Raw genomic sequence first — 72,089 nt, 5'->3', positions numbered from 1 at the left:
TGCACTCCAAGCTGGCAGATGCGATAAATAAATTATAAGGGCTAAAGGAGAAATATTAGCTACCTCCACTAGTTCATGTTCTAGTAACGGATGCTTTGGATCAGGCTTGGGAGCATTAATAAACAATCTTCATCTATCATGCTCTTTGACATGAAAGGAACAAATGCTTTACTCTTATCAAAATGATAGTCTAATTTACCCTTCAGAAGCTTCAAGAAGGCTCACTTCTTACGCCTTAGTTCAAGTCTCATTCAAAGTAACAACGAGACGTTACTCTCTCATTTACTAAGAAAAAGAGGAATGATGTTCATTCTTTCATTCATTCATTTGTTAATAAAGCATATTTACAAGGTTTAAGGATGTTGTTATCCTTATTGAATAAAACATTCCAGATACTGGAATTATGGCTTGACAAATACACCATAGCTTACAATATTATATCCGGTATGTATAGTAATCATGTAATTAATTTGTATCTAATGTCATAGCCAACCTCCCAGAGTGGCAATACGAGCTTGTGTGGAAATAATATTTGCAAAGTGGGTAATCCTGGAGGTCGATCTATTCACCTCGGAGAAAGCATTCGAAGTACACAACTATGCACTCTTAGATTTGATGGACCATCAAGTCCTGTTTCACAATGCTGTATCTCATGAAAGTTTCCATGGGCATAGTTGGTTTACGCCATTATTTTCAATTCTTCGTCTTGACTCTTGACCCATCTCAATTGGTCAAAAGGAATATTTTTTGAATAGTTGATTTAGTTTATATAATTTACTCCGATCGAAAGTGTTTGGCGGGCCTCGACCGTTTATATAAAACACAGCCTCATTGACTCGCAATGGGTCTGTCATTGTCTTAAGAAGTCTAGAAATAATGAGTGGTCCTATACATTAGACACATAAAACCTAAGCAGTAAATCACTGCTTAATTTCAAGCGGAAATCTATCTTGAAACTATTGAATAAGCTTGAAAACGTTGATCATCATGGTCTTTAAAGAAAAATATTGATACGAACCTAAAGTATCACAATTAGCACCAGTTTTGGCACATAATATAAATGACATAATTTAGAATTTTCATTCCTCTTACACGAATCTGTAATTGGATCTGTTATTGGATGTATAAAATAAAAGTCAAGTAATGTTTGTTAATGTGCGTGTTTTATATGTGCTATATTAATGAATAAAAGCAAATTCACTCAATTATGTATTCATGTCCAAGCATGTTTTAAAATCGATTTCTTCAGAGAGATTTGAAATCCACCCGTTTGGGGTGCTAATAATAACTTATTACTTAACTAATCATTTGTAATATCTGCGTTTTTATTACTGCTTACTATTCAGATAACTTCATATTGCATCAAAATCGTACCTTAGAACGAATGATGTGTATTTAATAAAATTTGATGATTATAAAATTAAAATCTGACATTTGCCCTAAATTCGGCTCAAAATCTGAAATAGACAACCAATCAGAAATTGCTTGTAATAGGAATAGTCATAACGGGTATCTTTACCCTCTTTTTGGATTTATATGTGTAATTGGTAATTAATTATTGAACGACAGAGTATGATATGCTACAAAATATAATGCTCTATATTTTATAATGGTTAACGGATTAAACGTGCCTCTATTACAGTAGGTATAGCAGACTGGGTAAAAACCTTTTTGAAAGAAGCAAGCATATCTGCTACTTCTCGTAGCATACACTCAACTCAGGGAAAATCATTCTTATGATGAGATGGCCCATGAAAATTAGCAATCAGCTAATACAATTCAAAATTTTTCTAAATGTAAAGTGATTGAAGGCAATGTACTTAGTCCAGGTGGTATCGCTCAACTAACTATTCTTCAGTTCTATGGCTGATAGTTAAAATTCTTTTCTTTATTGATTTTGTATTCAAATAAACAAAATTTTGTTTATGAAAAAGAACATAATATCATATAAGTACTCATTATGGTACAAATGATATCACATTGGCGTAGAATTCTAATATCTATTATGTGGCGTCACCAGGCGAAAACAAACAGGGTCTCAATATAAAGCTTCCAGTTACGGTCAAGTTATTTAATAGTAGCGTTTTACCTGAAAATAAAACGCATATTAAAATACTTACCTCACTGGAAGCTTTCAGTAATTCCTGCCTGGTGATATTGAGCCAATGAAGCCATGGCCGCGCTGAGCAATTTACGAAAACTTTGAGCGCGACCCCGCCAGGTGGCGCCACAAAACCGGATATGACATCAATAAAAGTACGAAAACTGGCATGAAATCGACGGAAACGGAAATGCTACTCTCAATATAAAGCTTCCAGTGAGGTAAGTATTTTAATATGCGTTTTATTTTCAGGTAAAACGCTACTATTAGAAATGAATTTCAAATATTTGAAATTAATATTATTAGCTAAAATTTACCTTTTAAGTCTGTTACAATATGTTCATTTTATTGAGAGGGTTCATGACGATAGTTATGACCCCGATTGCATTTTGAAATGAATCCTCTCGGATTTATACGAGAAATTCTTTTAAGATTATGATATGTCTTTTCTAGTTATTGTTATTGTTAATTCAAATTGTTACATCGAATAGTAATGAAATTACAGGTAACCTTTATAAAAATAAAAATATCTGAAATCGAATAACAAAGTTCGTGTTTAGATTTTACTTTCAACAGGTTCTAACCATTAATTAACCAGGTTCCAGGTTTTTCAGGTTTAGCTAGCGCATCTTGGTTTTTACGTGTACCTACACAGTGCATTAAAAAGTCTTTGATAAAACTCAAGGTTCATAGACCTAGAAACAAACAAAGAGGTAAAAAAGTATGATACCTTGCAATTTCTAGCAGATAAAGCTTGTGGCGACCGACCACTGTAGGTTGGTGGGACCGCGTTTGGTCGTCGCGCAACTGTTTCTTGTTGGGCGGCGGTAATTCGCGGCAGGGCAATTCTGAGAATTGCACCTGCAGAGAAACACCTGCGTGAACACACCTGCGCGCGGCCGGTAAGAACCGGTATTTACTGGCTTTGGCGTAAACAAGTTCGGTGGACGGGGTAAGTCTATAAAAGGGCTTTCCCCAGATTCCCAGTGTTCAGTGCGTTTCATCAGTCTACTTTGACACTCGTTGCGTCCCCTTCGTGGACGACTCGCGATAATGCATTCTGTTCCATGTAAATAATTAGTTAGCATTGTAAATACAACTTTAGTGTAAATTTTCTTATTGTGTATTATATAATGTGGGTAACAATAAACCAGTGTACATAACTTTGGGTGTATCATTTAACACCAGCGGAGTCATATATATATACCCCACATATTGGTGACTTCCGACGTGATTAGTCACCACATATTGGTGACTTTCCGACAATTTCAAATTAACATTTTTAATATTTGTGTTTAAATAATTACGTAAATTATTTTTAATTTTTATTATTTTTACGTAAAATTTTAAATAATGCCGGACACACAGTGCGCGGGTGAAAATGCGACTGACTCTAAACTTTTCCGGATCGGTGTTAAAACTCCACCGTTTTGGCCTGAGAAACCAAAACTTTGGTTCGCGCAGCTTGAAGGACAATTTTCTTTAGCTAACATCACCGCGGACAATACCAAGTTTTATCACGTGATCTCAGTGCTCGAACACAAATACGCGGCCGAGGTTGAGGATGTTATTGTGAGCCCTCCCTCGGAAAATAAATACGAAGTTTTAAAAACTCAGCTCATCGAACGATTATCCGCGTCGCGCGGTGAACGGCTCAAACAGCTGTTAATGAGTGAGGAGCTGGGTGACCGCAAACCTAGTCAGTTTTTGCGGCACATACGGAGTTTGGCGGGCGCCGGATATCCCGACGAATTCCTACGCACCTTGTGGTCGAGCCGGTTGCCTAACCTGCTGCAAAGTATCATTGCAATGCAGGAAAGCTTACCGTTAGACCAGGTGGCCCTCTTGGCCGACAAGGTCCATGAGGCTTCGCCCGCGCATAATACGCAGGTCGCCGCCGCGTCTTCTTCTTTCGCGTTAACCCAAGTGAATAGGAAATTAGATGATTTAGCGGCGAGATTCGAAGCTCTGGAGGCGGTGAGTGGTCACCGCACCACCGGGCGGCACCCTTCGAGACCGCGCGGACGCGGCTGCGGCGCACACAAGTCGCGCAGCCGCTCCCGCGCCGACGGCCAGGTTCTGTGTTGGTATCACGAGAAGTTCGGCGCAAAGGCAGCTAAGTGCAGATCACCGTGCCATTTTTTAAAGTAGCGCGGCCGTCTACGTCGGCCGCGGTCCCCTACTACGAGTGTAAGGATGACCCCTACTACAAGTGTAATGTTGTCCCCTACCAAGAGTGTAATTCGGTCCCCTACCATAAGTGTGATTCGGTGTGCGGTCGATTGTTCGTAACCGACGCAAAGACTAAAGTGCAGTTTTTAGTTGATACGGGATCGGACTTATGCGTTTTCCCGATTAGTTATTTAGGTAAACGGCAACGTCCAAAGACGAACTTTGAACTCTTTGCTGCCAATAACACCGTCATAGCTACTTATGGTTGGCTAAGCATTACCTTAGATTTAGGTCTGCGCCGCTCTTTTAACTGGCGTTTTATAATTGCCGATGTCAGCAAACCTATTATTGGCGTTGACTTTTTATGTTTTTATAATTTACTTGTTGATGTTCGAGGCGCTCGTTTAGTTGATAAGACTACGTCGCTTACATCAGCTGCCCTGGTTGCATCCGCGTGCGCTTACCATAAGGTCAAAGTCACGGTTACTGGTGATTCTAAATACCACCAATTGCTGATGGAGTTCCCTGACATTGTGAGGCCGACCGGATCTCCTCTAGAACGGGAATGTAAACATCAAACGCAACATTTTATAAAAACTACACCTGGGCCGCCTGCCTGCTCTCGACCGAGGCGGTTGGCGCCTGATCGGTTAAAAATAGCGAAGCAGGAGTTTGAAGATATGGTTCGCACGGGTGTCGCGCGCCGATCTGAGAGTCCTTGGTCATCGCCTTTACATTTGGTGCCTAAAAAGGACACGGGTTGGAGACCTTGCGGTGACTACCGGGCGCTTAACGCTCGTACCGTACCGGATAGATACCCGGTACGGCATATCGCCGATTTCTCTCATAATCTTCACGGTTGTAAAATTTTTAGTAAACTAGACCTAGTGCGTGCTTATAATCAGATTCCTGTAGCGCCTGATGATGTACAAAAGACGGCAATCACGACACCTTTCGGACTTTTCGAATTTCCATACATGAGCTTCGGTTTGCGCAACGCTGCCCAAACGTTTCAGCGTTTTATGGACGAAGTCCTAAGGGGTCTTGATTTCTGTTTTCCATTTATCGACGACGTACTCATCGCTTCGGTCGATGAGGCACAGCATGTCGAGCACCTACGCATAATCTTTCAGCGTTTCAACGAACATGGCATTTTGCTTAATGCTAGCAAATGCGTGTTCGGCGTTCAGGAAATAGAGTTCCTAGGCTACCTGGTTTCTCCTGACGGAACTAAACCTATCGGAGATAGAATCCAGGCCATACGAAATTTTTCGCGGCCAAAGACTATTCGGGACCTTAGGCGTTTCCTAGGTGCGTTAAATTTTTATAGACGTTTTATTACTGGTGCTGCTAAGTTACAGGTTCCTCTTCACGGTCTGCTTAGTGGTCCAGCAGTTAAAAGTAGTACCGAAATTAACTGGACTCCCGCTTTAGAAGAAGCTTTTAACAAGTGCAAAGAGAGTATTGCTGATGCTGCCCTTCTGGCTCATCCAGATTCATCTACCCCTCTTACTATCGTTACGGATGCGTCTGATTCCGCTATCGGATCGGTTCTCCAGCAACAAGTTCAAGGGCATTGGCAGCCGCTCGGTTTCTTCTCGCGGAAATTAACGCCAGCTCAGAGTAAGTACAGCGCGTACGATCGTGAGCTGTTGGCGATTTACGAGTCGGTTAAATACTTTCGTTATATGGTCGAATTAAAACCTTTTTACATACTTACCGATCATAAACCGATAGTCTCTGCATTTAGAAAACCCTTGGATTCGTGTTCTCCGCGGCAATTTCGATATCTTGATTTCATATCGCAGTTTTCTACGGATGTTCGGTATATCGCCGGAGAAGACAACGTAGTTGCGGACGCGCTATCAAGGACGGAGGCTGTTACACCGGTAGATGGACTATTAAACGCGTTAGCTAATTCACAGGCTACAGATTCCGAATTAAGGGAATTATTACGAAACGGTTCGTCTCTAAAATTAGAAAAAGTACATTACGGATCTGTAAAATTATTTTGTGACGTTTCTGGTATTAAGCAACGCCCTTATATAACACCAGAGTTTAGAAAGATAGTTTTTGATAACCTTCATAGGTTAAGCCACCCTAGCGCCAGGACCACTATTAAATTGGTGACTGAGCGATACGTGTGGCCAGGTATTAGGAAAGATTGCCGCAACTGGGCACGCTCCTGTGTCGCCTGTCAAAAATCTAAAGTTTCGCGTCACGTACATGCCCCGGTTAGCGATTTCAAACTTCCGTCTAGCCGTTTTTCTCACGTCCACATAGACTTAGTAGGTCCTCTCCCTGTTTCTGACGGGTACAGGTACTGTTTCACCGCGGTCGATAGATTCACGCGATGGCCTGAAGCAGTACCACTTCATGATATAACAGCGGAGAGTGTTGCTAAAGCTTTTATTTCCTCATGGATATCCCGTTACGGTTGTCCACTAAAGGTGACAACGGATAGGGGAAAGCAGTTTGAGTCGCACCTCTTCAGCAAATTGTCAGCAATGATCGGTTCTCAACATCTTAAAACGACTGCGTACCATCCGGCTGCCAATGGTCTTGTGGAACGTTTCCATCGACAATTTAAAGCAGCATTAATGTGTCACGCGAATGATAGTTGGACCGAACAACTTCCACTCGTTCTATTAGGAATTCGCAGTGCATGGAAGGACGATCTTTCAGCGTCCAGTGCCGAGCTTGTTTATGGAGAGCCACTCAGGCTACCCGGCGATCTATTCGAACCATCTGCTGACAAACAGACTGACTACACCGATTTTCTTGACAGGTTCCGTCTTCATATGAAGAAGTTACAACCTACTCCCATTGCTCGCCATGGTTCGAGCAAAGTATTCATTTTTAAAGACTTGTCAACGGTTTCGCATGTCTTTTTACGACAGGATTTTGTCAGAAGATCGTTGCAACCTCCATACGCCGGCCCATTTAGGGTGGTGGAACGGAATGATAAGTTTTTTAAGATCGACGTAGCAGGCAAAATAGTTACCGTTTCGATAGACAGGTTGAAGCCAGCCTATATCCTAACGGATAAACCAGGTAGCGTTACTCCAACAGCTGCTGTTCTACCTGCGAGGGATTCTATCGCGGTCCCTCCTTCAGAGCGACCACCTGCAGGTCAAACTACCTCTCGCTCTGGTCGCCGAGTTAGGTTCCCGGATTTTTATCGACCCTAAAGGTCTCCGGGGGGGCTGATGTGGCGACCGACCACTGTAGGTTGGTGGGACCGCGTTTGGTCGTCGCGCAACTGTTTCTTGTTGGGCGGCGGTAATTCGCGGCAGGGCAATTCTGAGAATTGCACCTGCAGAGAAACACCTGCGTGAACACACCTGCGCGCGGCCGGTAAGAACCGGTATTTACTGGCTTTGGCGTAAACAAGTTCGGTGGACGGGGTAAGTCTATAAAAGGGCTTTCCCCAGATTCCCAGTGTTCAGTGCGTTTCATCAGTCTACTTTGACACTCGTTGCGTCCCCTTCGTGGACGACTCGCGATAATGAATAGAACGCATTCTGTTCCATGTAAATAATTAGTTAGCATTGTAAATACAACTTTAGTGTAAATTTTCTTATTGTGTATTATATAATGTGGGTAACAATAAACCAGTGTACATAACTTTGGGTGTATCATTTAACACCAGCGGAGTCATATATATATACCCCACAAGCTTATGCAGCTATCACATACTGCATAAACAAAAATAAGCCTAGGTTTTCCTAAAAATTGTGCTTTCTTGACTTTATTTTTATTCGTATATAAATTAACTGAAAATAATATTAACTTAAATAATATTATTAAATTAACTAAAATATTGACTGAAATCAATAATCAGACAATTAGTGGGTAGCTACAGCATAGAAGGTATTGCGATGCGCTGCGAAATTATCACGAGCCAGGTGGGTCTTTTGGTTACATCCATATGGGAGAAAACGAGTGGAGTTTGTTAATATTTTTTGGGTCGAAAAGAACACATTTATTCAGTCAAAAGCTAAGCAATTATTATTAGTCCACTGCCTCTCGCGGGGGCAAGGCATTGAAAATGTTACCGTTCCATCGTGTGGAACTATTTTGCATACACTATGGTAAATTATTTTGACGATTCAAAAGCAATTGCAAAAGTGTATTTGAATAAAGATAAGATAAATTTATTTGACCCAGCAATAAATAGAAAACACATTGAACGCGTTCGCCGCTTCACAAGCACAGAAAATTATAATTGTTGCCGTTCCATCGCGTGGAACTACTCGACATGCACATTGCTTTTCTGAAAAATTGTCACCCGCCCCTCGTAGGGGCCATGCATTTCAAATGTTACCATTTCAATACATAGAGCTGCCATGGCTACCTTTGCCGTGCATTGAGCCTATTCAATGATCAATATTATCCACTCTCGTGGGTTGGATACCAGTATGATCAATATCATTCAACCTTCGCAGGGTTGATCCTAACATGAGCAATATTATAACACCCTCGCGGGGTGAATACCAGTATGCTCAATATCATCCACCCTCGCGGGGTGGATGCTAGTTTGAGCAATCTCATACACCCTCACGGTGTGAATACCAGTATGATCAATATCATACACCCTCGCGGGGTGGAAACGAACATACCGGTAATATCTACAAAGGTCATCTAAAAAGTTCTTATCGTTCCTCAATCAGGACTGGAGGTCCAAAAAGGTAAGTAAGCCACAGCATGATTATTTGCACCCGAATTCTCCAAGACAAATCAGAGAAACTAAACCGACCTCGTTCCAAGCAGGTTATTTAGTGCACTGTCTTTCGCAATGAAAGAAAATAGAGGCACCAGAGGTTATACAAAGGTTATTTCAATGGTATCGCATACCAACATTTAAAAAGCCACCTATTGCTTTTCCCAAGGAACTGTATGCAATAGTGCGTAAAATGAATCATGAAGCTTGCACCGCACGCCAAGTTTCCTTTTCACCTTGTTTCTGGTACCGAACTCCGAAGTGTCATCCCGACCAAGATCACGTCTTAGAGTACGAAACAACTATGTATGTTATGGCAGAACATTTCATTTTGATAAACATGCAAAGTCTGTTTTCATGTAGTGAAACAGTCTTGTGTCAGTGCTTCTTATTGAGGCCATACGGGAAAGTTAGATAGATTAGATGATAACCTACCTGCCGTTCGGACTAACCACGGTGTCTATGGGTGATATTAAGAGAATGGGAAATATGAGTCCTATTTTACTTAATCGACTTCTCATAGCAAGTTAAGGCAAGTACATGCTAAATGTACAAGAGACTTAATACATGTACATTTTTTACATGCATTAAGTTAATATCTACTACAGTCGAACTTACTGTTTTTGGTATATAAAATTTGAGAATTGGTTCTTTGACCACGAAAAAGTGAGTCTAACTATTTAGAAATACTATGGAGACCCTAGAAAATGCCTCCAATGACCGCTGGATAATCCAAGATCTATCCAATACTGGTAGATCACTATTATCATTCGTTAGACGTCCACAGCTGGACATAGGTCTCATAAAGAGACTACCACATGCCACGTAATTACACTGCATGAATCCAGCGGATCCCTGCGACTCGTTAAATGTCGTCTATCCATCAAGTGGCGATCTCCACGCTGCACTCCAAGCTGGCAGATGCGATAAATAAATTATTATAAGGGCTAAAGGAGAAATATTAGCTACCTCCACTAGTTCATGTTCTAGTAACGGATGCTTTGGATCAGGCTTGGGAGCATTAATAAACAATCTTCATCTATCATGCTCTTTGACAGGAAAGGAACAAATGCTTTACTCTTATCAAAATGATAGTCTAATTTACCCTTCAGAAGCTTCAAGAAAGCTCACTTCTTACGCCTTAGTTCAAGTCTCATTTAAAGTAACGACGAGACGTTACTCTCTCATTTACTAAGAAAAAGAGGAATGATGTTCATTCTTTCATTCATTCATTTGTTAATAAAGCATATTTACAAGGTTTAAGGATGTTGTTATCCTTATTGAATAAAACATTCCAGATACTGGAATTATGGCTTGACAAATACACCATAGCATACAATATTATATCCGGTATGTATAGTAATCATGTAAATAATTTGTATCTAATGTCATAGCCAACCTCCCAGAGTGGCAATACGAGCTTGTGTGGAAATAATATTTGCAAAGTGGGTAATCCTGGAGGTCGATCTATTCACCTCGGAGAAAGCATTCGAAGTACACAACTATGCACTCTTAGATTTGATGGACCATCAAGTCCTGTTTCACGATGCTGTATCTCATGAAAGTTTCCATTGGCATAGTTGGTTTACGCCATTATTTTCAATTCTTCGTCTTGACTCTTGACCCATCTCAATTGGTCAAAAGGAATATTTTTTGAATAGTTGATTTAGTTTATATAATTTACTCCGATCGAAAGTGTTTGGCGGGCCTCGACCGTTTATATAAAACACAGCCTCATTGACTCGCAAAGGGTCTGTCATTGTCTTAAGAAGTCTAGAAATAATGAGTGGTCCTATACATTAGACACATAAAACCTAAGCAGTAAATCACTGCTTAATTTCAAGCGGAAATCTATCTTGAAACTATTGAATAAGCTTGAAAACGTTGATCATCATGGTCTTTACAGTAAAATATTGATACGAACCTAAAGTATCACAATTAGCACCAGTTTTGGCACATAATATAAATGACATAATTTAGAATTTTCATTCCTCTTACACGAATTTGTAATTGGATCTGTTATTGGATGTATGAAATAAAAGTCAAGTAATGTTTGTTAATGCGCGTGTTTTATATGTGCTATATTAATGAATAAAAGCAAATTCACTCAATTATGTGTTCATGTCCAAGCATGTTTCAAAATCGATTTCTTCAGAAAGATTTGAAATCCACCCGGTTGCGGTGCTAATAATAACTTATTACTTAACTAATCATTTGTAATATCTGCGTTTTTATTACTGCTTACTATTCAGATAACTTCATATTGCATCAAAATCGTACCTTAAAACGAATGATGTGTATTTAATAAAATTTGATGATTATAAAATTAAAATCTGACATTTGCCCTAAATTCGGCTCAAAATCTGAAATAGACAACCAATAAGATATTGCTTGTAATAGGAATAGTCATAACGGGTATCTTTACCCTCTTTTTGGATTTATATGTGTAATTGGTAATTAATTATTGAACGACAGAGTATGATATGCTACAAAATATAATGCTCTATACTTTATGATGGTTAACGGATTAAACGTGCCTCTCGTACAGTAGGTATAGCAGACTGGGTAAAAACCTTTTTGAAAGAAGCAAGCATATCTGCTACTTCTAGTAGCATACACTCAACTCAGGGAAAATCATTCTTATGATGAGATGGCCCATGAAAATTAGCAATCAGCTAATACAATTCAAAATTTTTCTAAATGTAAAGTGATTGAAGGCAATGTACTTAGTCCAGGTGGTATCGCTCAACTAACTATTCTTCAGTTCTATGACTGATAGTTAAAATTCTTTTCTTTATTGATTTTGTATTCAAATAAACAAAATTTTGTTTATGAAAAAGAACATAATATCATATAAGTACTCATTATGGTACAAATGTTATCACATTGGCGTAGAATTCTAATATCTATTATGTGGCGTCACCAGGCGAAAACAAACAGGGTCTCAATATAAAGCTTCCAGTTACGGTCAAGTTATTTAATAGTAGCGTTTTACCTGAAAATAAAACGCATATTAAAATACTTACCTCACTGGAAGCTTTCAGTAATTCCTGCCTGGTGATATTGAGCCAATGAAGCCATGGCCGCGCTGAGCAATTTACGAAAACTTTGAGCGCGACCCCGCCAGGTGGCGCCACAAAACCGGATATGACATCAATAAAAGTACGAAAACTGGCATGAAATCGACGGAAACGGAAATGCTACTCTCAATATAAAGCTTCCAGTGAGGTAAGTATTTTAATATGCGTTTTATTTTCAGGTAAAACGCTACTATTAAATACTTATCTATTTTCGTCAACTTTGAACTAAAGCTACGACTATTAATTCAAATGTACTCTGGGTTGAAAATAAACCCACAATATTAGATATATTCAGCTCAGTTTCCACTTAGGGTTAACGATTATCATCTGACGTTAAATATAACAACCGGGAACAGACCGCGTTCTCTCAACTATGGAGGTTAGTGCCAAGTTAGTTCTAGTAACAAAATATCAGCTATTGGAATTAGAAATTGTTCCAATTATCAGAAAGCACACGAAATGTACTCGATTTTACTGCATTGCAGAAAATCGTTTAATTTTATAGCCTCTACCGTATGCCTTTGGTTTTACCCAGGTGTTATATAAGTACCTACCTAACCGCTGAAAGTTATCTTTTTGTTCTGTGTCACCATATTATCGTAGTTAGGTACTGTGTTTTTTTAAATATCTTTATTAATTATTTTAACAGGGTTTTTAAACAATATTATGTATATACCTATGACAGTCCTATCGTATTTTAATATTTAAATAAAAAAGCCCAATAATTTCATATTCTATATAAATAAAGAAGATCTTCATCTCTCATCATCATCATAAAATTATCTGTCTGCGGACATCCAGTTTTGAAGATAAGGTTCATTAATGAGTGCCACCAAATCCAGTCTTTCATCCTTGGTCGTCCGTCTTGCTCCAATGCAGATTCACTATTATAAAGAAAGTTGAATTATGTTAATCACTTTTTTAAACGCCGACCCAAAAAGAGGGGTGTTATAATTGTATCTGTGTATTTGTCTGTGGCATGGTAGCTCCTAAACTAATGAACCGATTATGATTTAGTTTTTCGTTTGAAAGGTGGCTTGATCGAGAGTGTTTTTAGCTATAATCTAAGAAAATCGGTTCAGCCGTTTGAAAGTTATCAGTTCTTTTCTAGTTAACCTTCATTTGTCGGGGGTGTTATAAATTTTTAATTTATATGAGTGTGTATACTGCAGAAAAACTAAACAGTCAACACGTATGTGTAACGTACTTATAGGCGTTAAAAATAGATCCATTTCAATACAATCGGATCTATCAATTTGCGGTGGCATGACTTAAATCAACATATGGATGCAGTAGTGCATTCTATATTAATAAAAACGTGATTAACCTGTGGCGCCGGCTGTAGTTGTTACACGACGCATTGTGAATATTTATTATAATTACTAGCTTATACCCGCGTCTCCGCATGGACAACAAAATTTCGAACTACGCACTCCTATCTTACCCCCTTAGGGTTTGAATTTTCAAAAATCCTTTTTTAGCGGATGTGTACGTCATAATAGCTATCTGCATGCCCATCCGGATTCCTCCAATAGTTTGAGTTAATTACTTTGATAGATCAGTTAGTCAGTCAGTCAATCACTTTTTCCTTTTATACAAGAAAAGGGTGAGCTTAGGTATTCAACTTTATCTAAGTTGGATTGGCAGCACTAATGACCTGGGGACAGACTTCAAACGTAACGCTGCTGTCGACAATTTCAATTTTTCTGTTTATTTTGAGGTAGGCTTGCACTTGAAGACGATCATGCTGAATAAAAAGCAGTGATGAGGTCTAAGTTGGAGCGCGCTTGCCGCCAAGATGCCTATTCACTCTTGCCTAAAAGGTATGTACCTAAGTTATACGTGGCAGGAAATACGGACAGCGGAAGAGCACCAACCTTAGCGGTTTAATGAATAAGGAATGTTTTTTTAGTTCACCAGATGACTAGACTCTTAAAAAATTTAACTTAAATAAATGACGTGCCCAGGATTACTTAGCATCAGTCAAGTCAAGTTAAGTTAATATTAAAATTTTACCTTGAAATAAAATTTCTATTATGTTTCCTAAGACGTCCGAAGTCCATTTAGGAAGAGTGCATCGCTCCTTCCACGCCTTTTCGCTAGATGTCGTTGATTTCCGTCACGCAACCCGTGCCTCCAACGCCGCCAACAGCCGTTCTGTGAACTAACTAACACAAGCCACAACAAGCCACCATATTTCGTCATTGTTCGGTTCATAATGATTAATGATGTGTACGGTAAGATATAATAGTGGCACCAGGAAGACATCATCTGGACTTCGGACGTCTTAGGAAACATAATAGAAATTTTATTTCAAGGTAAAATTTTAATATTATGTGTTCCGTTTGACGTCCGAAGTCCATTTATGAAGAGACCTGTTTGTTATCTCCTGGTGGCTTGTGAAAAGGAAAAACGCAACAATGTGATAACTTTATGTTATGTAAATTAAAAACGTTAGTATTAGATATTTAAATAACCATATATGTAAGTAATCCTTAACCGATAACTGTTAATGGATGATAACAGTAACAGAAAATTGACAGTAAAATTTTCTTGATACTGGAAAATATTGAATATCTACACTACTTTATTCGCATTATTATTCGATTTCGCACTCTTAATAATTCATGATAACAGAAAACTGAAAATTGGTAGTAAACCTTTACTCGATATTGGAAAACATTGAATAAGGAACTTAGATTTGAAATCTGTCTTTTTATGATAATGTATTCTTTACCACCAACTTGCTTTAGAATAATTAATAGAATAATCTTAAGCCCAAAGGAGGGCATTGTGGATTGAAAGCTATTTGATTTAGTCTGTAGCAACTTCGGAAAATAGATTCTAAACCCAACTTAGTTATGTTAAATATTAGCATAATATATAACTTAGCTAAATAATAGCTGAACTATCTGGCCTGTATGTCTCTCAAGCTAATAAGTTAGTTGGAGATCATCTAAATTTGTTAAAAACAAATATTAAAATAAAAAGATTAATCAGGAGAAGGTCAGCTCAGATTCAAAATTATTATAAAATTATCTCCATTTATAATACCAAAAGTAGGATTCTTATATCAACTTTTTTATTTGATTCCTGTTACCTGCAAGTATGTACAGAATATCCTTGCATCCCATATAGGAAGTTTAGGTGGAATCAGTTCAGCTAAAGCTACTGCTTTTATGGTATGAATAACCGTATAAAATTTTAACATTCGAACCTGTCTCACAAATAGAAGCTATCGCTGATTTAGGTTCATAATATTATACAAGTATGGTATGGTAAGCAAGATTACTGCCAATATAATTTTGCTAAATATCTCACTATATCATTCCTTGGAAAAGGCGGTTGTCTATATGACCATATTTTAAATGAAGGCCTAGGTACGATTTGAGTGTCGAGGCTATTTCGCAGGCAGCACGATAAAAGAAGCTCTATCTCGCTATAGGGCCTGGGCTATATGTCAATGTGTCCCACCCAAATAGCTGGAGTTTCCGATTTTCAGGGGGCTTGATGTCAGCTGATGATCGCCCCGCCGCTGTGTCGTATGTTAATTATTATGTATCTCTCACCTGAGTTAAGGTGATTTCAGATGCGTGGAAATAGCCTAGGCGGCGGTAAAATGAACCACGCTGACCCGTATATCCAACATCTGCTAGACGCTGCGAGCAGGCAGGCGTTCGAGTCGGAAAGACGAGTTCAGTTTAAAATTACTCCTTGTAGTAGATGCCACTCCGAGCCTGCGTGATTACGCCAGAGGTTGTCGGCTTCGGTATTGTACACTCCCGGAAAGGTGATGAGGGAGGAGTACAATATTGAGGCTGTCCGTCAGAGTGAATAACTTTTTGTCAAGTCTAAAAACCATTTTGGTCTCGTTCCGCTTCGTACTTTATATCTAAAGTGGATACCACTGCTTTGACTGCAAGGCCAGTTTTGAGTTCTCGCGTATTGAAACATAATACATCTTGAGTTGTAATGGTATTTTCTCTGTCGATGACTCACTAGTATGTGTACACTAGCCGTTTATATATTTCTTTATCTGTTACAATGTAATCCAAAAGATACCTATTGAGGTGAACTGAGACCGTCTGAAAACAGATTCTCTAGCCACTATACAAGCTCGGCTCGCACTCTTTCAGAAATGATGTTTGGTTTTGCTAGCATGCTTCCGAACACAATTTCAGTGACTTAGAAACGTACGGCAAGCAACCTTCCCCGGTGGGTGATGAAGGTCGCAAAGTTGAGATACCCTAAAAGGCGTTGCGCCTGTTTGAGGGCCCAACTGCCGGTTTCTAAGAGAGACCACAGACTCTGACCAACTTTTGTTATCCCGTCTGGGGGTAGGGACTCCTGTTGAGGTGTGTGTCCGATTTTACTCCCCAATACTCGCGGTTGAAAGCGATCTCCTTTGCGTCGTGATCGATTACTCGACATTGAAACCTAGGCTGGTTAAGAGTGATAGCCAGTAAGGTTATGAGCTTTCAAAATTTTCATGGACTGGTGACAATGTGAAGTCGTCCAAATACACCAGTAGGCGAAAGCATTTGTCGCGCAATACTTGAGCAGCCCAATTTGACACAAAGGCGAACAACTTTTGGTGCGGTCGCCAGACATAAGGATAAGAAAGTTATGTTCCAAAACCAACATACCGATTTGGGTGATTTATGTTTTAGGCGCAATAATAAGCCAGACTTTTGAGCATAGAGTCGTCCGTTTAGAAACTGGCATTTGAATGGTAAAGAAAACCAAACACATGAATATGTATCGGTTGCAATATTCTTGGGTATCAGTCCATTCAGTCAGTTTATTTGGTTACGTGACCTGGTACACATATCTATGGCGGCGCCTCCACCTGAACCAATTTTATCTCTTAAGAGAGAGAGAGAGAAAAAGAGAGAAAGAGAAAAATATCAAGGACAAGAGCGAATTAGACTTTAGGCCGTAGGGCTACGCGAGCCAAATTGCGCTTTATTTGCGTTGTAACGAGTCATTATTTATTGTAAGGTTAATTTTTAAAAATTGATTTGAACTGTCAACAATAATATAAAATTATTAATTAATCCAATGAAGGTAGTTTGATAAAATCTATATTTGGCTCCTTTAACGTCCTACAAGACTGAACCTGCATGAATACGGGTGTTTCGAAGGCTTCAGTCCAGTCTCCATCCGAGATTCGGAGCGACATCGCACCCCCTCGGCACTCGGACTGCGAACTGGACAACTAGATGCTGTGGACAGCAATCCCGCTCCAATCAAATTAATCTTTTTAAATTAAAACTCTCTGACAACCTCCACGCATTGAACCAATGTTCCATGCGAAGGTTTTGGGAGGACATTCCAATAATTCGATAAAAACATTTAAACAATACCTGCTTTTCTGAGTGACGCCAATATTATTAAAACGTATTTGCATAGTGAGCGTTCTGTAAGGTACTAAGTAAATGTCGTCACGCTTGACCACAATAACATCCGATGGAAAGAGATAATGCGGTCCAAGATGGGACGCGTTCATATAGAAGATGCTCATTCACTCTTATTCTAAGGACACCCGAACTACAATTTGGCAGGAAATACAGATCGCGGAAAAGTATTCCAAACCTTAGCCAAGTTTTTTGAACAGCAATGAAATAGGCGATGTAGTTTGCAAGGCTGGTTTTAGTAGATACCTGATTTTATCAAAACCCCGAATTTGTAAGGTAATGCTGCGAAAGGACGGTACTTTGATACTCTTTTAGAAATTTTCAAAGTTGAAGGAACCAATGGAGATTGATTTAAAAGAATTCGGGCTTAGTTACGTAGTTCGTAAAAGGTGTATACTTACCTGTCTTAATACTGTTTGAGACAGTTGCCCGAAACAACTTTTTAGAGTAATTTTCATGATTTTTATTTTATAAACTGTTTTCATATGGCTCCCCCTTTTTCTTTCCATCAGAGAAGTCACTTTGTTGACGATAAAAGGTATTTCCTAAGATATAGTTAGTATTGAAAAACTTTGGACATACCTACCCTCAATTTTTGATATTTTTCTATACAACTTACATTCAATATTTTTCTTATTGTTAAATATTGTGAAAAATGTATTTCGAAGAAGAGAGTAGTTCTAAAATTCTTACGAAAGTGCTAGACACTTTAAAAGTTATTGATTCGTCCATATAATTTGAAGAATTGAACTTATTTGACAATGCCGCACACTACGTCACATATTTTGAAACCACGAAATATTACCAATATTTTGCCTGGGGCGTAAAAAAGGGAACCCGTTAAACACTAGTAGTTGCTTCAGTAAGAAAATATGAAGCCTAGTAGGTAGTTGAATTTAGTAAATTCGGTTCGGGCATTGGTAATTTAGCACAAAATATTTCAATTTGACTCACCCTTTGGAAGGTAACTCAAACCTTAGTTTCAACTTTTACGAGGCACAATGTGCTCTGAGCTGCTACGGCGCCCTGATTGACTGCGGCGCCCCACGCAGCTGCGGTGCCTTGAGCGATGCGGCGGCTGCCGCGCTCCGAGCGGCTGCGGTGACCTGAGCCACTACGGCGTTCTTGAGAAATTTTCACTTCCCACTCACACATTTCACACTTCACACACCACACGATGACGAGTTTTCTGGCCGAACTATTTTGTCGGCCTCGGACGGCACGGAAATTTCACCATTTTTAAAAATCACTACTTCTCGATGAAAGGGATCAAAAAATATATATACGATTCAATCTACAACAATGACGAAATATGGTGGCTTGTTGTGGCTTGTGTTAGTTAGTTCACAGAACGGCTGTTGGCGGCGTTGGAGGCACGGGTTGCGTGACGGAAATCAACGACATCTAGCGAAAGCGCGTGGAAGGAGCGATGCACTCTTCCTAAATGGACTTCGGACGTCAAACGGAACACATAATAAAAAATGTTATTCTCAGAATTTCTAATGAACTTCTCATAAAGACAACAAGGAAGGAAAGTAAAATGAAATAATAGAGAGTAGGTAGGTACGATATTGTGTCAATTTTGTTTATTCATTCGAAGAAAATGAAATTGACAGAGACAAGGGACCAAGCACATTCATTCAAATGAAAAACTGCGTAGTACCAGAGTGAACTAGAGTGGGGGAACTCTCGGTTTGATCCTGTATCGACCATATATCAAATATTAGGCTACGGTGACGTGAAATCAACCAAAAATAGGGCTACATTACCTGCGTTAAATGTAAGTATGTACTAACATTTGACGCCTGCCACTAACGTCGAGGCCTCGACGTTTTGTTAAAAGGTCCCTAATTGTCGTGAACTGTGGTCTGTGGTAGTACAATATCATGTAAAAACAGATTAAACCTCCGACCCAAAAAGAGGGGTGTTATAAGTTTGACGTGTGTATCTGTTGTAAGGTTATTTTTAAAAATTGATTTGAGTTGTCAAAAATAATATAAAATTATTAATTTATCTAATGCAGGTAGATTGATAAAATCGATATTTGGCTCATTCGATGTCATACAATCTGTTGCTAGGAGGCCAACAAGATTGAACTTGCATAAATACGGGTGTTTCGAAGGTTGTAGTTTAGTCTCCTTCTGAGATTCGGAGCGATATCGCATATTTTCGGTATTTGGATTGTGAACTGAATAATTAGATGTTGTGATAGCAATCACGCTCTAATTAAATAATTTATTTTGGCACTAGTTTTTTTAGATTAAAACTCTCGGATAACCTCTACACATTGAACCTGGTGTTTTTTGTGTTGGTTTTGAGAGAACATTCCAATAATTCGATAAAAATATTTAAATAATACCTGCTTTTCTGAGTGACGCCAATACTGTGTATCTGTCTGTGGCATCTTAGCTCCTGAACTAATGAACCGATACTGTAACCTTCACTTGTCGGGGGTTTTGTAAAATTTTAATTTACACTTGTTTCCGAAAAGGCATGGAATCAAAATGACCTTGACGATCCAAACATAGGTAATTCATGATAATTATTATAAATGCGAAAGTGTGTCTGTCTGTCTGTCTGTCTATGCTTTAGCTTTTCACGGCCCATCTGTTTAACCGATTTTGACGTTTGCTACCGATATAGCTTACATCCCAGGGATGATCTCTATCCCGGAAAATGAAAGATTAAGCACGCGCATATTAAGCACGCGCACGCGCGTGCGCACGTGCGCGCGTGCGCGCGTGCGCGCGTGCGCGCGTGCGCGCGTGCGTGCGTGCGTGCGTGCGTGCGTGCGTGCGTGCGTGCGTGCGTGCGTGCGTGCGTGCGTGCGTGTGTGAGTGTGAGTGTGTGTGTGTGTGCGTGCGCGCGCGCGCGCGCGCGTGCGTGCGTGCGTGCGTGCGTGCGTGCGTGTGTGTGTGTGTGTGTGTGTGTGTGTGTGTGTGTGTGTACTCCTTCACGCAAAAACTACTGGACGGATTGGGCTGAAATTTAGAATGGAGATAGATTGTACCCTGGATTAGCACATAGGCTACTTTTTATCCCGGAAAATCAAAGAGTTCCCACGGGAATTTAGAAAAACCTACATCCACGCGAACGAAGTCGCGGATATCAGCTAGATTGTAGAATAACATACAGATACTGAGAAAATGATAGGTCCGAAGAAAAGTTTTACAAAGACCTTTTTTGAAAAGATAACTCTGCAAAACATAAAATGAATGTGCGCCAATACAATTTGAAAAATGTATTGTAATTCAACACCCTCGGAAAGGATCTGCGAAGAAAAATTTCGAGTGGTATTCGATATGGTGTATTTAGTTTTCCTTCGCAGGTTTTTGATATCACTTGGAACTGTAATAAGTTACAGTTACAGTTACAAACCCATTTTATATTATAAATGCGAAAGAATGTCTGTCTGTCTGTCTGTCTGCTACCTTTGCACGGCCCAACAGTTTAACCGATTATGACGAAATTTGGTACAGGGTTAACTTATATTCCGGGGACGGACATAGGCTACTTTTTATCCCGGAAAATGAAAGAGTTCCCACGGTACTCCCAAAATCCTATCCGCTTAACCGATTTGTATGAAAGGTACCGAGGTAGCTTGCATCTCTGTAATTGCCATAGGCAACTTTTTATCCCGGAAATTAAACAGTTCCCACGGAATCTTTAAAAGCCTAAATCCACGCGGACGAAGTCGCGGGCATTCTCTATTAGTGTGAATGTGAATTAACTTTATTTTTCTTCTTTCTCAATTTGTAACATACTTTTACATGTTGATAACTAAGTATTTATTTAGTAGGTACTTAGTCGATGGATTTTTCAATTTTTTCGTGTTGTAGTTCTCGTATTTCTTTGGAAATGAATGTAAGTAATAATAGGAAATAAAATACTAGATGGACAACGGACATCAAGCGAGTTGCAGGGAGTCGTCGCGCTGGGTATAGGCGGCCTAAGTTCGCGAAGTCTCTAGAAGAGACCTATGCCCAGCAGTGGAGTTCTATCGGTTGACGACGATAATATTGTGATCAACCCATTACAAGTTTAGATCACAATCTACCACGCTGGCCCAGTGCGGATTAGCAGACTTCACACACCTTTGGGAACATTATGAAGACTGTCTGCAGGCATGCAGATTTCCTCACGATGTTTTCCTTCACACAATGAATGAAATATCTGCTCTATTAATTTTAGTTCAAAGAATCTAAGCTTCGACCAAAACAATGTTTTATGGTCAAAGATTTTTAGTTCGAAAAATGAATATTTTTGTGAAGCAGTTTCCGAAAGTAAAAATGTCTAACATGGCGAATATCAAACTCGCTACTTCTGGCTATCACAGCAGTTTTATGGTCGATTCAGTCGGTGAAAATCATGATTTATAAGAAAAATGTCGAGTTAGTGAATACTCGGTGGGGAGTAACCTAATTGGTATGGAACTTCCATTTATTTTTAACCTACTTTTAAAAAAAGGAAATTCTGTACATGTTTGTTCCACACCCCAAGGGAGCCAACGGGACAGCCTCCGCTATCCGTCGGTCCGTCTGTCTGTCTGTCAGTGGGCTGTATCTCATGAACCGTAAAAGAAATTTTCACAGATTATGTATTTCTTTTGCCGCTGCAAATAATAAAAATTTACATAGATTCATTAGATAAGTAAGGCTAGCTGTAAGTTTTATATTGTAATAAAATTGTAAGAAACTTACTTATTGATGATTTCAAAATACCTATTTAACGAGGTATCACTCGAGAGCGTAAAGCATTTTTTTCCGATTTTTATTATATGTTCAAAAGATGAAAACTCTTGCTTTCAAAATTTTAATACGCATCTGTGTAGCAAACTGAAACTGTTTTTCAACTTTACAGCTCAATTGTACTTATAATTGATTTTTAAAATAGCTGTGACACAACAGACGGCCTGGACGAAACTATAAAGGCTTGTATATTTTACTACGGAACCCTAAAAAAGAAAATTGTGTGTTTCCACTCATAATGAATGAAGCAACAGGCCGCAGACAACTCATGTAGTATAAAGTAACACTAGTAACTAGTTGACTGTAGAGAGTAGAGACGTCGTTCGGTTCGGACGCCCCGCTCTTCGATAAAACGTAATAAGAATATACTAGACATTCCAATTTTCCGAATTATAATCGCATCAAAATATAAACATTTGAGCATATAAGCTGTTATTAAATAGTGTACTTTTGTTCGAGGGAAACAATCTGTGAGTAAAACCTTTTTATCACCCGCTTGTTTGTTATGTAAACATTTGAATTTTTGGCGGTTTATATGTTTGTTGGTTATGATAAAATACGTTAAACATACGTTTGCTGTAATAAGTGATAAAATGTAATGGTATACTTAGTATCCGTGGAAATATGAGAGTGCTCACGAAAATTGCATTGTTTACATTACAAAAAATAATCGTTTGATGTTCTCAAATAGAAAAGTTTATTTAGAAATATTTGATTCAATTAGTTAGGTTAAGAACTAAAGCCAGTAGGACAAATAATTATTAAAAGAGGTAAATGTTACAAAAACCTAAAATTTTTTAGTAACCTACCTATGTCGCATAAGGCCGATTTTCCAAATAATGTTTAAGTAACAGTTGGTGACTGGAAATTCGGTCCTTAATGTATCTACCTAAAAGCTACTAGCTTCTGATGAGCTAAAATCTAAATCCTAAAATAATTTATAAGTATTTACCTATGTTTTTATCATTAACCTTACATTGATAACGAAAATTAAACATTTACGGAGGGATTAAAGCAAAGCAATACAAATACTACAATCGGCTTTGTCAATTTTTTTTGTTGCTAGCTACCTATGTACTGTGTTCCTATGCACAAACTCTATTTTATAGCTTTTCCTAAGGTCTAGGCGTCAACTGCTTGAAACAAAGAAGTACAAAAATAAAGCTTAAGAGAAGTTTCTCTAGCGCGCACCACAGCAAGCACCCCATCGGTTTACACACAAACGTAGTTTGGTTTTCATTGGAATATTAACCAATCAAACTCAATGAAATTTCGTAGACATTTTCTAGGAACAAATATCTGTGTCTGCCATTTGCCAGATTTCCGTAAAAATGCGTGGTTTCAACATTATACGGGCTCAAAGATGTATAGGTCTTTGAGACCGTGTAACGTATCAACAAAATTTCAGAGTTCAATTGGTTGATATTCCAACAAGAACCAAATTACGTTTGTTTGGAGCGAATCACGAATTATCTCCTGTTAAAATTTTTCTGTGAATTTCTGCTTCTTACCTACGTAACTTCTAATAAAATTACTAACATTTCTCAAAACCGCTGTACGAGTTTAAACGAATCAGAGATAAAATAAAATGAGGCATTCCTACGATGCAAAATCAAATCGTTGAGGAATTTAGGGTAAGCTGCAGAGGATTTCTCTTGAGAATGAGGAAACATTCCCAAGCGTCGCTGCGGTTTTCTCTTAGTTAACCCAGTGCTATAGCTATTTCTTTTGACAGTTAACTTACAAATCTCAATAGATCAAAAGAATAGATCAATAGTTACAAGAGCGGACTGAATTCTGAAAGGTCGCCGGTTCAAAGCTCACCCGTTAAACTATTGTCGTACGCTTAGTTGGAGAAAAAAGGGGAATATTGGTCATTAATAAGGTGCCTAATATTCTTTTACTAAAAAAATATTTTCTGATCAAAGTGCCTTTCTAAACATACTTCTACTCAGGTACTTAATGAACGCCTATTTCAATCCGTGTGCAGTAAAGGATGCGATTAAATGTTTTTTGTACAACTTGATTTATTTATTAAATTTTAGCAAAGAAAAAGAAAACCAGTTCTTACTTTTATAGTGTTTCATAGTAAATTGAGTATTTTTTAACATTTATAGTTTTAATTAAAAATTTCCATGAATGAGTAAAATTACTGTTATATTTTTTCGGATTAAAACTGATGCCACAGGCAATTCGCGACAGGTCGAGGTATGGATGCGGGGGGACGCCCCGCACGCCCACCCGCACAGCGCTAGCGGTCGCCCGCACCCGGATTGCCATCTGGACCAGTCGCGTACTATCGGTCGGCGATAGGTTGAGAATTGAGATGATAATGATTATCATTTTCAGTCTATTCAATATTATAAATCTGCCTCATATTCAACTTAGGCCACATCATCACTTTCCATCGGGCGTGATAGATTCTAGAGGATCCTCGCGCGGCTATAACAATGCACTCACCACCAAGAGCAGTGATAACCTAGTGTTCAGAGTCAAACCACAGTTGGCCTAATAGACTACGAGTATTCTCACTGATAATGATGATGAAGCACCATCCGCCACGCTGCTTTTTTGCAAAAATTCTTTCTATACTTATTAAACAAATAAAATACTTACTCGCCTTCATCTCGTCATAAGAGTTTGGTTTCGTAAGCTCTCGCACGACCCCGTGCGCCATCTGAAGCATACAGCCTTTCGATGAAGTGTACCATTGAGCACGCTGGGTTCCAATGATCAAGTCCTTTATCTGGAAATTATTGTGAAATTTTTTTTAGCAGATGTGGAACATCATACATGTGCATGTGACATATCGCCATTGCGACATTAAGACCTCTTATGTGTAAAAAACACTTTGTGACGAAGCGTTACATGTTATATAATATTTATATTATTATTTTATCTATTTGTTATTACAAATGATATTTTTAGATATAACTAATCTTGGCCCTTGGGGGTACTCTGTTAAATTTTCAACATTCATGTTTCATAATTTTCCTGAAGGAAGACCCATAAGTTCTACGCATACAAATAAATAGTGAAGGGAAAAGAGTTCCATACAAAAATGTTCTGGAGAGCCTCTTGAAAATTAAGGAAATTTTCGTATGGAGACGAATTTTTTTGTTCTGTGGCCATATTTTTTTCACCGGCCCTTTGGGGTGCCCTAGTAAGTTTTCCACGTTCGGCTCTCTCTATAATTTTAATGACCTAGAATTTTTGACTTTTACGCGCACGGAAAGTATGGTGAAAAAGTCCCATACAAAATTATTGTTCAGAAGGAACCGATTTTGAGGAAATTTGGCGCAGACGTATTATGTAGGATACTTCTTTCCACGGAAAAAGAGGTCCTATGTGATTTTGAAGAAAACAAATCTACTTGCAGGCAAAAATGAGTAAAAAAAATAAATGCTTACCGTTTACCGTCTATTCCAGTGGAAATCAGATCTGGAATCTTCTAGCACCTTCCATCCTTTCATGAGGCCTGGAATATTCAGCAAACGGAATAAGTAAACTAGCGGTGATAGCTTAGTTGTTAAAACATAGCTTCCTTCCTATTCAGGGAGTCGGGGGTTCGATCCCGGGCACGCAACGCTGACTTTGCAGAGTTTGGAGAGTAGTTAGAACGATACACCGTTACACAAGTGTCTGATGTTATCGTTTCTTTAAGTCCAGGAGCCACATGTTCGGATGCTTTTTAGACCGTCTGAGATCTCTGACTAAGTAATCCAAACCATTTTGTAAAAAATTAGAGTAGATCTGAAATCGGCGGCGTCAAAATACAATAAGTAAGAAACCGAAACCGTTTTAAAATATGATAAAACAAAAAAAGTTGAATTCTGTATACCAGTGTGGTGTGAATTCGGAGGCCACTGTCCACCTTCGACGGCAAGAGACGAATGAACTGTATGCGGGTTAATTGCGAATTTTGAATGTGCCCACACGGGGAAAATGTATCTGCTTTCGAGAGTAAAGAACTAAAATGTTGGCTTCACTTCACCTATGCCTAATGTAGGCAGATAATATTTTAAGAAGCTCAGCGACTGTTACCTGTAAAAACTCGCATATCCCTTATTCAGTACAAGAGTAGGGAGTTTTCAAAAAAATATTTTTAGAGACCCCCACTTTTTTTCATGTAACATCCGCTAGGTGAATTTTTTTTCGTATAAAATATAGCCTTTGTCACCCGGGCCAATGAATCAATTGACACCTCATTCATCAAAATCGGCCCAGTAGTTTAGGCGCTATAGTGGAACACACACAATCTGTATACAAACATACATACATACATACATACATACATATATACATACTGTACAGTGTACACTTGTACAGGTTGCTAATGTACGACGGATGTTGCTGGATAGATAGCGCGCCGTGTTCTCTACCAGGGTAGGAAGAAAATCAAAGAAAATGTACACTAAAATATTCACGAATTTAAGCGACGGGCCTGCCCGCGAAATTCAAATTTAATTTGGTTTTTCGCAATTTGTAAACTAATACGACCACGTAGGCTTATGGTATTTTACTTGCGACAATGGCAGTATCATCCTCACAGGTTTATATAAAAATCTTTACTTGAAAGGGTCCAGTTTAAGAAATTAATTCTAGTATCGACTATTCTCACAAATTAGTATACATATATTAATTAAAATATACAATAAATTTTTACGCTTCGACAGATTTTCTTTACAAAAACTGTCAAACCTCAAATTAATTCCTCAGATAAAGTTATTTGACGATTGAAAAATCGGCCCTCAGAGAAACAAAATAATATCTACTCGCAGCCAAAAACTAGTAGGTAAAAATAAAATGCTTACCATTCATTTATTCTAATGGAAATCTGATCTGGAATCTTGTAGCACCTTCCACCATGAGGCCTGGAATATTCAGCGAATGGAATTAGTAAACAAGCGCTGATAGCTTAGTTGTTATAACGTATTTCTCCTGTTCGTGGGGGGAGGGGGTTCAATGCCGGGCATGTATCTGTTGTCGCAGGTATATTGTCAAAGCCGTGATATTATACGTACAATCTCACTAGTGATATTATAATTAAACGGTAGATTGTCAATTGACTTCATTTCTTACAATATTTGTCGGCCTGGTTTTAGTGTCATTGTAATTTCACAAGGTCATTATATGTAGTGACATTATGAAAAATCTAGGTATATTATTATGAGTGAAGTTGGCAGTGGGAGACGTCAAGCGTTCTGATTGGTCAATTGGAGCGTGTGCGAAATTTTCCGCCTAAAATTATTGTTTAAATGGTGTTTTGTTATTTTTTTTCATTAAATTTCTTTAAAATGTGTGATAGTCAACATTTGGAAGTGATTGAAACTTCACATTCATTAATATACCAAGTGAAAACCAGTGTGAGATTGTGGCACGAGAAGATTTCAACATAGAGCTACGAAAATATTGCAGTGGGCAATCTGATAAAGACCTGGAGAGTGGCATAGGCTACTTTTTATCTAGGAAAATCAAGGAGTTCCTACAGGATTTTTCAATATCTAAATCCACGCGGACAAAGTCTCGGGCATCAGCTAGTTACATTCTATAATAGTAATACAATAAAGTTTGCGATTTTTTTAAACGTGTCTATTTACTTATAACTCTATGATTGCCAAATTGACATCGGAAAGGGACCAATCAGAGGCGGCCTCACAATCTAACGACCAGTAAAATTGTCCAAATATCATTGCCTTACAATATCACTATGTAGGTACACTAAAACCAAGCCGTTCAATTGTAAGAAATGAAGTCGATTGTCGGTCTACCGTTTAATTATAATGTCACTAGTGAGATTGTAATATCACGGCTTTGACAATATACCTGCGACATATCTACCGTTAACTTTTCGAAGTTATGTGCGTTTTAAGAAATTAAATATCACTTGCTTTGACAAAATGAAGGAAAACATCGTGAAGTCTGCCAACTGGCAATGGGCCAGCGTGATGGACTCTAGCCTAATCCCTTCTCATTCTAAAAGGGAACTCGTACTCAGCAGTATAGTTCGCGACAGGTCGAGGTATGGATGCGGGGGGACGCCCCGCACGCCCACCCGCACAGCGCTAGCGGTCGCCCGCACCCGGATTGCCATCTGGACCAGTCGCGTACTATCGGTCGGCGATAGGTTGAGAATTGAGATGATAATGATTATCATTTTCAGTCTATTCAATATTATAAATCTGCCTCATATTCAACTTAGGCCACATCATCACTTTCCATCGGGCGTGATAGATTCTAGAGGATCCTCGCGCGGCTATAACAATGCACTCACCACCAAGAGCAGTGATAACCTAGTGTTCAGAGTCAAACCACAGTTGGCCTAATAGACTACGAGTATTCTCACTGATAATGATGATGAAGCACCATCCGCCACGCTGCTTTTTTGCAAAAATTCTTTCTATACTTATTAAACAAATAAAATACTTACTCGCCTTCATCTCGTCATAAGAGTTTGGTTTCGTAAGCTCTCGCACGACCCCGTGCGCCATCTGAAGCATACAGCCTTTCGATGAAGTGTACCATTGAGCACGCTGGGTTCCAATGATCAAGTCCTTTATCTGGAAATTATTGTGAAATTTTTTTTAGCAGATGTGGAACATCATACATGTGCATGTGACATATCGCCATTGCGACATTAAGACCTCTTATGTGTAAAAAACACTTTGTGACGAAGCGTTACATGTTATATAATATTTATATTATTATTTTATCTATTTGTTATTACAAATGATATTTTTAGATATAACTAATCTTGGCCCTTGGGGGTACTCTGTTAAATTTTCAACATTCATGTTTCATAATTTTCCTGAAGGAAGACCCATAAGTTCTACGCATACAAATAAATAGTGAAGGGAAAAGAGTTCCATACAAAAATGTTCTGGAGAGCCTCTTGAAAATTAAGGAAATTTTCGTATGGAGACGAATTTTTTTGTTCTGTGGCCATATTTTTTTCACCGGCCCTTTGGGGTGCCCTAGTAAGTTTTCCACGTTCGGCTCTCTCTATAATTTTAATGACCTAGAATTTTTGACTTTTACGCGCACGGAAAGTATGGTGAAAAAGTCCCATACAAAATTATTGTTCAGAAGGAACCGATTTTGAGGAAATTTGGCGCAGACGTATTATGTAGGATACTTCTTTCCACGGAAAAAGAGGTCCTATGTGATTTTGAAGAAAACAAATCTACTTGCAGGCAAAAATGAGTAAAAAAAATAAATGCTTACCGTTTACCGTCTATTCCAGTGGAAATCAGATCTGGAATCTTCTAGCACCTTCCATCCTTTCATGAGGCCTGGAATATTCAGCAAACGGAATAAGTAAACTAGCGGTGATAGCTTAGTTGTTAAAACATAGCTTCCTTCCTATTCAGGGAGTCGGGGGTTCGATCCCGGGCACGCAACGCTGACTTTGCAGAGTTTGGAGAGTAGTTAGAACGATACACCGTTACACAAGTGTCTGATGTTATCGTTTCTTTAAGTCCAGGAGCCACATGTTCGGATGCTTTTTAGACCGTCTGAGATCTCTGACTAAGTAATCCAAACCATTTTGTAAAAAATTAGAGTAGATCTGAAATCGGCGGCGTCAAAATACAATAAGTAAGAAACCGAAACCGTTTTAAAATATGATAAAACAAAAAAAGTTGAATTCTGTATACCAGTGTGGTGTGAATTCGGAGGCCACTGTCCACCTTCGACGGCAAGAGACGAATGAACTGTATGCGGGTTAATTGCGAATTTTGAATGTGCCCACACGGGGAAAATGTATCTGCTTTCGAGAGTAAAGAACTAAAATGTTGGCTTCACTTCACCTATGCCTAATGTAGGCAGATAATATTTTAAGAAGCTCAGCGACTGTTACCTGTAAAAACTCGCATATCCCTTATTCAGTACAAGAGTAGGGAGTTTTCAAAAAAATATTTTTAGAGACCCCCACTTTTTTTCATGTAACATCCGCTAGGTGAATTTTTTTTCGTATAAAATATAGCCTTTGTCACCCGGGCCAATGAATCAATTGACACCTCATTCATCAAAATCGGCCCAGTAGTTTAGGCGCTATAGTGGAACACACACAATCTGTATACAAACATACATACATACATACATACATACATATATACATACTGTACAGTGTACACTTGTACAGGTTGCTAATGTACGACGGATGTTGCTGGATAGATAGCGCGCCGTGTTCTCTACCAGGGTAGGAAGAAAATCAAAGAAAATGTACACTAAAATATTCACGAATTTAAGCGACGGGCCTGCCCGCGAAATTCAAATTTAATTTGGTTTTTCGCAATTTGTAAACTAATACGACCACGTAGGCTTATGGTATTTTACTTGCGACAATGGCAGTATCATCCTCACAGGTTTATATAAAAATCTTTACTTGAAAGGGTCCAGTTTAAGAAATTAATTCTAGTATCGACTATTCTCACAAATTAGTATACATATATTAATTAAAATATACAATAAATTTTTACGCTTCGACAGATTTTCTTTACAAAAACTGTCAAACCTCAAATTAATTCCTCAGATAAAGTTATTTGACGATTGAAAAATCGGCCCTCAGAGAAACAAAATAATATCTACTCGCAGCCAAAAACTAGTAGGTAAAAATAAAATGCTTACCATTCATTTATTCTAATGGAAATCTGATCTGGAATCTTGTAGCACCTTCCACCATGAGGCCTGGAATATTCAGCGAATGGAATTAGTAAACAAGCGCTGATAGCTTAGTTGTTATAACGTATTTCTCCTGTTCGTGGGGGGAGGGGGTTCAATGCCGGGCATGTATCTGTTGTCGCAGGTATATTGTCAAAGCCGTGATATTATACGTACAATCTCACTAGTGATATTATAATTAAACGGTAGATTGTCAATTGACTTCATTTCTTACAATATTTGTCGGCCTGGTTTTAGTGTCATTGTAATTTCACAAGGTCATTATATGTAGTGACATTATGAAAAATCTAGGTATATTATTATGAGTGAAGTTGGCAGTGGGAGACGTCAAGCGTTCTGATTGGTCAATTGGAGCGTGTGCGAAATTTTCCGCCTAAAATTATTGTTTAAATGGTGTTTTGTTATTTTTTTTCATTAAATTTCTTTAAAATGTGTGATAGTCAACATTTGGAAGTGATTGAAACTTCACATTCATTAATATACCAAGTGAAAACCAGTGTGAGATTGTGGCACGAGAAGATTTCAACATAGAGCTACGAAAATATTGCAGTGGGCAATCTGATAAAGACCTGGAGAGTGGCATAGGCTACTTTTTATCTAGGAAAATCAAGGAGTTCCTACAGGATTTTTCAATATCTAAATCCACGCGGACAAAGTCTCGGGCATCAGCTAGTTACATTCTATAATAGTAATACAATAAAGTTTGCGATTTTTTTAAACGTGTCTATTTACTTATAACTCTATGATTGCCAAATTGACATCGGAAAGGGACCAATCAGAGGCGGCCTCACAATCTAACGACCAGTAAAATTGTCCAAATATCATTGCCTTACAATATCACTATGTAGGTACACTAAAACCAAGCCGTTCAATTGTAAGAAATGAAGTCGATTGTCGGTCTACCGTTTAATTATAATGTCACTAGTGAGATTGTAATATCACGGCTTTGACAATATACCTGCGACATATCTACCGTTAACTTTTCGAAGTTATGTGCGTTTTAAGAAATTAAATATCACTTGCTTTGACAAAATGAAGGAAAACATCGTGAAGTCTGCCAACTGGCAATGGGCCAGCGTGATGGACTCTAGCCTAATCCCTTCTCATTCTAAAAGGGAACTCGTACTCAGCAGTATAGTTCGCGACAGGTCGAGGTATGGATGCGGGGGGACGCCCCGCACGCCCACCCGCACAGCGCTAGCGGTCGCCCGCACCCGGATTGCCATCTGGACCAGTCGCGTACTATCGGTCGGCGATAGGTTGAGAATTGAGATGATAATGATTATCATTTTCAGTCTATTCAATATTATAAATCTGCCTCATATTCAACTTAGGCCACATCATCACTTTCCATCGGGCGTGATAGATTCTAGAGGATCCTCGCGCGGCTATAACAATGCACTCACCACCAAGAGCAGTGATAACCTAGTGGTTAAAATGTCAGCCTCATATTCAGAGTCAAACCACAGTTGGCCTAATAGACTACGAGTATTCTCACTGATAATGATGATGAAGCACCATCCGCCACGCTGCTTTTTTGCAAAAATTCTTTCTATACTTATTAAACAAATAAAATACTTACTCGCCTTCATCTCGTCATAAGAGTTTGGTTTCGTAAGCTCTCGCACGACCCCGTGCGCCATCTGAAGCATACAGCCTTTCGATGAAGTGTACCATTGAGCACGCTGGGTTCCAATGATCAAGTCCTTTATCTGGAAATTATTGTGAAATTTTTTTTAGCAGATGTGGAACATCATACATGTGCATGTGACATATCGCCATTGCGACATTAAGACCTCTTATGTGTAAAAAACACTTTGTGACGAAGCGTTACATGTTATATAATATTTATATTATTATTTTATCTATTTGTTATTACAAATGATATTTTTAGATATAACTAATCTTGGCCCTTGGGGGTACTCTGTTAAATTTTCAACATTCATGTTTCATAATTTTCCTGAAGGAAGACCCATAAGTTCTACGCATACAAATAAATAGTGAAAGGAAAAGAGTTCCATACAAAAATGTTCTGGAGAGCCTCTTGAAAATTAAGGAAATTTTCGTATGGAGACGAATTTTTTTGTTCTGTGGCCATATTTTTTTCACCGGCCCTTTGGGGTGCCCTAGTAAGTTTTCCACGTTCGGCTCTCTCTATAATTTTAATGACCTAGAATTTTTGACTTTTACGCGCACGGAAAGTATGGTGAAAAAGTCCCATACAAAATTATTGTTCAGAAGGAACCGATTTTGAGGAAATTTGGCGCAGACGTATTATGTAGGATACTTCTTTCCACGGAAAAAGAGGTCCTATGTGATTTTGAAGAAAACAAATCTACTTGCAGGCAAAAATGAGTAAAAAAAATAAATGCTTACCGTTTACCGTCTATTCCAGTGGAAATCAGATCTGGAATCTTCTAGCACCTTCCATCCTTTCATGAGGCCTGGAATATTCAGCAAACGGAATAAGTAAACTAGCGGTGATAGCTTAGTTGTTAAAACATAGCTTCCTTCCTATTCAGGGAGTCGGGGGTTCGATCCCGGGCACGCAACGCTGACTTTGCAGAGTTTGGAGAGTAGTTAGAACGATACACCGTTACACAAGTGTCTGATGTTATCGTTTCTTTAAGTCCAGGAGCCACATGTTCGGATGCTTTTTAGACCGTCTGAGATCTCTGACTAAGTAATCCAAACCATTTTGTAAAAAATTAGAGTAGATCTGAAATCGGCGGCGTCAAAATACAATAAGTAAGAAACCGAAACCGTTTTAAAATATGATAAAACAAAAAAAGTTGAATTCTGTATACCAGTGTGGTGTGAATTCGGAGGCCACTGTCCACCTTCGACGGCAAGAGACGAATGAACTGTATGCGGGTTAATTGCGAATTTTGAATGTGCCCACACGGGGAAAATGTATCTGCTTTCGAGAGTAAAGAACTAAAATGTTGGCTTCACTTCACCTATGCCTAATGTAGGCAGATAATATTTTAAGAAGCTCAGCGACTGTTACCTGTAAAAACTCGCATATCCCTTATTCAGTACAAGAGTAGGGAGTTTTCAAAAAAATATTTTTAGAGACCCCCACTTTTTTTCATGTAACATCCGCTAGGTGAATTTTTTTTCGTATAAAATATAGCCTTTGTCACCCGGGCCAATGAATCAATTGACACCTCATTCATCAAAATCGGCCCAGTAGTTTAGGCGCTATAGTGGAACACACACAATCTGTATACAAACATACATACATACATACATACATACATATATACATACTGTACAGTGTACACTTGTACAGGTTGCTAATGTACGACGGATGTTGCTGGATAGATAGCGCGCCGTGTTCTCTACCAGGGTAGGAAGAAAATCAAAGAAAATGTACACTAAAATATTCACGAATTTAAGCGACGGGCCTGCCCGCGAAATTCAAATTTAATTTGGTTTTTCGCAATTTGTAAACTAATACGACCACGTAGGCTTATGGTATTTTACTTGCGACAATGGCAGTATCATCCTCACAGGTTTATATAAAAATCTTTACTTGAAAGGGTCCAGTTTAAGAAATTAATTCTAGTATCGACTATTCTCACAAATTAGTATACATATATTAATTAAAATATACAATAAATTTTTACGCTTCGACAGATTTTCTTTACAAAAACTGTCAAACCTCAAATTAATTCCTCAGATAAAGTTATTTGACGATTGAAAAATCGGCCCTCAGAGAAACAAAATAATATCTACTCGCAGCCAAAAACTAGTAGGTAAAAATAAAATGCTTACCATTCATTTATTCTAATGGAAATCTGATCTGGAATCTTGTAGCACCTTCCACCATGAGGCCTGGAATATTCAGCGAATGGAATTAGTAAACAAGCGCTGATAGCTTAGTTGTTATAACGTATTTCTCCTGTTCGTGGGGGGAGGGGGTTCAATGCCGGGCATGTATCTGTTGTCGCAGGTATATTGTCAAAGCCGTGATATTATACGTACAATCTCACTAGTGATATTATAATTAAACGGTAGATTGTCAATTGACTTCATTTCTTACAATATTTGTCGGCCTGGTTTTAGTGTCATTGTAATTTCACAAGGTCATTATATGTAGTGACATTATGAAAAATCTAGGTATATTATTATGAGTGAAGTTGGCAGTGGGAGACGTCAAGCGTTCTGATTGGTCAATTGGAGCGTGTGCGAAATTTTCCGCCTAAAATTATTGTTTAAATGGTGTTTTGTTATTTTTTTTCATTAAATTTCTTTAAAATGTGTGATAGTCAACATTTGGAAGTGATTGAAACTTCACATTCATTAATATACCAAGTGAAAACCAGTGTGAGATTGTGGCACGAGAAGATTTCAACATAGAGCTACGAAAATATTGCAGTGGGCAATCTGATAAAGACCTGGAGAGTGGCATAGGCTACTTTTTATCTAGGAAAATCAAGGAGTTCCTACAGGATTTTTCAATATCTAAATCCACGCGGACAAAGTCTCGGGCATCAGCTAGTTACATTCTATAATAGTAATACAATAAAGTTTGCGATTTTTTTAAACGTGTCTATTTACTTATAACTCTATGATTGCCAAATTGACATCGGAAAGGGACCAATCAGAGGCGGCCTCACAATCTAACGACCAGTAAAATTGTCCAAATATCATTGCCTTACAATATCACTATGTAGGTACACTAAAACCAAGCCGTTCAATTGTAAGAAATGAAGTCGATTGTCGGTCTACCGTTTAATTATAATGTCACTAGTGAGATTGTAATATCACGGCTTTGACAATATACCTGCGACATATCTACCGTTAACTTTTCGAAGTTATGTGCGTTTTAAGAAATTAAATATCACTTGCTTTGACAAAATGAAGGAAAACATCGTGAAGTCTGCCAACTGGCAATGGGCCAGCGTGATGGACTCTAGCCTAATCCCTTCTCATTCTAAAAGGGAACTCGTACTCAGCAGTATAGTTCGCGACAGGTCGAGGTATGGATGCGGGGGGACGCCCCGCACGCCCACCCGCACAGCGCTAGCGGTCGCCCGCACCCGGATTGCCATCTGGACCAGTCGCGTACTATCGGTCGGCGATAGGTTGAGAATTGAGATGATAATGATTATCATTTTCAGTCTATTCAATATTATAAATCTGCCTCATATTCAACTTAGGCCACATCATCACTTTCCATCGGGCGTGATAGATTCTAGAGGATCCTCGCGCGGCTATAACAATGCACTCACCACCAAGAGCAGTGATAACCTAGTGTTCAGAGTCAAACCACAGTTGGCCTAATAGACTACGAGTATTCTCACTGATAATGATGATGAAGCACCATCCGCCACGCTGCTTTTTTGCAAAAATTCTTTCTATACTTATTAAACAAATAAAATACTTACTCGCCTTCATCTCGTCATAAGAGTTTGGTTTCGTAAGCTCTCGCACGACCCCGTGCGCCATCTGAAGCATACAGCCTTTCGATGAAGTGTACCATTGAGCACGCTGGGTTCCAATGATCAAGTCCTTTATCTGGAAATTATTGTGAAATTTTTTTTAGCAGATGTGGAACATCATACATGTGCATGTGACATATCGCCATTGCGACATTAAGACCTCTTATGTGTAAAAAACACTTTGTGACGAAGCGTTACATGTTATATAATATTTATATTATTATTTTATCTATTTGTTATTACAAATGATATTTTTAGATATAACTAATCTTGGCCCTTGGGGGTACTCTGTTAAATTTTCAACATTCATGTTTCATAATTTTCCTGAAGGAAGACCCATAAGTTCTACGCATACAAATAAATAGTGAAAGGAAAAGAGTTCCATACAAAAATGTTCTGGAGAGCCTCTTGAAAATTAAGGAAATTTTCGTATGGAGACGAATTTTTTTGTTCTGTGGCCATATTTTTTTCACCGGCCCTTTGGGGTGCCCTAGTCAGTTTTCCACGTTCGGCTCTCTCTATAATTTTAATGACCTAGAATTTTTGACTTTTACGCGCACGGAAAGTATGGTGAAAAAGTCCCATACAAAATTATTGTTCAGAAGGAACCGATTTTGAGGAAATTTGGCGCAGACGTATTATGTAGGATACTTCTTTCCACGGAAAAAGAGGTCCTATGTGATTTTGAAGAAAACAAATCTACTTGCAGGCAAAAATGAGTAAAAAAAATAAATGCTTACCGTTTACCGTCTATTCCAGTGGAAATCAGATCTGGAATCTTCTAGCACCTTCCATCCTTTCATGAGGCCTGGAATATTCAGCAAACGGAATAAGTAAACTAGCGGTGATAGCTTAGTTGTTAAAACATAGCTTCCTTCCTATTCAGGGAGTCGGGGGTTCGATCCCGGGCACGCAACGCTGACTTTGCAGAGTTTGGAGAGTAGTTAGAACGATACACCGTTACACAAGTGTCTGATGTTATCGTTTCTTTAAGTCCAGGAGCCACATGTTCGGATGCTTTTTAGACCGTCTGAGATCTCTGACTAAGTAATCCAAACCATTTTGTAAAAAATTAGAGTAGATCTGAAATCGGCGGCGTCAAAATACAATAAGTAAGAAACCGAAACCGTTTTAAAATATGATAAAACAAAAAAAGTTGAATTCTGTATACCAGTGTGGTGTGAATTCGGAGGCCACTGTCCACCTTCGACGGCAAGAGACGAATGAACTGTATGCGGGTTAATTGCGAATTTTGAATGTGCCCACACGGGGAAAATGTATCTGCTTTCGAGAGTAAAGAACTAAAATGTTGGCTTCACTTCACCTATGCCTAATGTAGGCAGATAATATTTTAAGAAGCTCAGCGACTGTTACCTGTAAAAACTCGCATATCCCTTATTCAGTACAAGAGTAGGGAGTTTTCAAAAAAATATTTTTAGAGACCCCCACTTTTTTTCATGTAACATCCGCTAGGTGAATTTTTTTTCGTATAAAATATAGCCTTTGTCACCCGGGCCAATGAATCAATTGACACCTCATTCATCAAAATCGGCCCAGTAGTTTAGGCGCTATAGTGGAACACACACAATCTGTATACAAACATACATACATACATACATATATACATACTGTACAGTGTACACTTGTACAGGTTGCTAATGTACGACGGATGTTGCTGGATAGATAGCGCGCCGTGTTCTCTACCAGGGTAGGAAGAAAATCAAAGAAAATGTACACTAAAATATTCACGAATTTAAGCGACGGGCCTGCCCGCGAAATTCAAATTTAATTTGGTTTTTCGCAATTTGTAAACTAATACGACCACGTAGGCTTATGGTATTTTACTTGCGACAATGGCAGTATCATCCTCACAGGTTTATATAAAAATCTTTACTTGAAAGGGTCCAGTTTAAGAAATTAATTCTAGTATCGACTATTCTCACAAATTAGTATACATATATTAATTAAAATATACAATAAATTTTTACGCTTCGACAGATTTTCTTTACAAAAACTGTCAAACCTCAAATTAATTCCTCAGATAAAGTTATTTGACGATTGAAAAATCGGCCCTCAGAGAAACAAAATAATATCTACTCGCAGCCAAAAACTAGTAGGTAAAAATAAAATGCTTACCATTCATTTATTCTAATGGAAATCTGATCTGGAATCTTGTAGCACCTTCCACCATGAGGCCTGGAATATTCAGCGAATGGAATTAGTAAACAAGCGCTGATAGCTTAGTTGTTATAACGTATTTCTCCTGTTCGTGGGGGGAGGGGGTTCAATGCCGGGCATGTATCTGTTGTCGCAGGTATATTGTCAAAGCCGTGATATTATACGTACAATCTCACTAGTGATATTATAATTAAACGGTAGATTGTCAATTGACTTCATTTCTTACAATATTTGTCGGCCTGGTTTTAGTGTCATTGTAATTTCACAAGGTCATTATATGTAGTGACATTATGAAAAATCTAGGTATATTATTATGAGTGAAGTTGGCAGTGGGAGACGTCAAGCGTTCTGATTGGTCAATTGGAGCGTGTGCGAAATTTTCCGCCTAAAATTATTGTTTAAATGGTGTTTTGTTATTTTTTTTCATTAAATTTCTTTAAAATGTGTGATAGTCAACATTTGGAAGTGATTGAAACTTCACATTCATTAATATACCAAGTGAAAACCAGTGTGAGATTGTGGCACGAGAAGATTTCAACATAGAGCTACGAAAATATTGCAGTGGGCAATCTGATAAAGACCTGGAGAGTGGCATAGGCTACTTTTTATCTAGGAAAATCAAGGAGTTCCTACAGGATTTTTCAATATCTAAATCCACGCGGACAAAGTCTCGGGCATCAGCTAGTTACATTCTATAATAGTAATACAATAAAGTTTGCGATTTTTTTAAACGTGTCTATTTACTTATAACTCTATGATTGCCAAATTGACATCGGAAAGGGACCAATCAGAGGCGGCCTCACAATCTAACGACCAGTAAAATTGTCCAAATATCATTGCCTTACAATATCACTATGTAGGTACACTAAAACCAAGCCGTTCAATTGTAAGAAATGAAGTCGATTGTCGGTCTACCGTTTAATTATAATGTCACTAGTGAGATTGTAATATCACGGCTTTGACAATATACCTGCGACATATCTACCGTTAACTTTTCGAAGTTATGTGCGTTTTAAGAAATTAAATATCACTTGCTTTGACAAAATGAAGGAAAACATCGTGAAGTCTGCCAACTGGCAATGGGCCAGCGTGATGGACTCTAGCCTAATCCCTTCTCATTCTAAAAGGGAACTCGTACTCAGCAGTATAGTTCGCGACAGGTCGAGGTATGGATGCGGGGGGACGCCCCGCACGCCCACCCGCACAGCGCTAGCGGTCGCCCGCACCCGGATTGCCATCTGGACCAGTCGCGTACTATCGGTCGGCGATAGGTTGAGAATTGAGATGATAATGATTATCATTTTCAGTCTATTCAATATCATAAATCTGCCTCATATTCAACTTAGGCCACATCATCACTTTCCATCGGGCGTGATAGATTCTAGAGGATCCTCGCGCGGCTATAACAATGCACTCACCACCAAGAGCAGTGATAACCTAGTGGTTAAAATGTCAGCCTCATATTCAGAGTCAAACCACAGTTGGCCTAATAGACTACGAGTATTCTCACTGATAATGATGATGAAGCACCATCCGCCACGCTGCTTTTTTGCAAAAATTCTTTCTATACTTATTAAACAAATAAAATACTTACTCGCCTTCATCTCGTCATAAGAGTTTGGTTTCGTAAGCTCTCGCACGACCCCGTGCGCCATCTGAAGCATACAGCCTTTCGATGAAGTGTACCATTGAGCACGCTGGGTTCCAATGATCAAGTCCTTTATCTGGAAATTATTGTGAAATTTTTTTTAGCAGATGTGGAACATCATACATGTGCATGTGACATATCGCCATTGCGACATTAAGACCTCTTATGTGTAAAAAACACTTTGTGACGAAGCGTTACATGTTATATAATATTTATATTATTATTTTATCTATTTGTTATTACAAATGATATTTTTAGATATAACTAATCTTGGCCCTTGGGGGTACTCTGTTAAATTTTCAACATTCATGTTTCATAATTTTCCTAAAGGAAGACCCATAAGTTCTACGCATACAAATAAATAGTGAAGGGAAAAGAGTTCCATACAAAAATGTTCTGGAGAGCCTCTTGAAAATTAAGGAAATTTTCGTATGGAGACGAATTTTTTTGTTCTGTGGCCATATTTTTTTCACCGGCCCTTTGGGGTGCCCTAGTCAGTTTTCCACGTTCGGCTCTCTCTATAATTTTAATGACCTAGAATTTTTGACTTTTACGCGCACGGAAAGTATGGTGAAAAAGTCCCATACAAAATTATTGTTCAGAAGGAACCGATTTTGAGGAAATTTGGCGCAGACGTATTATGTAGGATACTTCTTTCCACGGAAAAAGAGGTCCTATGTGATTTTGAAGAAAACAAATCTACTTGCAGGCAAAAATGAGTAAAAAAAATAAATGCTTACCGTTTACCGTCTATTCCAGTGGAAATCAGATCTGGAATCTTCTAGCACCTTCCATCCTTTCATGAGGCCTGGAATATTCAGCAAACGGAATAAGTAAACTAGCGGTGATAGCTTAGTTGTTAAAACATAGCTTCCTTCCTATTCAGGGAGTCGGGGGTTCGATCCCGGGCACGCAACGCTGACTTTGCAGAGTTTGGAGAGTAGTTAGAACGATACACCGTTACACAAGTGTCTGATGTTATCGTTTCTTTAAGTCCAGGAGCCACATGTTCGGATGCTTTTTAGACCGTCTGAGATCTCTGACTAAGTAATCCAAACCATTTTGTAAAAAATTAGAGTAGATCTGAAATCGGCGGCGTCAAAATACAATAAGTAAGAAACCGAAACCGTTTTAAAATATGATAAAACAAAAAAAGTTGAATTCTGTATACCAGTGTGGTGTGAATTCGGAGGCCACTGTCCACCTTCGACGGCAAGAGACGAATGAACTGTATGCGGGTTAATTGCGAATTTTGAATGTGCCCACACGGGGAAAATGTATCTGCTTTCGAGAGTAAAGAACTAAAATGTTGGCTTCACTTCACCTATGCCTAATGTAGGCAGATAATATTTTAAGAAGCTCAGCGACTGTTACCTGTAAAAACTCGCATATCCCTTATTCAGTACAAGAGTAGGGAGTTTTCAAAAAAATATTTTTAGAGACCCCCACTTTTTTTCATGTAACATCCGCTAGGTGAATTTTTTTTCGTATAAAATATAGCCTTTGTCACCCGGGCCAATGAATCAATTGACACCTCATTCATCAAAATCGGCCCAGTAGTTTAGGCGCTATAGTGGAACACACACAATCTGTATACAAACATACATACATACATACATACATACATATATACATACTGTACAGTGTACACTTGTACAGGTTGCTAATGTACGACGGATGTTGCTGGATAGATAGCGCGCCGTGTTCTCTACCAGGGTAGGAAGAAAATCAAAGAAAATGTACACTAAAATATTCACGAATTTAAGCGACGGGCCTGCCCGCGAAATTCAAATTTAATTTGGTTTTTCGCAATTTGTAAACTAATACGACCACGTAGGCTTATGGTATTTTACTTGCGACAATGGCAGTATCATCCTCACAGGTTTATATAAAAATCTTTACTTGAAAGGGTCCAGTTTAAGAAATTAATTCTAGTATCGACTATTCTCACAAATTAGTATACATATATTAATTAAAATATACAATAAATTTTTACGCTTCGACAGATTTTCTTTACAAAAACTGTCAAACCTCAAATTAATTCCTCAGATAAAGTTATTTGACGATTGAAAAATCGGCCCTCAGAGAAACAAAATAATATCTACTCGCAGCCAAAAACTAGTAGGTAAAAATAAAATGCTTACCATTCATTTATTCTAATGGAAATCTGATCTGGAATCTTGTAGCACCTTCCACCATGAGGCCTGGAATATTCAGCGAATGGAATTAGTAAACAAGCGCTGATAGCTTAGTTGTTATAACGTATTTCTCCTGTTCGTGGGGGGAGGGGGTTCAATGCCGGGCATGTATCTGTTGTCGCAGGTATATTGTCAAAGCCGTGATATTATACGTACAATCTCACTAGTGATATTATAATTAAACGGTAGATTGTCAATTGACTTCATTTCTTACAATATTTGTCGGCCTGGTTTTAGTGTCATTGTAATTTCACAAGGTCATTATATGTAGTGACATTATGAAAAATCTAGGTATATTATTATGAGTGAAGTTGGCAGTGGGAGACGTCAAGCGTTCTGATTGGTCAATTGGAGCGTGTGCGAAATTTTCCGCCTAAAATTATTGTTTAAATGGTGTTTTGTTATTTTTTTTCATTAAATTTCTTTAAAATGTGTGATAGTCAACATTTGGAAGTGATTGAAACTTCACATTCATTAATATACCAAGTGAAAACCAGTGTGAGATTGTGGCACGAGAAGATTTCAACATAGAGCTACGAAAATATTGCAGTGGGCAATCTGATAAAGACCTGGAGAGTGGCATAGGCTACTTTTTATCTAGGAAAATCAAGGAGTTCCTACAGGATTTTTCAATATCTAAATCCACGCGGACAAAGTCTCGGGCATCAGCTAGTTACATTCTATAATAGTAATACAATAAAGTTTGCGATTTTTTTAAACGTGTCTATTTACTTATAACTCTATGATTGCCAAATTGACATCGGAAAGGGACCAATCAGAGGCGGCCTCACAATCTAACGACCAGTAAAATTGTCCAAATATCATTGCCTTACAATATCACTATGTAGGTACACTAAAACCAAGCCGTTCAATTGTAAGAAATGAAGTCGATTGTCGGTCTACCGTTTAATTATAATGTCACTAGTGAGATTGTAATATCACGGCTTTGACAATATACCTGCGACATATCTACCGTTAACTTTTCGAAGTTATGTGCGTTTTAAGAAATTAAATATCACTTGCTTTGACAAAATGAAGGAAAACATCGTGAAGTCTGCCAACTGGCAATGGGCCAGCGTGATGGACTCTAGCCTAATCCCTTCTCATTCTAAAAGGGAACTCGTACTCAGCAGTATAGTTCGCGACAGGTCGAGGTATGGATGCGGGGGGACGCCCCGCACGCCCACCCGCACAGCGCTAGCGGTCGCCCGCACCCGGATTGCCATCTGGACCAGTCGCGTACTATCGGTCGGCGATAGGTTGAGAATTGAGATGATAATGATTATCATTTTCAGTCTATTCAATATTATAAATCTGCCTCATATTCAACTTAGGCCACATCATCACTTTCCATCGGGCGTGATAGATTCTAGAGGATCCTCGCGCGGCTATAACAATGCACTCACCACCAAGAGCAGTGATAACCTAGTGTTCAGAGTCAAACCACAGTTGGCCTAATAGACTACGAGTATTCTCACTGATAATGATGATGAAGCACCATCCGCCACGCTGCTTTTTTGCAAAAATTCTTTCTATACTTATTAAACAAATAAAATACTTACTCGCCTTCATCTCGTCATAAGAGTTTGGTTTCGTAAGCTCTCGCACGACCCCGTGCGCCATCTGAAGCATACAGCCTTTCGATGAAGTGTACCATTGAGCACGCTGGGTTCCAATGATCAAGTCCTTTATCTGGAAATTATTGTGAAATTTTTTTTAGCAGATGTGGAACATCATACATGTGCATGTGACATATCGCCATTGCGACATTAAGACCTCTTATGTGTAAAAAACACTTTGTGACGAAGCGTTACATGTTATATAATATTTATATTATTATTTTATCTATTTGTTATTACAAATGATATTTTTAGATATAACTAATCTTGGCCCTTGGGGGTACTCTGTTAAATTTTCAACATTCATGTTTCATAATTTTCCTGAAGGAAGACCCATAAGTTCTACGCATACAAATAAATAGTGAAGGGAAAAGAGTTCCATACAAAAATGTTCTGGAGAGCCTCTTGAAAATTAAGGAAATTTTCGTATGGAGACGAATTTTTTTGTTCTGTGGCCATATTTTTTTCACCGGCCCTTTGGGGTGCCCTAGTAAGTTTTCCACGTTCGGCTCTCTCTATAATTTTAATGACCTAGAATTTTTGACTTTTACGCGCACGGAAAGTATGGTGAAAAAGTCCCATACAAAATTATTGTTCAGAAGGAACCGATTTTGAGGAAATTTGGCGCAGACGTATTATGTAGGATACTTCTTTCCACGGAAAAAGAGGTCCTATGTGATTTTGAAGAAAACAAATCTACTTGCAGGCAAAAATGAGTAAAAAAAATAAATGCTTACCGTTTACCGTCTATTCCAGTGGAAATCAGATCTGGAATCTTCTAGCACCTTCCATCCTTTCATGAGGCCTGGAATATTCAGCAAACGGAATAAGTAAACTAGCGGTGATAGCTTAGTTGTTAAAACATAGCTTCCTTCCTATTCAGGGAGTCGGGGGTTCGATCCCGGGCACGCAACGCTGACTTTGCAGAGTTTGGAGAGTAGTTAGAACGATACACCGTTACACAAGTGTCTGATGTTATCGTTTCTTTAAGTCCAGGAGCCACATGTTCGGATGCTTTTTAGACCGTCTGAGATCTCTGACTAAGTAATCCAAACCATTTTGTAAAAAATTAGAGTAGATCTGAAATCGGCGGCGTCAAAATACAATAAGTAAGAAACCGAAACCGTTTTAAAATATGATAAAACAAAAAAAGTTGAATTCTGTATACCAGTGTGGTGTGAATTCGGAGGCCACTGTCCACCTTCGACGGCAAGAGACGAATGAACTGTATGCGGGTTAATTGCGAATTTTGAATGTGCCCACACGGGGAAAATGTATCTGCTTTCGAGAGTAAAGAACTAAAATGTTGGCTTCACTTCACCTATGCCTAATGTAGGCAGATAATATTTTAAGAAGCTCAGCGACTGTTACCTGTAAAAACTCGCATATCCCTTATTCAGTACAAGAGTAGGGAGTTTTCAAAAAAATATTTTTAGAGACCCCCACTTTTTTTCATGTAACATCCGCTAGGTGAATTTTTTTTCGTATAAAATATAGCCTTTGTCACCCGGGCCAATGAATCAATTGACACCTCATTCATCAAAATCGGCCCAGTAGTTTAGGCGCTATAGTGGAACACACACAATCTGTATACAAACATACATACATACATACATACATACATATATACATACTGTACAGTGTACACTTGTACAGGTTGCTAATGTACGACGGATGTTGCTGGATAGATAGCGCGCCGTGTTCTCTACCAGGGTAGGAAGAAAATCAAAGAAAATGTACACTAAAATATTCACGAATTTAAGCGACGGGCCTGCCCGCGAAATTCAAATTTAATTTGGTTTTTCGCAATTTGTAAACTAATACGACCACGTAGGCTTATGGTATTTTACTTGCGACAATGGCAGTATCATCCTCACAGGTTTATATAAAAATCTTTACTTGAAAGGGTCCAGTTTAAGAAATTAATTCTAGTATCGACTATTCTCACAAATTAGTATACATATATTAATTAAAATATACAATAAATTTTTACGCTTCGACAGATTTTCTTTACAAAAACTGTCAAACCTCAAATTAATTCCTCAGATAAAGTTATTTGACGATTGAAAAATCGGCCCTCAGAGAAACAAAATAATATCTACTCGCAGCCAAAAACTAGTAGGTAAAAATAAAATGCTTACCATTCATTTATTCTAATGGAAATCTGATCTGGAATCTTGTAGCACCTTCCACCATGAGGCCTGGAATATTCAGCGAATGGAATTAGTAAACAAGCGCTGATAGCTTAGTTGTTATAACGTATTTCTCCTGTTCGTGGGGGGAGGGGGTTCAATGCCGGGCATGTATCTGTTGTCGCAGGTATATTGTCAAAGCCGTGATATTATACGTACAATCTCACTAGTGATATTATAATTAAACGGTAGATTGTCAATTGACTTCATTTCTTACAATATTTGTCGGCCTGGTTTTAGTGTCATTGTAATTTCACAAGGTCATTATATGTAGTGACATTATGAAAAATCTAGGTATATTATTATGAGTGAAGTTGGCAGTGGGAGACGTCAAGCGTTCTGATTGGTCAATTGGAGCGTGTGCGAAATTTTCCGCCTAAAATTATTGTTTAAATGGTGTTTTGTTATTTTTTTTCATTAAATTTCTTTAAAATGTGTGATAGTCAACATTTGGAAGTGATTGAAACTTCACATTCATTAATATACCAAGTGAAAACCAGTGTGAGATTGTGGCACGAGAAGATTTCAACATAGAGCTACGAAAATATTGCAGTGGGCAATCTGATAAAGACCTGGAGAGTGGCATAGGCTACTTTTTATCTAGGAAAATCAAGGAGTTCCTACAGGATTTTTCAATATCTAAATCCACGCGGACAAAGTCTCGGGCATCAGCTAGTTACATTCTATAATAGTAATACAATAAAGTTTGCGATTTTTTTAAACGTGTCTATTTACTTATAACTCTATGATTGCCAAATTGACATCGGAAAGGGACCAATCAGAGGCGGCCTCACAATCTAACGACCAGTAAAATTGTCCAAATATCATTGCCTTACAATATCACTATGTAGGTACACTAAAACCAAGCCGTTCAATTGTAAGAAATGAAGTCGATTGTCGGTCTACCGTTTAATTATAATGTCACTAGTGAGATTGTAATATCACGGCTTTGACAATATACCTGCGACATATCTACCGTTAACTTTTCGAAGTTATGTGCGTTTTAAGAAATTAAATATCACTTGCTTTGACAAAATGAAGGAAAACATCGTGAAGTCTGCCAACTGGCAATGGGCCAGCGTGATGGACTCTAGCCTAATCCCTTCTCATTCTAAAAGGGAACTCGTACTCAGCAGTATAGTTCGCGACAGGTCGAGGTATGGATGCGGGGGGACGCCCCGCACGCCCACCCGCACAGCGCTAGCGGTCGCCCGCACCCGGATTGCCATCTGGACCAGTCGCGTACTATCGGTCGGCGATAGGTTGAGAATTGAGATGATAATGATTATCATTTTCAGTCTATTCAATATTATAAATCTGCCTCATATTCAACTTAGGCCACATCATCACTTTCCATCGGGCGTGATAGATTCTAGAGGATCCTCGCGCGGCTATAACAATGCACTCACCACCAAGAGCAGTGATAACCTAGTGTTCAGAGTCAAACCACAGTTGGCCTAATAGACTACGAGTATTCTCACTGATAATGATGATGAAGCACCATCCGCCACGCTGCTTTTTTGCAAAAATTCTTTCTATACTTATTAAACAAATAAAATACTTACTCGCCTTCATCTCGTCATAAGAGTTTGGTTTCGTAAGCTCTCGCACGACCCCGTGCGCCATCTGAAGCATACAGCCTTTCGATGAAGTGTACCATTGAGCACGCTGGGTTCCAATGATCAAGTCCTTTATCTGGAAATTATTGTGAAATTTTTTTTAGCAGATGTGGAACATCATACATGTGCATGTGACATATCGCCATTGCGACATTAAGACCTCTTATGTGTAAAAAACACTTTGTGACGAAGCGTTACATGTTATATAATATTTATATTATTATTTTATCTATTTGTTATTACAAATGATATTTTTAGATATAACTAATCTTGGCCCTTGGGGGTACTCTGTTAAATTTTCAACATTCATGTTTCATAATTTTCCTGAAGGAAGACCCATAAGTTCTACGCATACAAATAAATAGTGAAGGGAAAAGAGTTCCATACAAAAATGTTCTGGAGAGCCTCTTGAAAATTAAGGAAATTTTCGTATGGAGACGAATTTTTTTGTTCTGTGGCCATATTTTTTTCACCGGCCCTTTGGGGTGCCCTAGTAAGTTTTCCACGTTCGGCTCTCTCTATAATTTTAATGACCTAGAATTTTTGACTTTTACGCGCACGGAAAGTATGGTGAAAAAGTCCCATACAAAATTATTGTTCAGAAGGAACCGATTTTGAGGAAATTTGGCGCAGACGTATTATGTAGGATACTTCTTTCCACGGAAAAAGAGGTCCTATGTAATTTTGAAGAAAACAAATCTACTTGCAGGCAAAAATGAGTAAAAAAAATAAATGCTTACCGTTTACCGTCTATTCCAGTGGAAATCAGATCTGGAATCTTCTAGCACCTTCCATCCTTTCATGAGGCCTGGAATATTCAGCAAACGGAATAAGTAAACTAGCGGTGATAGCTTAGTTGTTAAAACATAGCTTCCTTCCTATTCAGGGAGTCGGGGGTTCGATCCCGGGCACGCAACGCTGACTTTGCAGAGTTTGGAGAGTAGTTAGAACGATACACCGTTACACAAGTGTCTGATGTTATCGTTTCTTTAAGTCCAGGAGCCACATGTTCGGATGCTTTTTAGACCGTCTGAGATCTCTGACTAAGTAATCCAAACCATTTTGTAAAAAATTAGAGTAGATCTGAAATCGGCGGCGTCAAAATACAATAAGTAAGAAACCGAAACCGTTTTAAAATATGATAAAACAAAAAAAGTTGAATTCTGTATACCAGTGTGGTGTGAATTCGGAGGCCACTGTCCACCTTCGACGGCAAGAGACGAATGAACTGTATGCGGGTTAATTGCGAATTTTGAATGTGCCCACACGGGGAAAATGTATCTGCTTTCGAGAGTAAAGAACTAAAATGTTGGCTTCACTTCACCTATGCCTAATGTAGGCAGATAATATTTTAAGAAGCTCAGCGACTGTTACCTGTAAAAACTCGCATATCCCTTATTCAGTACAAGAGTAGGGAGTTTTCAAAAAAATATTTTTAGAGACCCCCACTTTTTTTCATGTAACATCCGCTAGGTGAATTTTTTTTCGTATAAAATATAGCCTTTGTCACCCGGGCCAATGAATCAATTGACACCTCATTCATCAAAATCGGCCCAGTAGTTTAGGCGCTATAGTGGAACACACACAATCTGTATACAAACATACATACATACATACATACATACATATATACATACTGTACAGTGTACACTTGTACAGGTTGCTAATGTACGACGGATGTTGCTGGATAGATAGCGCGCCGTGTTCTCTACCAGGGTAGGAAGAAAATCAAAGAAAATGTACACTAAAATATTCACGAATTTAAGCGACGGGCCTGCCCGCGAAATTCAAATTTAATTTGGTTTTTCGCAATTTGTAAACTAATACGACCACGTAGGCTTATGGTATTTTACTTGCGACAATGGCAGTATCATCCTCACAGGTTTATATAAAAATCTTTACTTGAAAGGGTCCAGTTTAAGAAATTAATTCTAGTATCGACTATTCTCACAAATTAGTATACATATATTAATTAAAATATACAATAAATTTTTACGCTTCGACAGATTTTCTTTACAAAAACTGTCAAACCTCAAATTAATTCCTCAGATAAAGTTATTTGACGATTGAAAAATCGGCCCTCAGAGAAACAAAATAATATCTACTCGCAGCCAAAAACTAGTAGGTAAAAATAAAATGCTTACCATTCATTTATTCTAATGGAAATCTGATCTGGAATCTTGTAGCACCTTCCACCATGAGGCCTGGAATATTCAGCGAATGGAATTAGTAAACAAGCGCTGATAGCTTAGTTGTTATAACGTATTTCTCCTGTTCGTGGGGGGAGGGGGTTCAATGCCGGGCATGTATCTGTTGTCGCAGGTATATTGTCAAAGCCGTGATATTATACGTACAATCTCACTAGTGATATTATAATTAAACGGTAGATTGTCAATTGACTTCATTTCTTACAATATTTGTCGGCCTGGTTTTAGTGTCATTGTAATTTCACAAGGTCATTATATGTAGTGACATTATGAAAAATCTAGGTATATTATTATGAGTGAAGTTGGCAGTGGGAGACGTCAAGCGTTCTGATTGGTCAATTGGAGCGTGTGCGAAATTTTCCGCCTAAAATTATTGTTTAAATGGTGTTTTGTTATTTTTTTTCATTAAATTTCTTTAAAATGTGTGATAGTCAACATTTGGAAGTGATTGAAACTTCACATTCATTAATATACCAAGTGAAAACCAGTGTGAGATTGTGGCACGAGAAGATTTCAACATAGAGCTACGAAAATATTGCAGTGGGCAATCTGATAAAGACCTGGAGAGTGGCATAGGCTACTTTTTATCTAGGAAAATCAAGGAGTTCCTACAGGATTTTTCAATATCTAAATCCACGCGGACAAAGTCTCGGGCATCAGCTAGTTACATTCTATAATAGTAATACAATAAAGTTTGCGATTTTTTTAAACGTGTCTATTTACTTATAACTCTATGATTGCCAAATTGACATCGGAAAGGGACCAATCAGAGGCGGCCTCACAATCTAACGACCAGTAAAATTGTCCAAATATCATTGCCTTACAATATCACTATGTAGGTACACTAAAACCAAGCCGTTCAATTGTAAGAAATGAAGTCGATTGTCGGTCTACCGTTTAATTATAATGTCACTAGTGAGATTGTAATATCACGGCTTTGACAATATACCTGCGACATATCTACCGTTAACTTTTCGAAGTTATGTGCGTTTTAAGAAATTAAATATCACTTGCTTTGACAAAATGAAGGAAAACATCGTGAAGTCTGCCAACTGGCAATGGGCCAGCGTGATGGACTCTAGCCTAATCCCTTCTCATTCTAAAAGGGAACTCGTACTCAGCAGTATAGTTCGCGACAGGTCGAGGTATGGATGCGGGGGGACGCCCCGCACGCCCACCCGCACAGCGCTAGCGGTCGCCCGCACCCGGATTGCCATCTGGACCAGTCGCGTACTATCGGTCGGCGATAGGTTGAGAATTGAGATGATAATGATTATCATTTTCAGTCTATTCAATATTATAAATCTGCCTCATATTCAACTTAGGCCACATCATCACTTTCCATCGGGCGTGATAGATTCTAGAGGATCCTCGCGCGGCTATAACAATGCACTCACCACCAAGAGCAGTGATAACCTAGTGTTCAGAGTCAAACCACAGTTGGCCTAATAGACTACGAGTATTCTCACTGATAATGATGATGAAGCACCATCCGCCACGCTGCTTTTTTGCAAAAATTCTTTCTATACTTATTAAACAAATAAAATACTTACTCGCCTTCATCTCGTCATAAGAGTTTGGTTTCGTAAGCTCTCGCACGACCCCGTGCGCCATCTGAAGCATACAGCCTTTCGATGAAGTGTACCATTGAGCACGCTGGGTTCCAATGATCAAGTCCTTTATCTGGAAATTATTGTGAAATTTTTTTTAGCAGATGTGGAACATCATACATGTGCATGTGACATATCGCCATTGCGACATTAAGACCTCTTATGTGTAAAAAACACTTTGTGACGAAGCGTTACATGTTATATAATATTTATATTATTATTTTATCTATTTGTTATTACAAATGATATTTTTAGATATAACTAATCTTGGCCCTTGGGGGTACTCTGTTAAATTTTCAACATTCATGTTTCATAATTTTCCTGAAGGAAGACCCATAAGTTCTACGCATACAAATAAATAGTGAAGGGAAAAGAGTTCCATACAAAAATGTTCTGGAGAGCCTCTTGAAAATTAAGGAAATTTTCGTATGGAGACGAATTTTTTTGTTCTGTGGCCATATTTTTTTCACCGGCCCTTTGGGGTGCCCTAGTAAGTTTTCCACGTTCGGCTCTCTCTATAATTTTAATGACCTAGAATTTTTGACTTTTACGCGCACGGAAAGTATGGTGAAAAAGTCCCATACAAAATTATTGTTCAGAAGGAACCGATTTTGAGGAAATTTGGCGCAGACGTATTATGTAGGATACTTCTTTCCACGGAAAAAGAGGTCCTATGTGATTTTGAAGAAAACAAATCTACTTGCAGGCAAAAATGAGTAAAAAAAATAAATGCTTACCGTTTACCGTCTATTCCAGTGGAAATCAGATCTGGAATCTTCTAGCACCTTCCATCCTTTCATGAGGCCTGGAATATTCAGCAAACGGAATAAGTAAACTAGCGGTGATAGCTTAGTTGTTAAAACATAGCTTCCTTCCTATTCAGGGAGTCGGGGGTTCGATCCCGGGCACGCAACGCTGACTTTGCAGAGTTTGGAGAGTAGTTAGAACGATACACCGTTACACAAGTGTCTGATGTTATCGTTTCTTTAAGTCCAGGAGCCACATGTTCGGATGCTTTTTAGACCGTCTGAGATCTCTGACTAAGTAATCCAAACCATTTTGTAAAAAATTAGAGTAGATCTGAAATCGGCGGCGTCAAAATACAATAAGTAAGAAACCGAAACCGTTTTAAAATATGATAAAACAAAAAAAGTTGAATTCTGTATACCAGTGTGGTGTGAATTCGGAGGCCACTGTCCACCTTCGACGGCAAGAGACGAATGAACTGTATGCGGGTTAATTGCGAATTTTGAATGTGCCCACACGGGGAAAATGTATCTGCTTTCGAGAGTAAAGAACTAAAATGTTGGCTTCACTTCACCTATGCCTAATGTAGGCAGATAATATTTTAAGAAGCTCAGCGACTGTTACCTGTAAAAACTCGCATATCCCTTATTCAGTACAAGAGTAGGGAGTTTTCAAAAAAATATTTTTAGAGACCCCCACTTTTTTTCATGTAACATCCGCTAGGTGAATTTTTTTTCGTATAAAATATAGCCTTTGTCACCCGGGCCAATGAATCAATTGACACCTCATTCATCAAAATCGGCCCAGTAGTTTAGGCGCTATAGTGGAACACACACAATCTGTATACAAACATACATACATACATACATATATACATACTGTACAGTGTACACTTGTACAGGTTGCTAATGTACGACGGATGTTGCTGGATAGATAGCGCGCCGTGTTCTCTACCAGGGTAGGAAGAAAATCAAAGAAAATGTACACTAAAATATTCACGAATTTAAGCGACGGGCCTGCCCGCGAAATTCAAATTTAATTTGGTTTTTCGCAATTTGTAAACTAATACGACCACGTAGGCTTATGGTATTTTACTTGCGACAATGGCAGTATCATCCTCACAGGTTTATATAAAAATCTTTACTTGAAAGGGTCCAGTTTAAGAAATTAATTCTAGTATCGACTATTCTCACAAATTAGTATACATATATTAATTAAAATATACAATAAATTTTTACGCTTCGACAGATTTTCTTTACAAAAACTGTCAAACCTCAAATTAATTCCTCAGATAAAGTTATTTGACGATTGAAAAATCGGCCCTCAGAGAAACAAAATAATATCTACTCGCAGCCAAAAACTAGTAGGTAAAAATAAAATGCTTACCATTCATTTATTCTAATGGAAATCTGATCTGGAATCTTGTAGCACCTTCCACCATGAGGCCTGGAATATTCAGCGAATGGAATTAGTAAACAAGCGCTGATAGCTTAGTTGTTATAACGTATTTCTCCTGTTCGTGGGGGGAGGGGGTTCAATGCCGGGCATGTATCTGTTGTCGCAGGTATATTGTCAAAGCCGTGATATTATACGTACAATCTCACTAGTGATATTATAATTAAACGGTAGATTGTCAATTGACTTCATTTCTTACAATATTTGTCGGCCTGGTTTTAGTGTCATTGTAATTTCACAAGGTCATTATATGTAGTGACATTATGAAAAATCTAGGTATATTATTATGAGTGAAGTTGGCAGTGGGAGACGTCAAGCGTTCTGATTGGTCAATTGGAGCGTGTGCGAAATTTTCCGCCTAAAATTATTGTTTAAATGGTGTTTTGTTATTTTTTTTCATTAAATTTCTTTAAAATGTGTGATAGTCAACATTTGGAAGTGATTGAAACTTCACATTCATTAATATACCAAGTGAAAACCAGTGTGAGATTGTGGCACGAGAAGATTTCAACATAGAGCTACGAAAATATTGCAGTGGGCAATCTGATAAAGACCTGGAGAGTGGCATAGGCTACTTTTTATCTAGGAAAATCAAGGAGTTCCTACAGGATTTTTCAATATCTAAATCCACGCGGACAAAGTCTCGGGCATCAGCTAGTTACATTCTATAATAGTAATACAATAAAGTTTGCGATTTTTTTAAACGTGTCTATTTACTTATAACTCTATGATTGCCAAATTGACATCGGAAAGGGACCAATCAGAGGCGGCCTCACAATCTAACGACCAGTAAAATTGTCCAAATATCATTGCCTTACAATATCACTATGTAGGTACACTAAAACCAAGCCGTTCAATTGTAAGAAATGAAGTCGATTGTCGGTCTACCGTTTAATTATAATGTCACTAGTGAGATTGTAATATCACGGCTTTGACAATATACCTGCGACATATCTACCGTTAACTTTTCGAAGTTATGTGCGTTTTAAGAAATTAAATATCACTTGCTTTGACAAAATGAAGGAAAACATCGTGAAGTCTGCCAACTGGCAATGGGCCAGCGTGATGGACTCTAGCCTAATCCCTTCTCATTCTAAAAGGGAACTCGTACTCAGCAGTATAGTTCGCGACAGGTCGAGGTATGGATGCGGGGGGACGCCCCGCACGCCCACCCGCACAGCGCTAGCGGTCGCCCGCACCCGGATTGCCATCTGGACCAGTCGCGTACTATCGGTCGGCGATAGGTTGAGAATTGAGATGATAATGATTATCATTTTCAGTCTATTCAATATCATAAATCTGCCTCATATTCAACTTAGGCCACATCATCACTTTCCATCGGGCGTGATAGATTCTAGAGGATCCTCGCGCGGCTATAACAATGCACTCACCACCAAGAGCAGTGATAACCTAGTGGTTAAAATGTCAGCCTCATATTCAGAGTCAAACCACAGTTGGCCTAATAGACTACGAGTATTCTCACTGATAATGATGATGAAGCACCATCCGCCACGCTGCTTTTTTGCAAAAATTCTTTCTATACTTATTAAACAAATAAAATACTTACTCGCCTTCATCTCGTCATAAGAGTTTGGTTTCGTAAGCTCTCGCACGACCCCGTGCGCCATCTGAAGCATACAGCCTTTCGATGAAGTGTACCATTGAGCACGCTGGGTTCCAATGATCAAGTCCTTTATCTGGAAATTATTGTGAAATTTTTTTTAGCAGATGTGGAACATCATACATGTGCATGTGACATATCGCCATTGCGACATTAAGACCTCTTATGTGTAAAAAACACTTTGTGACGAAGCGTTACATGTTATATAATATTTATATTATTATTTTATCTATTTGTTATTACAAATGATATTTTTAGATATAACTAATCTTGGCCCTTGGGGGTACTCTGTTAAATTTTCAACATTCATGTTTCATAATTTTCCTAAAGGAAGACCCATAAGTTCTACGCATACAAATAAATAGTGAAGGGAAAAGAGTTCCATACAAAAATGTTCTGGAGAGCCTCTTGAAAATTAAGGAAATTTTCGTATGGAGACGAATTTTTTTGTTCTGTGGCCATATTTTTTTCACCGGCCCTTTGGGGTGCCCTAGTCAGTTTTCCACGTTCGGCTCTCTCTATAATTTTAATGACCTAGAATTTTTGACTTTTACGCGCACGGAAAGTATGGTGAAAAAGTCCCATACAAAATTATTGTTCAGAAGGAACCGATTTTGAGGAAATTTGGCGCAGACGTATTATGTAGGATACTTCTTTCCACGGAAAAAGAGGTCCTATGTGATTTTGAAGAAAACAAATCTACTTGCAGGCAAAAATGAGTAAAAAAAATAAATGCTTACCGTTTACCGTCTATTCCAGTGGAAATCAGATCTGGAATCTTCTAGCACCTTCCATCCTTTCATGAGGCCTGGAATATTCAGCAAACGGAATAAGTAAACTAGCGGTGATAGCTTAGTTGTTAAAACATAGCTTCCTTCCTATTCAGGGAGTCGGGGGTTCGATCCCGGGCACGCAACGCTGACTTTGCAGAGTTTGGAGAGTAGTTAGAACGATACACCGTTACACAAGTGTCTGATGTTATCGTTTCTTTAAGTCCAGGAGCCACATGTTCGGATGCTTTTTAGACCGTCTGAGATCTCTGACTAAGTAATCCAAACCATTTTGTAAAAAATTAGAGTAGATCTGAAATCGGCGGCGTCAAAATACAATAAGTAAGAAACCGAAACCGTTTTAAAATATGATAAAACAAAAAAAGTTGAATTCTGTATACCAGTGTGGTGTGAATTCGGAGGCCACTGTCCACCTTCGACGGCAAGAGACGAATGAACTGTATGCGGGTTAATTGCGAATTTTGAATGTGCCCACACGGGGAAAATGTATCTGCTTTCGAGAGTAAAGAACTAAAATGTTGGCTTCACTTCACCTATGCCTAATGTAGGCAGATAATATTTTAAGAAGCTCAGCGACTGTTACCTGTAAAAACTCGCATATCCCTTATTCAGTACAAGAGTAGGGAGTTTTCAAAAAAATATTTTTAGAGACCCCCACTTTTTTTCATGTAACATCCGCTAGGTGAATTTTTTTTCGTATAAAATATAGCCTTTGTCACCCGGGCCAATGAATCAATTGACACCTCATTCATCAAAATCGGCCCAGTAGTTTAGGCGCTATAGTGGAACACACACAATCTGTATACAAACATACATACATACATACATACATACATATATACATACTGTACAGTGTACACTTGTACAGGTTGCTAATGTACGACGGATGTTGCTGGATAGATAGCGCGCCGTGTTCTCTACCAGGGTAGGAAGAAAATCAAAGAAAATGTACACTAAAATATTCACGAATTTAAGCGACGGGCCTGCCCGCGAAATTCAAATTTAATTTGGTTTTTCGCAATTTGTAAACTAATACGACCACGTAGGCTTATGGTATTTTACTTGCGACAATGGCAGTATCATCCTCACAGGTTTATATAAAAATCTTTACTTGAAAGGGTCCAGTTTAAGAAATTAATTCTAGTATCGACTATTCTCACAAATTAGTATACATATATTAATTAAAATATACAATAAATTTTTACGCTTCGACAGATTTTCTTTACAAAAACTGTCAAACCTCAAATTAATTCCTCAGATAAAGTTATTTGACGATTGAAAAATCGGCCCTCAGAGAAACAAAATAATATCTACTCGCAGCCAAAAACTAGTAGGTAAAAATAAAATGCTTACCATTCATTTATTCTAATGGAAATCTGATCTGGAATCTTGTAGCACCTTCCACCATGAGGCCTGGAATATTCAGCGAATGGAATTAGTAAACAAGCGCTGATAGCTTAGTTGTTATAACGTATTTCTCCTGTTCGTGGGGGGAGGGGGTTCAATGCCGGGCATGTATCTGTTGTCGCAGGTATATTGTCAAAGCCGTGATATTATACGTACAATCTCACTAGTGATATTATAATTAAACGGTAGATTGTCAATTGACTTCATTTCTTACAATATTTGTCGGCCTGGTTTTAGTGTCATTGTAATTTCACAAGGTCATTATATGTAGTGACATTATGAAAAATCTAGGTATATTATTATGAGTGAAGTTGGCAGTGGGAGACGTCAAGCGTTCTGATTGGTCAATTGGAGCGTGTGCGAAATTTTCCGCCTAAAATTATTGTTTAAATGGTGTTTTGTTATTTTTTTTCATTAAATTTCTTTAAAATGTGTGATAGTCAACATTTGGAAGTGATTGAAACTTCACATTCATTAATATACCAAGTGAAAACCAGTGTGAGATTGTGGCACGAGAAGATTTCAACATAGAGCTACGAAAATATTGCAGTGGGCAATCTGATAAAGACCTGGAGAGTGGCATAGGCTACTTTTTATCTAGGAAAATCAAGGAGTTCCTACAGGATTTTTCAATATCTAAATCCACGCGGACAAAGTCTCGGGCATCAGCTAGTTACATTCTATAATAGTAATACAATAAAGTTTGCGATTTTTTTAAACGTGTCTATTTACTTATAACTCTATGATTGCCAAATTGACATCGGAAAGGGACCAATCAGAGGCGGCCTCACAATCTAACGACCAGTAAAATTGTCCAAATATCATTGCCTTACAATATCACTATGTAGGTACACTAAAACCAAGCCGTTCAATTGTAAGAAATGAAGTCGATTGTCGGTCTACCGTTTAATTATAATGTCACTAGTGAGATTGTAATATCACGGCTTTGACAATATACCTGCGACATATCTACCGTTAACTTTTCGAAGTTATGTGCGTTTTAAGAAATTAAATATCACTTGCTTTGACAAAATGAAGGAAAACATCGTGAAGTCTGCCAACTGGCAATGGGCCAGCGTGATGGACTCTAGCCTAATCCCTTCTCATTCTAAAAGGGAACTCGTACTCAGCAGTATAGTTCGCGACAGGTCGAGGTATGGATGCGGGGGGACGCCCCGCACGCCCACCCGCACAGCGCTAGCGGTCGCCCGCACCCGGATTGCCATCTGGACCAGTCGCGTACTATCGGTCGGCGATAGGTTGAGAATTGAGATGATAATGATTATCATTTTCAGTCTATTCAATATTATAAATCTGCCTCATATTCAACTTAGGCCACATCATCACTTTCCATCGGGCGTGATAGATTCTAGAGGATCCTCGCGCGGCTATAACAATGCACTCACCACCAAGAGCAGTGATAACCTAGTGTTCAGAGTCAAACCACAGTTGGCCTAATAGACTACGAGTATTCTCACTGATAATGATGATGAAGCACCATCCGCCACGCTGCTTTTTTGCAAAAATTCTTTCTATACTTATTAAACAAATAAAATACTTACTCGCCTTCATCTCGTCATAAGAGTTTGGTTTCGTAAGCTCTCGCACGACCCCGTGCGCCATCTGAAGCATACAGCCTTTCGATGAAGTGTACCATTGAGCACGCTGGGTTCCAATGATCAAGTCCTTTATCTGGAAATTATTGTGAAATTTTTTTTAGCAGATGTGGAACATCATACATGTGCATGTGACATATCGCCATTGCGACATTAAGACCTCTTATGTGTAAAAAACACTTTGTGACGAAGCGTTACATGTTATATAATATTTATATTATTATTTTATCTATTTGTTATTACAAATGATATTTTTAGATATAACTAATCTTGGCCCTTGGGGGTACTCTGTTAAATTTTCAACATTCATGTTTCATAATTTTCCTGAAGGAAGACCCATAAGTTCTACGCATACAAATAAATAGTGAAAGGAAAAGAGTTCCATACAAAAATGTTCTGGAGAGCCTCTTGAAAATTAAGGAAATTTTCGTATGGAGACGAATTTTTTTGTTCTGTGGCCATATTTTTTTCACCGGCCCTTTGGGGTGCCCTAGTCAGTTTTCCACGTTCGGCTCTCTCTATAATTTTAATGACCTAGAATTTTTGACTTTTACGCGCACGGAAAGTATGGTGAAAAAGTCCCATACAAAATTATTGTTCAGAAGGAACCGATTTTGAGGAAATTTGGCGCAGACGTATTATGTAGGATACTTCTTTCCACGGAAAAAGAGGTCCTATGTGATTTTGAAGAAAACAAATCTACTTGCAGGCAAAAATGAGTAAAAAAAATAAATGCTTACCGTTTACCGTCTATTCCAGTGGAAATCAGATCTGGAATCTTCTAGCACCTTCCATCCTTTCATGAGGCCTGGAATATTCAGCAAACGGAATAAGTAAACTAGCGGTGATAGCTTAGTTGTTAAAACATAGCTTCCTTCCTATTCAGGGAGTCGGGGGTTCGATCCCGGGCACGCAACGCTGACTTTGCAGAGTTTGGAGAGTAGTTAGAACGATACACCGTTACACAAGTGTCTGATGTTATCGTTTCTTTAAGTCCAGGAGCCACATGTTCGGATGCTTTTTAGACCGTCTGAGATCTCTGACTAAGTAATCCAAACCATTTTGTAAAAAATTAGAGTAGATCTGAAATCGGCGGCGTCAAAATACAATAAGTAAGAAACCGAAACCGTTTTAAAATATGATAAAACAAAAAAAGTTGAATTCTGTATACCAGTGTGGTGTGAATTCGGAGGCCACTGTCCACCTTCGACGGCAAGAGACGAATGAACTGTATGCGGGTTAATTGCGAATTTTGAATGTGCCCACACGGGGAAAATGTATCTGCTTTCGAGAGTAAAGAACTAAAATGTTGGCTTCACTTCACCTATGCCTAATGTAGGCAGATAATATTTTAAGAAGCTCAGCGACTGTTACCTGTAAAAACTCGCATATCCCTTATTCAGTACAAGAGTAGGGAGTTTTCAAAAAAATATTTTTAGAGACCCCCACTTTTTTTCATGTAACATCCGCTAGGTGAATTTTTTTTCGTATAAAATATAGCCTTTGTCACCCGGGCCAATGAATCAATTGACACCTCATTCATCAAAATCGGCCCAGTAGTTTAGGCGCTATAGTGGAACACACACAATCTGTATACAAACATACATACATACATACATATATACATACTGTACAGTGTACACTTGTACAGGTTGCTAATGTACGACGGATGTTGCTGGATAGATAGCGCGCCGTGTTCTCTACCAGGGTAGGAAGAAAATCAAAGAAAATGTACACTAAAATATTCACGAATTTAAGCGACGGGCCTGCCCGCGAAATTCAAATTTAATTTGGTTTTTCGCAATTTGTAAACTAATACGACCACGTAGGCTTATGGTATTTTACTTGCGACAATGGCAGTATCATCCTCACAGGTTTATATAAAAATCTTTACTTGAAAGGGTCCAGTTTAAGAAATTAATTCTAGTATCGACTATTCTCACAAATTAGTATACATATATTAATTAAAATATACAATAAATTTTTACGCTTCGACAGATTTTCTTTACAAAAACTGTCAAACCTCAAATTAATTCCTCAGATAAAGTTATTTGACGATTGAAAAATCGGCCCTCAGAGAAACAAAATAATATCTACTCGCAGCCAAAAACTAGTAGGTAAAAATAAAATGCTTACCATTCATTTATTCTAATGGAAATCTGATCTGGAATCTTGTAGCACCTTCCACCATGAGGCCTGGAATATTCAGCGAATGGAATTAGTAAACAAGCGCTGATAGCTTAGTTGTTATAACGTATTTCTCCTGTTCGTGGGGGGAGGGGGTTCAATGCCGGGCATGTATCTGTTGTCGCAGGTATATTGTCAAAGCCGTGATATTATACGTACAATCTCACTAGTGATATTATAATTAAACGGTAGATTGTCAATTGACTTCATTTCTTACAATATTTGTCGGCCTGGTTTTAGTGTCATTGTAATTTCACAAGGTCATTATATGTAGTGACATTATGAAAAATCTAGGTATATTATTATGAGTGAAGTTGGCAGTGGGAGACGTCAAGCGTTCTGATTGGTCAATTGGAGCGTGTGCGAAATTTTCCGCCTAAAATTATTGTTTAAATGGTGTTTTGTTATTTTTTTTCATTAAATTTCTTTAAAATGTGTGATAGTCAACATTTGGAAGTGATTGAAACTTCACATTCATTAATATACCAAGTGAAAACCAGTGTGAGATTGTGGCACGAGAAGATTTCAACATAGAGCTACGAAAATATTGCAGTGGGCAATCTGATAAAGACCTGGAGAGTGGCATAGGCTACTTTTTATCTAGGAAAATCAAGGAGTTCCTACAGGATTTTTCAATATCTAAATCCACGCGGACAAAGTCTCGGGCATCAGCTAGTTACATTCTATAATAGTAATACAATAAAGTTTGCGATTTTTTTAAACGTGTCTATTTACTTATAACTCTATGATTGCCAAATTGACATCGGAAAGGGACCAATCAGAGGCGGCCTCACAATCTAACGACCAGTAAAATTGTCCAAATATCATTGCCTTACAATATCACTATGTAGGTACACTAAAACCAAGCCGTTCAATTGTAAGAAATGAAGTCGATTGTCGGTCTACCGTTTAATTATAATGTCACTAGTGAGATTGTAATATCACGGCTTTGACAATATACCTGCGACATATCTACCGTTAACTTTTCGAAGTTATGTGCGTTTTAAGAAATTAAATATCACTTGCTTTGACAAAATGAAGGAAAACATCGTGAAGTCTGCCAACTGGCAATGGGCCAGCGTGATGGACTCTAGCCTAATCCCTTCTCATTCTAAAAGGGAACTCGTACTCAGCAGTATAGTTCGCGACAGGTCGAGGTATGGATGCGGGGGGACGCCCCGCACGCCCACCCGCACAGCGCTAGCGGTCGCCCGCACCCGGATTGCCATCTGGACCAGTCGCGTACTATCGGTCGGCGATAGGTTGAGAATTGAGATGATAATGATTATCATTTTCAGTCTATTCAATATTATAAATCTGCCTCATATTCAACTTAGGCCACATCATCACTTTCCATCGGGCGTGATAGATTCTAGAGGATCCTCGCGCGGCTATAACAATGCACTCACCACCAAGAGCAGTGATAACCTAGTGTTCAGAGTCAAACCACAGTTGGCCTAATAGACTACGAGTATTCTCACTGATAATGATGATGAAGCACCATCCGCCACGCTGCTTTTTTGCAAAAATTCTTTCTATACTTATTAAACAAATAAAATACTTACTCGCCTTCATCTCGTCATAAGAGTTTGGTTTCGTAAGCTCTCGCACGACCCCGTGCGCCATCTGAAGCATACAGCCTTTCGATGAAGTGTACCATTGAGCACGCTGGGTTCCAATGATCAAGTCCTTTATCTGGAAATTATTGTGAAATTTTTTTTAGCAGATGTGGAACATCATACATGTGCATGTGACATATCGCCATTGCGACATTAAGACCTCTTATGTGTAAAAAACACTTTGTGACGAAGCGTTACATGTTATATAATATTTATATTATTATTTTATCTATTTGTTATTACAAATGATATTTTTAGATATAACTAATCTTGGCCCTTGGGGGTACTCTGTTAAATTTTCAACATTCATGTTTCATAATTTTCCTGAAGGAAGACCCATAAGTTCTACGCATACAAATAAATAGTGAAGGGAAAAGAGTTCCATACAAAAATGTTCTGGAGAGCCTCTTGAAAATTAAGGAAATTTTCGTATGGAGACGAATTTTTTTGTTCTGTGGCCATATTTTTTTCACCGGCCCTTTGGGGTGCCCTAGTCAGTTTTCCACGTTCGGCTCTCTCTATAATTTTAATGACCTAGAATTTTTGACTTTTACGCGCACGGAAAGTATGGTGAAAAAGTCCCATACAAAATTATTGTTCAGAAGGAACCGATTTTGAGGAAATTTGGCGCAGACGTATTATGTAGGATACTTCTTTCCACGGAAAAAGAGGTCCTATGTGATTTTGAAGAAAACAAATCTACTTGCAGGCAAAAATGAGTAAAAAAAATAAATGCTTACCGTTTACCGTCTATTCCAGTGGAAATCAGATCTGGAATCTTCTAGCACCTTCCATCCTTTCATGAGGCCTGGAATATTCAGCAAACGGAATAAGTAAACTAGCGGTGATAGCTTAGTTGTTAAAACATAGCTTCCTTCCTATTCAGGGAGTCGGGGGTTCGATCCCGGGCACGCAACGCTGACTTTGCAGAGTTTGGAGAGTAGTTAGAACGATACACCGTTACACAAGTGTCTGATGTTATCGTTTCTTTAAGTCCAGGAGCCACATGTTCGGATGCTTTTTAGACCGTCTGAGATCTCTGACTAAGTAATCCAAACCATTTTGTAAAAAATTAGAGTAGATCTGAAATCGGCGGCGTCAAAATACAATAAGTAAGAAACCGAAACCGTTTTAAAATATGATAAAACAAAAAAAGTTGAATTCTGTATACCAGTGTGGTGTGAATTCGGAGGCCACTGTCCACCTTCGACGGCAAGAGACGAATGAACTGTATGCGGGTTAATTGCGAATTTTGAATGTGCCCACACGGGGAAAATGTATCTGCTTTCGAGAGTAAAGAACTAAAATGTTGGCTTCACTTCACCTATGCCTAATGTAGGCAGATAATATTTTAAGAAGCTCAGCGACTGTTACCTGTAAAAACTCGCATATCCCTTATTCAGTACAAGAGTAGGGAGTTTTCAAAAAAATATTTTTAGAGACCCCCACTTTTTTTCATGTAACATCCGCTAGGTGAATTTTTTTTCGTATAAAATATAGCCTTTGTCACCCGGGCCAATGAATCAATTGACACCTCATTCATCAAAATCGGCCCAGTAGTTTAGGCGCTATAGTGGAACACACACAATCTGTATACAAACATACATACATACATACATACATACATATATACATACTGTACAGTGTACACTTGTACAGGTTGCTAATGTACGACGGATGTTGCTGGATAGATAGCGCGCCGTGTTCTCTACCAGGGTAGGAAGAAAATCAAAGAAAATGTACACTAAAATATTCACGAATTTAAGCGACGGGCCTGCCCGCGAAATTCAAATTTAATTTGGTTTTTCGCAATTTGTAAACTAATACGACCACGTAGGCTTATGGTATTTTACTTGCGACAATGGCAGTATCATCCTCACAGGTTTATATAAAAATCTTTACTTGAAAGGGTCCAGTTTAAGAAATTAATTCTAGTATCGACTATTCTCACAAATTAGTATACATATATTAATTAAAATATACAATAAATTTTTACGCTTCGACAGATTTTCTTTACAAAAACTGTCAAACCTCAAATTAATTCCTCAGATAAAGTTATTTGACGATTGAAAAATCGGCCCTCAGAGAAACAAAATAATATCTACTCGCAGCCAAAAACTAGTAGGTAAAAATAAAATGCTTACCATTCATTTATTCTAATGGAAATCTGATCTGGAATCTTGTAGCACCTTCCACCATGAGGCCTGGAATATTCAGCGAATGGAATTAGTAAACAAGCGCTGATAGCTTAGTTGTTATAACGTATTTCTCCTGTTCGTGGGGGGAGGGGGTTCAATGCCGGGCATGTATCTGTTGTCGCAGGTATATTGTCAAAGCCGTGATATTATACGTACAATCTCACTAGTGATATTATAATTAAACGGTAGATTGTCAATTGACTTCATTTCTTACAATATTTGTCGGCCTGGTTTTAGTGTCATTGTAATTTCACAAGGTCATTATATGTAGTGACATTATGAAAAATCTAGGTATATTATTATGAGTGAAGTTGGCAGTGGGAGACGTCAAGCGTTCTGATTGGTCAATTGGAGCGTGTGCGAAATTTTCCGCCTAAAATTATTGTTTAAATGGTGTTTTGTTATTTTTTTTCATTAAATTTCTTTAAAATGTGTGATAGTCAACATTTGGAAGTGATTGAAACTTCACATTCATTAATATACCAAGTGAAAACCAGTGTGAGATTGTGGCACGAGAAGATTTCAACATAGAGCTACGAAAATATTGCAGTGGGCAATCTGATAAAGACCTGGAGAGTGGCATAGGCTACTTTTTATCTAGGAAAATCAAGGAGTTCCTACAGGATTTTTCAATATCTAAATCCACGCGGACAAAGTCTCGGGCATCAGCTAGTTACATTCTATAATAGTAATACAATAAAGTTTGCGATTTTTTTAAACGTGTCTATTTACTTATAACTCTATGATTGCCAAATTGACATCGGAAAGGGACCAATCAGAGGCGGCCTCACAATCTAACGACCAGTAAAATTGTCCAAATATCATTGCCTTACAATATCACTATGTAGGTACACTAAAACCAAGCCGTTCAATTGTAAGAAATGAAGTCGATTGTCGGTCTACCGTTTAATTATAATGTCACTAGTGAGATTGTAATATCACGGCTTTGACAATATACCTGCGACATATCTACCGTTAACTTTTCGAAGTTATGTGCGTTTTAAGAAATTAAATATCACTTGCTTTGACAAAATGAAGGAAAACATCGTGAAGTCTGCCAACTGGCAATGGGCCAGCGTGATGGACTCTAGCCTAATCCCTTCTCATTCTAAAAGGGAACTCGTACTCAGCAGTATAGTTCGCGACAGGTCGAGGTATGGATGCGGGGGGACGCCCCGCACGCCCACCCGCACAGCGCTAGCGGTCGCCCGCACCCGGATTGCCATCTGGACCAGTCGCGTACTATCGGTCGGCGATAGGTTGAGAATTGAGATGATAATGATTATCATTTTCAGTCTATTCAATATTATAAATCTGCCTCATATTCAACTTAGGCCACATCATCACTTTCCATCGGGCGTGATAGATTCTAGAGGATCCTCGCGCGGCTATAACAATGCACTCACCACCAAGAGCAGTGATAACCTAGTGTTCAGAGTCAAACCACAGTTGGCCTAATAGACTACGAGTATTCTCACTGATAATGATGATGAAGCACCATCCGCCACGCTGCTTTTTTGCAAAAATTCTTTCTATACTTATTAAACAAATAAAATACTTACTCGCCTTCATCTCGTCATAAGAGTTTGGTTTCGTAAGCTCTCGCACGACCCCGTGCGCCATCTGAAGCATACAGCCTTTCGATGAAGTGTACCATTGAGCACGCTGGGTTCCAATGATCAAGTCCTTTATCTGGAAATTATTGTGAAATTTTTTTTAGCAGATGTGGAACATCATACATGTGCATGTGACATATCGCCATTGCGACATTAAGACCTCTTATGTGTAAAAAACACTTTGTGACGAAGCGTTACATGTTATATAATATTTATATTATTATTTTATCTATTTGTTATTACAAATGATATTTTTAGATATAACTAATCTTGGCCCTTGGGGGTACTCTGTTAAATTTTCAACATTCATGTTTCATAATTTTCCTGAAGGAAGACCCATAAGTTCTACGCATACAAATAAATAGTGAAAGGAAAAGAGTTCCATACAAAAATGTTCTGGAGAGCCTCTTGAAAATTAAGGAAATTTTCGTATGGAGACGAATTTTTTTGTTCTGTGGCCATATTTTTTTCACCGGCCCTTTGGGGTGCCCTAGTCAGTTTTCCACGTTCGGCTCTCTCTATAATTTTAATGACCTAGAATTTTTGACTTTTACGCGCACGGAAAGTATGGTGAAAAAGTCCCATACAAAATTATTGTTCAGAAGGAACCGATTTTGAGGAAATTTGGCGCAGACGTATTATGTAGGATACTTCTTTCCACGGAAAAAGAGGTCCTATGTGATTTTGAAGAAAACAAATCTACTTGCAGGCAAAAATGAGTAAAAAAAATAAATGCTTACCGTTTACCGTCTATTCCAGTGGAAATCAGATCTGGAATCTTCTAGCACCTTCCATCCTTTCATGAGGCCTGGAATATTCAGCAAACGGAATAAGTAAACTAGCGGTGATAGCTTAGTTGTTAAAACATAGCTTCCTTCCTATTCAGGGAGTCGGGGGTTCGATCCCGGGCACGCAACGCTGACTTTGCAGAGTTTGGAGAGTAGTTAGAACGATACACCGTTACACAAGTGTCTGATGTTATCGTTTCTTTAAGTCCAGGAGCCACATGTTCGGATGCTTTTTAGACCGTCTGAGATCTCTGACTAAGTAATCCAAACCATTTTGTAAAAAATTAGAGTAGATCTGAAATCGGCGGCGTCAAAATACAATAAGTAAGAAACCGAAACCGTTTTAAAATATGATAAAACAAAAAAAGTTGAATTCTGTATACCAGTGTGGTGTGAATTCGGAGGCCACTGTCCACCTTCGACGGCAAGAGACGAATGAACTGTATGCGGGTTAATTGCGAATTTTGAATGTGCCCACACGGGGAAAATGTATCTGCTTTCGAGAGTAAAGAACTAAAATGTTGGCTTCACTTCACCTATGCCTAATGTAGGCAGATAATATTTTAAGAAGCTCAGCGACTGTTACCTGTAAAAACTCGCATATCCCTTATTCAGTACAAGAGTAGGGAGTTTTCAAAAAAATATTTTTAGAGACCCCCACTTTTTTTCATGTAACATCCGCTAGGTGAATTTTTTTTCGTATAAAATATAGCCTTTGTCACCCGGGCCAATGAATCAATTGACACCTCATTCATCAAAATCGGCCCAGTAGTTTAGGCGCTATAGTGGAACACACACAATCTGTATACAAACATACATACATACATACATATATACATACTGTACAGTGTACACTTGTACAGGTTGCTAATGTACGACGGATGTTGCTGGATAGATAGCGCGCCGTGTTCTCTACCAGGGTAGGAAGAAAATCAAAGAAAATGTACACTAAAATATTCACGAATTTAAGCGACGGGCCTGCCCGCGAAATTCAAATTTAATTTGGTTTTTCGCAATTTGTAAACTAATACGACCACGTAGGCTTATGGTATTTTACTTGCGACAATGGCAGTATCATCCTCACAGGTTTATATAAAAATCTTTACTTGAAAGGGTCCAGTTTAAGAAATTAATTCTAGTATCGACTATTCTCACAAATTAGTATACATATATTAATTAAAATATACAATAAATTTTTACGCTTCGACAGATTTTCTTTACAAAAACTGTCAAACCTCAAATTAATTCCTCAGATAAAGTTATTTGACGATTGAAAAATCGGCCCTCAGAGAAACAAAATAATATCTACTCGCAGCCAAAAACTAGTAGGTAAAAATAAAATGCTTACCATTCATTTATTCTAATGGAAATCTGATCTGGAATCTTGTAGCACCTTCCACCATGAGGCCTGGAATATTCAGCGAATGGAATTAGTAAACAAGCGCTGATAGCTTAGTTGTTATAACGTATTTCTCCTGTTCGTGGGGGGAGGGGGTTCAATGCCGGGCATGTATCTGTTGTCGCAGGTATATTGTCAAAGCCGTGATATTATACGTACAATCTCACTAGTGATATTATAATTAAACGGTAGATTGTCAATTGACTTCATTTCTTACAATATTTGTCGGCCTGGTTTTAGTGTCATTGTAATTTCACAAGGTCATTATATGTAGTGACATTATGAAAAATCTAGGTATATTATTATGAGTGAAGTTGGCAGTGGGAGACGTCAAGCGTTCTGATTGGTCAATTGGAGCGTGTGCGAAATTTTCCGCCTAAAATTATTGTTTAAATGGTGTTTTGTTATTTTTTTTCATTAAATTTCTTTAAAATGTGTGATAGTCAACATTTGGAAGTGATTGAAACTTCACATTCATTAATATACCAAGTGAAAACCAGTGTGAGATTGTGGCACGAGAAGATTTCAACATAGAGCTACGAAAATATTGCAGTGGGCAATCTGATAAAGACCTGGAGAGTGGCATAGGCTACTTTTTATCTAGGAAAATCAAGGAGTTCCTACAGGATTTTTCAATATCTAAATCCACGCGGACAAAGTCTCGGGCATCAGCTAGTTACATTCTATAATAGTAATACAATAAAGTTTGCGATTTTTTTAAACGTGTCTATTTACTTATAACTCTATGATTGCCAAATTGACATCGGAAAGGGACCAATCAGAGGCGGCCTCACAATCTAACGACCAGTAAAATTGTCCAAATATCATTGCCTTACAATATCACTATGTAGGTACACTAAAACCAAGCCGTTCAATTGTAAGAAATGAAGTCGATTGTCGGTCTACCGTTTAATTATAATGTCACTAGTGAGATTGTAATATCACGGCTTTGACAATATACCTGCGACATATCTACCGTTAACTTTTCGAAGTTATGTGCGTTTTAAGAAATTAAATATCACTTGCTTTGACAAAATGAAGGAAAACATCGTGAAGTCTGCCAACTGGCAATGGGCCAGCGTGATGGACTCTAGCCTAATCCCTTCTCATTCTAAAAGGGAACTCGTACTCAGCAGTATAGTTCGCGACAGGTCGAGGTATGGATGCGGGGGGACGCCCCGCACGCCCACCCGCACAGCGCTAGCGGTCGCCCGCACCCGGATTGCCATCTGGACCAGTCGCGTACTATCGGTCGGCGATAGGTTGAGAATTGAGATGATAATGATTATCATTTTCAGTCTATTCAATATCATAAATCTGCCTCATATTCAACTTAGGCCACATCATCACTTTCCATCGGGCGTGATAGATTCTAGAGGATCCTCGCGCGGCTATAACAATGCACTCACCACCAAGAGCAGTGATAACCTAGTGGTTAAAATGTCAGCCTCATATTCAGAGTCAAACCACAGTTGGCCTAATAGACTACGAGTATTCTCACTGATAATGATGATGAAGCACCATCCGCCACGCTGCTTTTTTGCAAAAATTCTTTCTATACTTATTAAACAAATAAAATACTTACTCGCCTTCATCTCGTCATAAGAGTTTGGTTTCGTAAGCTCTCGCACGACCCCGTGCGCCATCTGAAGCATACAGCCTTTCGATGAAGTGTACCATTGAGCACGCTGGGTTCCAATGATCAAGTCCTTTATCTGGAAATTATTGTGAAATTTTTTTTAGCAGATGTGGAACATCATACATGTGCATGTGACATATCGCCATTGCGACATTAAGACCTCTTATGTGTAAAAAACACTTTGTGACGAAGCGTTACATGTTATATAATATTTATATTATTATTTTATCTATTTGTTATTACAAATGATATTTTTAGATATAACTAATCTTGGCCCTTGGGGGTACTCTGTTAAATTTTCAACATTCATGTTTCATAATTTTCCTAAAGGAAGACCCATAAGTTCTACGCATACAAATAAATAGTGAAGGGAAAAGAGTTCCATACAAAAATGTTCTGGAGAGCCTCTTGAAAATTAAGGAAATTTTCGTATGGAGACGAATTTTTTTGTTCTGTGGCCATATTTTTTTCACCGGCCCTTTGGGGTGCCCTAGTCAGTTTTCCACGTTCGGCTCTCTCTATAATTTTAATGACCTAGAATTTTTGACTTTTACGCGCACGGAAAGTATGGTGAAAAAGTCCCATACAAAATTATTGTTCAGAAGGAACCGATTTTGAGGAAATTTGGCGCAGACGTATTATGTAGGATACTTCTTTCCACGGAAAAAGAGGTCCTATGTGATTTTGAAGAAAACAAATCTACTTGCAGGCAAAAATGAGTAAAAAAAATAAATGCTTACCGTTTACCGTCTATTCCAGTGGAAATCAGATCTGGAATCTTCTAGCACCTTCCATCCTTTCATGAGGCCTGGAATATTCAGCAAACGGAATAAGTAAACTAGCGGTGATAGCTTAGTTGTTAAAACATAGCTTCCTTCCTATTCAGGGAGTCGGGGGTTCGATCCCGGGCACGCAACGCTGACTTTGCAGAGTTTGGAGAGTAGTTAGAACGATACACCGTTACACAAGTGTCTGATGTTATCGTTTCTTTAAGTCCAGGAGCCACATGTTCGGATGCTTTTTAGACCGTCTGAGATCTCTGACTAAGTAATCCAAACCATTTTGTAAAAAATTAGAGTAGATCTGAAATCGGCGGCGTCAAAATACAATAAGTAAGAAACCGAAACCGTTTTAAAATATGATAAAACAAAAAAAGTTGAATTCTGTATACCAGTGTGGTGTGAATTCGGAGGCCACTGTCCACCTTCGACGGCAAGAGACGAATGAACTGTATGCGGGTTAATTGCGAATTTTGAATGTGCCCACACGGGGAAAATGTATCTGCTTTCGAGAGTAAAGAACTAAAATGTTGGCTTCACTTCACCTATGCCTAATGTAGGCAGATAATATTTTAAGAAGCTC

At 38.4% G+C, this 72,089-nt stretch overlaps 13 long non-coding RNA genes across 13 annotated transcripts; 1 reads left to right on the top strand and 12 right to left on the bottom strand.

Annotated features, from left to right (window-relative positions):
• The first annotated feature begins 17,824 nt into the window (after positions 1–17,824).
• Positions 17,825–27,793, top strand: LOC123879912. Its single transcript, XR_006799104.1, has 3 exons — positions 17,825–18,131; positions 21,279–21,288; positions 27,783–27,793. It is a non-coding gene; the product is annotated as an uncharacterized LOC123879912 (long non-coding RNA).
• LOC123879911 lies at positions 27,080–29,740 on the bottom strand. The gene is made up of 3 exons (XR_006799103.1): positions 29,466–29,740; positions 28,672–28,801; positions 27,080–27,115 (listed from the first exon to the last, which is right to left on the bottom strand). It is a non-coding gene; the product is annotated as an uncharacterized LOC123879911 (long non-coding RNA).
• Positions 29,741–30,893: 1,153 nt separating this feature from the next.
• Positions 30,894–33,574, bottom strand: LOC123879910. The gene is made up of 3 exons (XR_006799102.1): positions 33,300–33,574; positions 32,506–32,635; positions 30,894–30,929 (listed from the first exon to the last, which is right to left on the bottom strand). It is a non-coding gene; the product is annotated as an uncharacterized LOC123879910 (long non-coding RNA).
• A 1,153-nt stretch (positions 33,575–34,727) lies between these two features.
• On the bottom strand, positions 34,728–37,388 carry LOC123879909. The gene is made up of 3 exons (XR_006799101.1): positions 37,114–37,388; positions 36,320–36,449; positions 34,728–34,763 (listed from the first exon to the last, which is right to left on the bottom strand). It is a non-coding gene; the product is annotated as an uncharacterized LOC123879909 (long non-coding RNA).
• A 1,145-nt stretch (positions 37,389–38,533) lies between these two features.
• On the bottom strand, positions 38,534–41,214 carry LOC123879908. Its single transcript, XR_006799100.1, has 3 exons — positions 40,940–41,214; positions 40,146–40,275; positions 38,534–38,569 (listed from the first exon to the last, which is right to left on the bottom strand). It is a non-coding gene; the product is annotated as an uncharacterized LOC123879908 (long non-coding RNA).
• A 1,153-nt stretch (positions 41,215–42,367) lies between these two features.
• Positions 42,368–45,028, bottom strand: LOC123879907. The gene is made up of 3 exons (XR_006799099.1): positions 44,754–45,028; positions 43,960–44,089; positions 42,368–42,403 (listed from the first exon to the last, which is right to left on the bottom strand). It is a non-coding gene; the product is annotated as an uncharacterized LOC123879907 (long non-coding RNA).
• Positions 45,029–46,181: 1,153 nt separating this feature from the next.
• Positions 46,182–48,842, bottom strand: LOC123879905. Its single transcript, XR_006799098.1, has 3 exons — positions 48,568–48,842; positions 47,774–47,903; positions 46,182–46,217 (listed from the first exon to the last, which is right to left on the bottom strand). It is a non-coding gene; the product is annotated as an uncharacterized LOC123879905 (long non-coding RNA).
• A 1,153-nt stretch (positions 48,843–49,995) lies between these two features.
• LOC123879904 lies at positions 49,996–52,656 on the bottom strand. The gene is made up of 3 exons (XR_006799097.1): positions 52,382–52,656; positions 51,588–51,717; positions 49,996–50,031 (listed from the first exon to the last, which is right to left on the bottom strand). It is a non-coding gene; the product is annotated as an uncharacterized LOC123879904 (long non-coding RNA).
• Positions 52,657–53,801: 1,145 nt separating this feature from the next.
• Positions 53,802–56,482, bottom strand: LOC123879903. The gene is made up of 3 exons (XR_006799096.1): positions 56,208–56,482; positions 55,414–55,543; positions 53,802–53,837 (listed from the first exon to the last, which is right to left on the bottom strand). It is a non-coding gene; the product is annotated as an uncharacterized LOC123879903 (long non-coding RNA).
• Positions 56,483–57,635: 1,153 nt separating this feature from the next.
• LOC123879902 lies at positions 57,636–60,296 on the bottom strand. Its single transcript, XR_006799095.1, has 3 exons — positions 60,022–60,296; positions 59,228–59,357; positions 57,636–57,671 (listed from the first exon to the last, which is right to left on the bottom strand). It is a non-coding gene; the product is annotated as an uncharacterized LOC123879902 (long non-coding RNA).
• Positions 60,297–61,441: 1,145 nt separating this feature from the next.
• On the bottom strand, positions 61,442–64,102 carry LOC123879901. The gene is made up of 3 exons (XR_006799094.1): positions 63,828–64,102; positions 63,034–63,163; positions 61,442–61,477 (listed from the first exon to the last, which is right to left on the bottom strand). It is a non-coding gene; the product is annotated as an uncharacterized LOC123879901 (long non-coding RNA).
• Positions 64,103–65,255: 1,153 nt separating this feature from the next.
• LOC123879900 lies at positions 65,256–67,916 on the bottom strand. The gene is made up of 3 exons (XR_006799093.1): positions 67,642–67,916; positions 66,848–66,977; positions 65,256–65,291 (listed from the first exon to the last, which is right to left on the bottom strand). It is a non-coding gene; the product is annotated as an uncharacterized LOC123879900 (long non-coding RNA).
• A 1,145-nt stretch (positions 67,917–69,061) lies between these two features.
• Positions 69,062–71,742, bottom strand: LOC123879899. Its single transcript, XR_006799092.1, has 3 exons — positions 71,468–71,742; positions 70,674–70,803; positions 69,062–69,097 (listed from the first exon to the last, which is right to left on the bottom strand). It is a non-coding gene; the product is annotated as an uncharacterized LOC123879899 (long non-coding RNA).
• Between the last annotated feature and the right edge of the window lie 347 nt (positions 71,743–72,089).

This window comes from Maniola jurtina, chromosome W (genome assembly GCF_905333055.1).
Source record: "Maniola jurtina chromosome W, ilManJurt1.1, whole genome shotgun sequence".
In the NCBI taxonomy this organism is placed as follows: Eukaryota; Metazoa; Arthropoda; class Insecta; order Lepidoptera; family Nymphalidae; genus Maniola; species Maniola jurtina.
This window is presented reverse-complemented; position numbering and strand designations above follow the sequence as displayed.